Genomic DNA, 72,089 nt, shown 5'->3' on the forward strand with positions numbered 1-72,089 from the left:
AGTTTGTAATCCTTTTAAAGTAAGAGAATATAGATTCAATTTCTCTAAATCAATTTATATTTTTACAATACAACAATTGTTTATATCTCTTCCTAGATTTGCCAACATCTTCATACCACTTTTGTTCAAAATTTTCTAATGAGTTCAAGGAGGATTGTGAATCAGAGTATGGGTTTCACAAATGATTCATTATTTTCAAAACCAAATCAATTGAAATAACACCAATTTTATTTTCAAACGAAACTATCATAAAATAAAATAAAATAAAAACAAACAAAAGAATAACAAAAACATAGATCAATCAAAATTCAATCAATTTCTGAATTAAACTAGCCTAGTTCCCCAATAATGACGCCAATTTTTAGCTATAATAATGGCCAAGACCTCTGCATAGGGAACTAGTAGTTTATGATAGAAATTAGCAAGAATTCATATAGATCTAGTCAATGTTTTTATTATTAATGAATCAAATCAATTCCATAAAATGGATTGCATTGTAGAGGATAAGATGAAAGTAGAGTATAAATGGGATAACAGTGAAATTAATCAAGAAAATGGAATGAAATCATAATGAACAATCGGAAAAAGTTAGAATAAGATTTCCTATTTCTTAGCTTAGATATGAGAATATCTTTTGGATACTAAAAATCTCACATTTCTATGATCAAACTCATTCCTATTCTAATTCCTAAAACCTCTTTTAATATTTTTAACATGAAAAAAAGTTTTATAAAAATTATTATAATGATAAAAATTATTATTTTTAAGTTAGTATATAGTAAATAATTTATTTTATTTTATTTTATTAAAATATTATATCATGGTTGATGTTTGTTCATTAATCAAAACCTTTGTGTAAATATTTTTCAAAATTTTCTTGTAATTATAAAAATTATCACTTTTAGTTTTTTCTAACAATATAGATGTTTATATACTCTTTTACTATAGATGTTTATATATATTCTTTTGTTATGAAAAATTATTGGTTAATTATAATATTTTCTTTTTATAATTAAATTCTATATCCTTTTTGATAATTTATTAATATTAAAAGCGTTTTTTATGATCGTGTGACACATTATCAAAAACACCGTTAGGATCACTTTTTCTTATTCTTATAAAAGTTTTTCACAATAGTGCTACAAAAGAAAACACTTATACTAAAAACACTTTCAAAGAAGGCCTAAAAAAAAAAAAAAAAATCTCTGAAAATACTTCTATTAGAAACATTGTCAAATGGAGTCTTACTTTTAGAATATCAAATAAAACAAACTACAAGAATATTGTTAGGGAAGTTAAAAAAAAAAAAAAAAAAAAAAAACCAAGTCGATTTGGAGTTAAAAAAGAGCATTAAAAATCATATCTCATTAAATAAATATTTATAAGCACAAAACATCACACAAGCAAGCGCTTATGATGGGCTGATTGTAGCCGAAGCAGACTGTGAGGTTCTCCAACCCCAAAAACCCTCTCGGCCCAATTATGGATCTAATCTTGCATTAGAAACCCAAATGAAGCCCACTCAATGCTACTAGGAGCATACTTGCAATATATATATGGTGTTAGGCGTTGGGCTAGGCTCCTCCCCACTGGCTCTGAGTCTAGCCCATTCATTTAATTGGGCCCAACTTCAATGGGCCCATTGATAATTTTTAGTCCCATGCTCAGCCCAACAGTTTGCGGTGACTGGCGACTGGCGAGCTCCTGGTGGGTGGGAGAAAATCAGTAATCACTAATCAGTATTCACATCATCTTTTGGTCAATTTTTCCAATAATATTCAAAAATGGACCCAAAAATGACTGAGAAGTCGATGATACCCCCAGCGACCCCCAGCCAATTATAAATTTGGAACTTCCACGCGCTCATTCGCGAGTGAGCGAGGCATACCAAAGAAGAAAATAATATTGATGCTGATACGACCTCAGTCTCTTGCACTTGATAGACCACACACGTGGTAGAACCCAGTTGTCCAAATGCCTAATATAAAATTATTTTCCTAAGATTTTTTTTTTATTTTCTCTTTTCTTTTTATTTTTCTGAGAAAGAATATCATGATTTATGTTTTATTTTTATTTTTTTTTCCTCTTTTGTTTGGCCAAAGGTAATTTGCCTTCCCACGTCCCATTTATTTATTTTTCTATTTTTAAAATTTTAAATTGCATGAACATAATTATAATTTATAAATTAATAAATTTTATAACTATTTATAAATTATTTTTATGAAAAACAATATATATATATACACATATATTAAAAAAAATCATTAAAATAAGTTTTTATTTAATATCATATATAATCTTAATGCGAGGAGCGGGATAAAGTCGAACCCAACCTCATCCCAAAAGTATCTTAAATTTAAAATGTATTTATATTTATATTTATCTCAAATTTGTCATATTAAAAATGTTAGGGATGTGATAACTAAAAAAACACATCTCATTATTATTTATAGTCATTATATAAAACATATTTTCAAGTATTAAAAAATGGAATATTAAATATATGTTAACAATCAAAAATAATATTATAAACTAATGTAATGCACTAGTAATTGATGGTGAAAAAATAGGAGAGGTTATGATATATTTGGAATAATAATCTATCTTTGTGAGTTTTGTTATTATATTTAATAAAATAAAGTCAAAAGATCATTTCCAAAACTTCAAATAGTACCCTTTTTTAGATTATGATGCTATTAGTATGGTTGGGAAAAAATTATATTAAAAGAAAAAAATAATTTTAAAATAATATGATAAAATAATTTATTAATTTTAAATATATTCAATTTTTTTTTCTTGTATATTTTTTCATTACCTAGACAAAAGTCTTATAAAGTCTAGAGGCAACTTTTGTGAAATGATTTGAGAATCATAAGCAATAAAAGTAAACTCATCTTTTAAAAAATAAATTATTATTATTTAATAAATGTATTTAATATGAAAAATAAATTTTATTATTTTTTTAAAAAGAAGGCTAATATGGAAAAATAAATAAGGGTTTAAAATATCACATTTTTAGACAATCATGATTTCATGATACTTTTTTGAAAAAAAAAAAAAAATCCAGAATTTCAGGCAGCTTTCACAGTTCAAAATGGGGCCAAGGGCATGACAGTGAAGGCATTACTAGAAAGGGGCTTGGTGGAGACAAAAAATCTTGAGGGAAGGCCATGTGGCAGTGGGTGATATGGACACAGCATGTTCTATCCAATTTGACAACTGGTCATGATGAATGTCTTTGTTATTCCAAATTTAAAAATTCACAATATCCTTTCAAAAAGCCAAAAACTATGGATCAATCACACCAATCCCCAATGTTGTTGGGCCCCAAAAGGTGCCCAAACACTAATCCAAAGAGAATCCCTCCCCTGTTAGTAAGGATAAGGAATCAGGTATGAAGCTACCATTACTACCCCCATCCCCAAAATGCCCTTTTCCTTTTCTCAAATTTCACTAACAAAAAAAAACGTAAAAAAAAATTAACCATTTCATGCCCTTTTGCAGTTTCCATGAAATAATTCAATGTGGGGGTTCATTTTCCAAATTCTCCATTCAAAGTTGATTAAAATTAGATACTTTTTCTTATTTTGTATTTTGTGGGGACCATGACAAATGGGTTTGGATGAAGTTGGAAGTTTGATAATTTTGATATAGTAGGTAGATTGACTTTTGTTCTTGGCCATATAATTGTGTCTAATGTGTAGTCATTTTCAATAGAATTTTGTTTGCGGGCTTTTGATATATATATATACCAACATTTTCTTTATTCCAAGTGGATGGTGAAGTGTTCGACTAATCAAATCACCTAAGTTCATGGAAACTTCCAAGTTTAGTTGAAGATTCTTTTCCACTTGATTGTGATTATGTTTAATATAATTTACATTAAGGTCTCTAATCCCCCCAAAACTTGTGCACCATGTTGACACTATTTGCCTGTGAATCATAATCCATTAATCCATGAAACTTAACACCTTTTATGTCGTAACGAATATTCTCAATTTTTGAATTACTTGTTTGAGTTAATATGATAAATCACATTAAAATGTTTTTTACTGTATAAAAAGTTATATTACATGTCATTAAGATGATGAAACAAGTCGATAGTGAAACGCTTTTGCACTAAGGCTTAGTGCTGTGCAAAGTGCCTGACGCATTTTGTCTATCTCGTCTTCCTTCTTTTCTTCATTTGCTTATTGCATAATCATAATCATTTTTCATTTGAATTTTTTTTAACTTTTTTAAACGTGCACAACCTTTTAAAGAGTCGGTATAGAGGATTTACTGATCAACTAAGTCTTGACTTCCTACAAAATGTTGACATTTTCAACCAAGTCTTATGGTCTAATCAAATATATATTCAATTATAATAATGTGATTAACTTCAATCAAGCCTTATGGTCTAATCAAATTTTGCCAACTACATATTCAATTACAATAATGTGCTTAACTTCAATCAAGTCTTATGGTCTAATCAAATTTTGATCATATATTCAATTACAATAACGTCATTACATTGCAAACAACCATAAGTAGGTCCCATCATGATTACATTGCAAATACTGATGGATAGGAAATTACGGTGGTTCATCTTATGAATTAATTGTGAATAACTTTCTTAGATCTATGACTCATTCTTATTTTGTCACATATAAAAACCACAATCTAATTTGGCTGAAAGCCACTTAATTCAAATTTCTTGTAATTAAATGTTAGTAATCAAGACATCTTTTTTGTTATATCTTTACTTTAATCAATGAATTATTTACTAACTCAATGCATCATAGACCCAATGAATTATTACGGATCTCAAGATAGCACGCAAGAGTCCTAAACCTATAAATCCTTTCAAGATTAAGGACTACTTATTTAACAAACTAGTCATGCTTATACTTGTATGATAGTCATTGAGTGAATGCATTTAGTCAATACTTTTTATTTTATACATTCAATGTCAAATGTATAAGTTGTAAGCTCATCCCTTCCTATGATCAAGTCAGGTCATATTACTATGGTAGCAACTATGCATTGCAATAAACCAAGTGAATCTCCTATTTTCATTTGTAACTACAAACAAAATCAATTTTTAGTTAGAAAGAATCAATAATGATAAACTCCTATATGCGCCTAATAATATATATTACATTTGCGTACAATCCAAGCGAAGGACTCATGTTACACTACTTATGTACTAAGTTGATCCAACTTAAGTGAATTTTATAATGAATCATTTTATTAATAAGATAAAATGCTAATTAGTGATTTTTAGGTATACAATCTTAACAAAGATAAGATAAAATCAATACTCATGTATTAAATAGATATAACGCATTCGAGACATGTGATGAATTTCATGATATTCAAATTAGTTACATTTTGTATTGAATCTCCGTCCATCTTAACTTAAAAACAATGCAATTAAATGAACATGAGAAAGAACATGGAGTCCCCATGGAAACCCCTTTGAACAATCCAAGGGAAAATTATGAGAGTGATGTTGAAAAAATATTCGGTAGGAATAGAATTGTGGTCCAAAGTTTATCAATACACCCATTACCATCTAACACTCTTATTGCTTTTGTATGACTTTGTGAAACTTTTCACCCTTTTAGGAGAAGAAGCCTTGACTAATCGAAGCATGCATTTTTAGCCTTTTGAAGCTCTAGCAAAGGTTCACTTTCAATTTAAATATTAAATTATCACCATATAGTAAGGAAACATTTTACTTTTCCACAATTAAAGAATAATGCATGGAAGACGTGATGTTGATAATAAAACCTAGAAAAAAAATGAAAAATAAAAACAACTATCTAAACGGTGTAAATAACAATTCTTACTAAGCAAATAGAGGTAAATCATCTAAGAGAAGGGTGAATTCAACGATGATATCTTTTTTAAAATAAAATGACCAAAATTTAATACAATCAATATATGTATGCAGAAAAAAAAAAAAAAAAAAAAAAAAAACCAAGTAATGAAAAGAAAGAAAGGTTGACAATCTATCTACATCAACTTCCCTAGTTGCTCCATAAGTTTTGGAGATATTTCAATATTCCAAGGATCTTCTCTTTATACTTGGATTCTTTAGGTTCCAATGGGCATTTACAACTGTAAGGCATTATCAACACCCATTTTTTACAATCTTATCAAATTATAATTGAGAAAAATACAATGAATACTCTCACAAAGAGTAGATAGACAATTTTAATGCTCAAATATGGGAGCTTTAAATGAGACTAGCAATATTCAAAGCAATTTTGAACAACTTGAAGAAGACTTTCAATGAAATTTCAGGTCTTAGGTTTATGTTAATCATGTCTAAAGCATTATATTTATAACTTTAAAATAGATTCAAATTAACCATCAAATACAAATTCTTCATAGAGCATTGAATGTATTGCAAGTGACTATTGAAGATCAAATTATGAAGAGATTGATCACATGCACAAAATGTTAACTCACGAATCAGCCACATGGTAAGAAAAATCATTTTTGACATTTTTTTTTTCAGCATGAGAAAAGTAAAAGGTTTACCAAAAGGCTAACACGTGTTGTGACAATGCTTTTCATTAATTTTTTGCTATTTTGAGAACTTTTGATACTTTAAAATCGCTCAAACTTTGAAGCCATCTTTTAAGGACTTAAATTAACTTTTAAGTTGAAAGATCTTAATTTAATCAATATCTTTCTTAAAACCTTAAAGTTGATTTTCTATGAAAAATTAGGTTCAAGATAGTCTTCTATCACTTAGATAAGGTTTTTGTCATCCTCATTAATTGCACACTTAGCTTGCAAGCAAGAAACTAATAAATACCCTAACCAAGTTCTTTACTTCGATTTTCGAGCCTTCTTATTAAAAAATAATCTCCTTAAATTGCATTTTGTCTTGTTTCTTTTGAGATGTGAGGATCTCTTGAACTTTGACATATAGAATGATGCAATTTTTTTAAATTTATGTATTTAGACAATAATAGTGTCCTTAACCTATGTTTTGTTATCATCAAACTAAGATCATCCTATTATTGGGTTAACAATAAAAGCTATAGATATTAAAAATCTTTAAATATCCTTTCATTTATAAATATTAAGAACCAAGTAAAATATAATTGAAAATGTTTTCAAAATATCTAAATTTTTGGAATTTTGGAATGGTTTCCTAACACATTACTTGTACTTAATTAACCTATAATTCAAAGACTGATTTCTCCTTTAACGATCATTATCAAACTAAATTTAAATCAATTTCATAACCATAATAAAATGTAATAATAATGTGGAAAACCTCTTTATAAGGTCATGACTACTCAAAATAATGTTGCATTATCAAATTACAAAGTATAAACATATTAAAACTAAGTCTAAAAGATCAATTCAACCTATGTATCTCAAGCCTTCTCTTTGCAATTGATTTTCAATTACTCAAAATCACATCATCAAGTAACTTGGAGTCCTAACATTTGCAATATTACATATAATAACTTTTCAAGTCTCACTAAATCAAATCATCAACACCTATTCAAAGTCATTTCTAGCACAACTTGAAGTCACAACTAGATTGATCACAAAGTAGTTTCATGCTAATTTGTTCTCAAGAGTAGCATCAAATCACCAATCTAGTATTAAATGAATCACAAATATGGATTCAAATTAAATCCAATTCTCATATGAAATTGTCACAAAGAGATATAAAGGCATGGTTGGCTCAATCAAAATCTAAGAAGGTGTTTGTTTTTCTAACTTTTTGCTTAAAGTAATTTGCTTTCAAACTTTAGGTTTGCTTGTTTTTCTATTTTTTTTTTTACTTATTATAAACTTTTTGCTAAATAAAAAAAAATCAAAATATTTGACTTTTTTCAAATAGAAAAAATAACATGCTGATTTTTCTTTACTTTTTAATGCTTAATATAAATAAAATATTATAAAAAGAAACAGTCTAATGTTTAACATCATTAAACATTAAAGTTTTATTTAGAATTAAGTAGAAAAACAAACACCACATAAGTCTTCTCTCAAGAAACTCCCATTAATGATTTCCAAGTAAATTATGAGAATAAACTCTCAAATCTTCTTACGAAGTCATAATATCATTATTTTATTTATAGACAAAAGCCACATGCAAGATGCTATAAACATATTTGGATATGAAACAAGGATTTGTAAACTCAAACTATAAAATATGGTTCAAATTTTGTAACACATAATGAAATTCATAAAAATATGAAGTCTCAATCCATATTGTGGGTGTTACATAAGGTTTCATAACATTGAATGGTTTGGATATCATATAAAATGTAGTTTTATATAGGCAATCCATGACCTACTTGCACTTTTAAACTACTACCTCATTGAAATGAATTGAAATGCCCCTATATAGCTAGCTATTAATATGGTGAGTTTTAAATGGGCATGCCTATATAATAGACTCCTAGTCTATTTAAGATTTGCATGTTTGATTTCAAATCAAATCTTTAACCGAAATAGTGAATAAATGCAATACGAAAATTCACTAAGTTAATGAGTCATTCCTTTCCCATAATGATTGTTGCAAAGAAAATTTTGATAGACAAGTATAAAATTTTCAAACTCTTTGACTTTTTTTGACATGTTATGATTTCCTAAATCCATATATTTATTACCACAAACACAAATGATTTGTAACTAACATCAAGAAATATGAAAATCTCATTGAGATTTTCATCAAGCCTCCTATGTTATCCTTAGGTCTACATTCCAAGTAGGTCAGAGTGAGTTGATGGCTAATATCAATTTAATATAATACAACCTTTTACATGAGTTATCCAATCTGCAATCCAATCTCAGTTTTCTAAACTCAATTCTCCAATTGAGTTTGAGTTATGATCAAATCAATCAAATCAATGAAATTGTATAGTTTAAAATCAAATTAAGTAAGGATAAGATATAACAAAAAATAAAAATAAAAAATAAATTTATATATCTTTATACTAAATAGAGTAATACATGATATAATTATGATTAATATTTTTTTTAAAGACGAATAAATAATATTATAGTATAGAATATAATAAATTATAAATATTAAAAAAAAATTAAATCAGGTTTAGATTAGAAGTTGCTAGAATCTTGGTCTACTTTCAGTTCAATTCAAATATTAAAAATGATTACCCACAGATGTCAAGATAAGGTATGATGACGGGGTCAAAATTTCACCACTAATTTTTCTCCTCTCATTCTTGCCTTGCTGACACTCATCTCAGTCTTCGCAACATTAATTCTATTTGACTTTCTAGAGCACGAGGTCTGTAAGTCGTTGAGGAAAGAGATGGCTTCCAAGTTGTAACTTGTCACACCCTCTCTCTCAAAATTTCTCCATGGAAGAATTTTAAGGCTCTATTTTACATAGTTTTATTGCATGAATTAATAAAATATTGGAAAACAAATTTTTACTTAATATAAATGAATTTTAATTTCCAAAAAAGAAAAAGAAAAAAAAAAAGTTACACCAAGAAACTGAATCATAATAATTGATCGGCCATCTGCAGTCCAGAAGTCCCAGTCAAGGCTAGTGCCAATCAGGTCTGCTGGCCCCATCTCATTATTGGCTTTTTCAAACCAGTTTGATGGTTTTTGTTGGATTAGTTTTATGTTGTTTATACATGGTACAAATGATATATATTTGTACATAATTAGGGTATGTTTGGCAAACGAAAATAGGAATAAAAATAAAGATGAATCACAATACTAAATTTTTTATTCTTATGCTTGTTTTAAAGAATAATCCAAACACATTCCATATCTCTCATTGATCTATTATTATAAAGATCAAAACATATCCTTATTTTGTTCATATTCTCATTCTCATTCCCTTGCATGAAAAACTTGGAAATGTGTTGGTGGGTTGGAGGGTAGAAGGGGTGAGTCTTGCTATAAATGTTGCCTTTCACTGCTTGAATGTAAAGCTTAGATATGTATGACCCACGTATCCTTATCACTTGGGCATAAAATCAAACTCATTTCTTAAAGTAATGAGTGATTCCACAAATATACCCATATAGTATTTATGGCTTTAATGGATAATGTGTCCCAAAGGCAGCATCAAAATCTTACCATATTTCTTAACTTCACATTTATGATTTATCCTGATCATTTCCACTCCCACTACTCATTTCATATCGTGTACCAATTGAGGGTTGAAAAAGGAAAAAGAAGGTTATTTTATCGAACTTTTATATAATTTATTTGTTTTTTATTATTGAATAGTTAATTTTTAATTTAAACCTTTATAATCGAAGAATTTTTTATAACGAAGTCCTTAGAACTCTTTATGAGGACCCAAATCTCAGGGTGCTGGTCTTTATTAAAGTTGAATTAATAGAGAATGAGAAATAAATCAAAAATAAAGATTGAAATATTGTGATTTATTCAAATTTATTTTTATTCATATTCTTACTTATAAAATGCCCGCTAAATGGAAAAGAAAAGCATAGTGGAATGATAAAAGTGGTGTTGCAATTGGAAAATTAGACAAAAAAAAGGAGGTGGGAGATGAGAAAAATACATGAATAAAGTAACAAAAAGAAGAGAAGTGAGAGCATGAATCTCTGATGTGAATGAAAGGGCATTTATGGTAAGATTGATATGAGAGAAAGGGGGTGAGAAGCAATGAATTTGGGCTTAAAAGATCATAAGATGTCTTGAGTTGCTTGGTTTGATGTGGACTAAAGGTATACCATTTCTTTTTTAAGAAACTTCTGGACTTTCCCTTTTTTTTTTTCTTTTTTTTTTTGACTTTTGATACATTGTCTGGTGATCAAACCCTAAAGCCACTCATCTGGTGTAAAGGGAAATCAAAGAAAATCCAACACCAATTGTTCTGGTAGCCCATCATCTACACTAACATGCACATGCGCCGCCTCACTTGACATTTTCCGCCTACAAAGTTTTGCCTTTTAATCGATTGTATTTTTAAGATGAAAACTTAATGTATACACATCCGTTATATAATATTTCAAAAAAGTTTAATAAAAATTTTGCGGGAAATTATTGGTATCAAACAATGTTTTGATTTGAATTGTTAAAATTATATAGTGAAATTTAGATTATTAAATGATGATTAAAATATAAAACAATATGACTAAACTTGAACACAGATGATTGAAATATATATGACATAATGAGATTGATCTCGTTTTTCTATAATTATTGATCTAGGAATATGATAGGATCGGATTTTTTTTATAGAATTAATTGGATGAAAGGGATGGAATGATCCCTCAATTTGCAAATCTAACTATTCATATGTTTTGACTTGAAAAATAACTCATTTTTGACATAAATGTCTTTTACCATTTTAAATATTTACATGTGGGGTTTAAAAACGAGAGTTATTTTTACAAGAAAATAATAAAGGTATTTTTGTCCAAATAAGACCAAAATAAGATAAAAGATTAAATTTTAAATTTTGGATTTTCAATAACTTTTTTAATTAAATAATCATTTTTAATATATGGCTCATAATTTCTAAGAACGGGTCAAATTTTATTAATGAGAAGTTGAAGATGCAAAAGCATGTGCTAGCATTATTTTTGTGGCATTGATTTGGCATTTAAAGGTGGGAAAAAGCATGATTTGATATCATGATTTCTAAATAATTAGAAAATAGGAAGTCACTTATTCAAAACCAAATTATTATCTCTAAATTTGAAAGACTTTTAGAAGATTATGCACTTTCATATTATAATAAGTAGACACTCCCTCCTTTGAATTCAATGATTTTGAAATTCATCATGTTCTTTCAATGCACTATTTTGACATTCACCACCTTCAAATAGGGGCAGAATTTTAATAGAGGAAAACTAGAACCCTTGATAAAAACAATTGATCCAATTATTAGATAGAGGGCTAATGAGAGGGGCTGAGATCTTTGTTAATGATTGAAGGTCTCTTATTTTGGATTATATATGACAAAGCTCTTAAATTTATGATTTGGAAAAATACCATTTAATTTATTTAATACAATTTTGTATTATCTTTTATTATTTATAGTTCAATTAACAAAATAAAAACTTGAGTTTTTATACAATAATAAATATTAATTTATATAAATTGAATAATGTTGTAAAAATAAAATCATAAGAAGAAAAAAAAAGAGAAAATAAATAAGAATACTAAAAAAATAAAAGATTATTTCATTAGCAAGTCTCCTGCTTTTATAGAGAGTTAAGGAGACATTTACCTCAATATGGATGATCATATACAAGTTCTTATAATTTGATAAATTCTTATATTTTATAACATTATCCCTTTGATGATTATGAGAATGTCTTATTAAATCCTTCCTAAGAAAAATTTAGTGAAGGAAAAAAAAATATAATATTTTTTTGGACTATTATAACTGTCTGGTTAAAAATCTTATTGGTAAAACTTAGTAAGACAAAACTTGTACAAAGAAAAAAAAAAGTATTATATATCTATATTAGTATTCTTCTCTTCATGTAAATATAATCATGCTTTCTTCAATGTTTTAATGGATAGATCTCTCAATCTCCAAATTTTAATTTCTTCACATTGACATAAAACTTTACCTTGGAAGCAAGTTGATAAAGAACCTATATGTGGTCATTTATAATTTGCAATATATATCAATTTACTAATGACATTGAAATTAAGTTGCTTTTGGATCAGGTAGTTTTTCATTTATCTTTTGTAGAGGTTTTTTTTGTTCACTTTAAATGAATAGACTATATTAGAGAGCTTAATGGATATGATTTGTTCACATGAAACCGCTTTAGGACTTTATGTGTGTTAATTGATGGGCTAACATTCCATTTGGAAAGTACTCAATTTACAAGTTAAGGCAAAATTTTGGTTTCCATGATCTTTCATTAGATAATTAACCAATCTTATAAACTTTTTAGGAATTCTAATAAGATCGTAGCAATTATAAGCCTCCATTTTAATCCATACAAAGACATAACTTAATTAAACATATTACATGACATTATCTAGAATATATTATGAAATATTAATCCTTCGGGGAATTATTTGCTTTAATCATGTTAATCCTTCAAGGATTTGATTGTTCCATATATTCTTTGATCATTTTAAGGATTTTAACATATCTATGGATTCATATACATTATATAACACACATTAAGCCTTTAAGGAATAATAACCTTGATAGTTAGGAATATAATTGAGTCATTAAAAAAGTTGATACAAGGTTTCTGAAGGAAAACTCATGCTATAATCCTTACATTATATCAAATACAATTTGTATGATAACTTATGCTATACTCTCTCTCTCTCTCTCTCTCTCTTTTCTTCTAATTTGGTACTGAAAGTCTGCTTTTCGCTTTGAAGAGTAGTATTCTAAAAACATTTTTACAAAAAAGAAAAAAAGAAAGCAAGGCCATTTGTGATATTCTAAAAATTTTACCCAAAAATAGAAATTTGGATTACATTAGGAAAATGGTGAGGACTCTGAACCAGGGTTTGGTGAATCCTAGATTTTCTATTTTTATATAACTTAACAAACAATCCAACAAGCCCTAAAGGGTGGTGGAAAAGCCTCTGATTTCCAAAAAAAATAAGAAGGCAACAGAAATGAATCAAATAAACAAAAGAATGGAAAGTTGAAGCAAAAACCCATAAGGCTTTTATATCCATCTATCAACTTTTGGTAGTGAGTGATGCCCATCATGTAACACTTTCAAGTCTTTTCCAAACCAACACACCAATAAAAATTAAAAGGAAAGGGCTTTTACATAACATATTGCTAAATCAGTACCGAAAGGAACACACCCCCATTTCCCAGCCGCCCATCCTATAAATGGATGGATGAAACGTCCCTGTAGAGTGTAGACCGAGTGCCGACCCTCACTTTCCCATGTGAAAAATAAAATAAATCTATAAAAAGCGTGGGCTTGGGGTTGGGGAAGAGGGACCAATTTTCAAACTTCCAACTCAATCAAGAATCGTGCAGGTTCATCCCTCTCCTCATTTGCCCCTCAGCCATCAGAAATTTGTCCTTTAGGTACCCACCCGTACCACCCATCATTCATGGTGGCCGGTGGGTCAATTCATGCAAGTGATCACTGATCAGATTTTTATGTTTATTTTTTTCTATTTATTTTGTCTTTTCCTTCCTTTTTTTGATCCAATTTTAATAGGGTAGGGGGGTTTAGTCCACTTTGTGTACGAGATGCGCCATGACTAGATCGAGTACAAGACACTTGACTCATGAGAGGATGGGCTCTACTCTTATGTAGGTCTGTCAAGCTTTATTTTTGGTTTTGGTTTTTTTATGATGGGTAATGTTTGCAATTAAAAAAGACTGTAGGGGTATTTGATAAAATTTCATGTTTTATAATAATAATATGAATAATATAAGATGAACAAATACTAGGTTTGGAAACCTTCTCTTCCATCATTGTGTATGTATATAAGAGAAGAATGGAGCGGATGATGAATGTAAAGGGCAGAGGGGATGGATCATGGACCATGGATCATGGATCATGGACCATGGAGATGACTGATGAGGTGGATCCATTAATGATAAAATCACAAAAAGAGGTGTGGGGGAGAGCGTGACAAGGGAAAGGAAAGGTGGGTGGAGATTGGGGACACGCGCTCACAAGGGCGGGTTGACGGGAGCCAGTTAACCAGACACATTGTAATCACGTGGGTCTGGATATCGCCACACAACTCAACCCTCACCAGTCACCATTCTCCCTTTACTGTATCTTCTTCTCGATTTCCCCATTTCCCCCGCTTTCTACTCTATGGATCAAAACTACAACTACGACAAATTATAGAAGCAGACGCTGTGTTCAAAGCCTACCTCTATGGCCGGAGCTGCTGCCGGCGGCGCTACTACTATCCATGACCTGCCGGATGCGATTCTGTCGAGCATATTGGCGAGCGTGACCGACACCAGGGCAAGGAACGCCGCCGCGCTGGTCTGCCGAAAATGGCTGGTGTTGGAGAGGGGCACGCGGACCTCCCTCACCCTCCGTGGCAACGTCGTTCACAACAATCTGTATATGATTCCGACTTGTTTTCGGGCCGTGACTCACCTTGACCTCTCTCTGCTCTCGCCTTGGGGTCACTCTCTTATCTCTCCCTCCTCTGATCCTATGCTTCTAGCTCATCTTCTTCGCCATGCCTTTCCGATGGTGACTTCGCTCACTGTCTATGCTCGCACTCCGGCCACTCTCCAACTCCTGGCTCCCCAGTGGCCCAATCTCACGCACATCAAGCTCGTCAAGTGGCATCAGCGCTCTCCATCAGCGCTCGGATCTGATTTTGATCCGATTCTCCGTCACTGTACCTCGCTCACTTCTGTCGATCTTTCAAACTTCTATTACTGGACGGAGGACTTGCCTCCGGCACTGCAGGCGCATCCAGCGACCGCGGCGGCTCTGACTCGGTTAGATCTGATGACTCTGTCATTCGCCGAGGGCTTCAAGTCTCATGAGATTCTCGCCATTACAGCGGCTTGCCCTAATCTCCAACAACTTCTTATTGCCTGCACGTTTGATCCTAGATACATTGGTTTTGTTGGAGATGAAGCTATTGTGGCTATCGCTAGCAATTGCCCGGGATTGACAGTGCTTCATCTGGCCGATACGGCGTCGTTGTCGAACGGCAGGGGAGATCCGGAGGAGGAAGGGTTTAGTAGTGAGGATGCTGGAATCAGTACCACCGCCCTGTCGAAGCTGTTTTCAGGGCTTCCACTGCTGCAAGAGCTGGTCCTAGATGTCTGTAAAAATGTCAGAGACAGCGGGGCGACACTGGAGATGCTGAATTCCAGATGTCCCAAGTTGAGGGTGCTTAAACTCGGGCATTTTCATGGGTTGTGTTTGGCGATTGGGTCGCAGTTAGACGGTGTTGCACTATGTCAAGGGCTTGAGTCTCTGTCGATAAAGAACTCGGCCGACTTGACAGATATGGGGTTGATAGCGATTGCCAGAGGATGTTCCAAGTTGGCCAAGTTTGAGATTCATGGTTGCAAGAAGGTTACATGGAAGGGTATAAGGACAATGGCTTGTTTGCGTCGCCCGACTCTAGTTGAATTTAAGATTTCTTGTTGCAAGAACCTTGACGCGGTGTCTGCTTTGAGAAGCTTGGAGCCAATTCGAGACCGGATTCAACGACTGCACATTGACTGCATTTGGGATAGGTCCGAGCAGTTTGAGGATTCGGAGGAAGCGATATTGGCTCACAGTTTTGACCTTAACGAATTGGAGCAACCAAGTATCTCCAGCCAGGATGATGATCGATTCTGGGACCATGAGGCCTCCATCAAGAAGAAAAAGCGCAAGTACACCACTGATCTGGACGCTTCCTACGAGCAAAACAATGGCAATGGGATCTGCTCAAAAACTTGGGAACGCCTGCGATGCCTCTCTCTTTGGATTGGCGTAGGTGAGCTTCTGCCTCCATTAGCAAAGGCAGGTCTTGATGATTGCCCGTGCTTGGAGGAGATTCAGATAAAGGTTGAAGGAGACTGTAGGGAACGGTCAAAGCCATCACAGCCATTTGGGCTGAGTTCTCTCATGCGATATCCTCGGCTGTCAAAGATGAAGTTGGATTGTGGTGATACCATAGGCTACGCTCTTACTGCGCCTTCAGGGCAAACGGACTTGAGCACGTGGGAGCGGTTTTACCTGAATGGGATTAAGAATCTGACTCTCAATGAGCTGGATTATTGGCCGCCACAGGACAAGGATGTTAACCACAGGAGTCTCTCGCTCCCATCTGCTGGCTTGCTTGCTGAGTGCGTTACACTGAGGAAGCTGTTCATCCATGGAACCGCACACGAGCATTTCATGACCTTCTTACTTGCTATCCCAAATTTGAGGGATGTACAGCTAAGAGAAGATTATTACCCTGCACCTGAGAATGACATGAGCACTGAGATGAGGATCGACTCCTGCAGTCGCTTTGAAGATGCATTGAATAGGCGGAGGATACTTGATTGAACCTGGGAGAGAGGCATGTCTTGAGTTTTGAGAATTGAGATCCCATTCAAGCTCCTTATCTCCTTTTCCTTTTAGCATTTTTGCTTCCTTAGTTTGCCGTTGGCCATGCCTTGTTTATTAGTTCTTAGAAATGAATCCATTTTAAATACTTCAGACCAACTAAACATTGTTTTTGATTGCACCCAAAAAGACAGGTTTCTACAACAAGAAAGTCATAATAAAGTTTACAAAGCCGAGAGCACATTGTCACACCTCTACTATTAGGTTCTATACAATACACAGATTGATTTAGCAGAGGGTATACTCGCAGTCCTGCAAGCGGGAGAGGATATCCTCACAGCTTGGCCTTTGATGCGGTTCTGCCCAGCAATCTGCAGTCAATGCCAACAAAAAATGAGCATCTAACACCATTTGACGAAGAGGTTTAAACAGTAAAACATTTTGAGAAAGCGTACCTGCTATAAGCATGCCCAGGGGGCCTTCAGGAATATCCAGCCGTGATCCTTCATGAGCAACAGCATATACAACCTAAACAGTTGGAAGCACGAGAGTCAGCCATTTCACTCTACCCTTTCAGCAAAAATATTAGATGGCATTCAACCCAAAATTAATAAATATAAATGCAACTTCATAGCAGAATACCCGTTCTGGTGGCACGCCTTCCCATGGTCTATTAAGAGTGCAGAGCTCCCACATAATCATCCCAAAGCTGAAAATATCACATTTCTCTGTGAAGGGTTCATTGCGGATGAGTTCAGGAGCCATCCATTCTGGAGTTCCTGCAGATGAGGAATCTCTCAAGGGTGTGTCTGTCATTACTCTTGAGAGCCCGAAATCGCAAATCTTGACAGTCCAATGCTTATTGACGAGACAATTTGCACTCTTTATGTCACGATGGACAATCTTCATCCGGTGTATGCACATCAAACCCCTTGTTCACAGTGGGAAACTCTACTCAGTTTACAATAGTAATTTTACTAAGAAAACAGACAAAATTTACTAGTACGATCGACTACAATGTGTTGGCATCCCATTGAAGGCATTTCAAAATCATAAAGGGCCTAACAAAATGACAACTTTCACCAGTAAAGCTACAACTACATTCCCCATAAAATGCAATTGAAATTCACAATATATTATTTTATCATATAACATGACCGAAATCTTCGGGCAGGCGGTACATTTGCAGCCATAGCATCAATGTCTAAAAGCATTTTTTTTAATTTGCATAAGAAGAGACGTTTTAACTTTGGTTAAGTTACAGTAGAAATAAAGACACATCCCCTCTAGTTCTAAGACTTATTCCAATATCCCCTGTCTAGACCCTCAGCTAGACTGCATTAATGACTGTTGCTTTTACCCTTGTAGTTCTCTCTCATCAATTGCTACTACCAAAAGGTAAAAATGAAAAAAACATACCCAACCACCAAACTGGAAACTCCTTTTTCCATTGATATAAAGCCATGTTTGGAACGTTGAAATAGAGAATGGGATATCAATTCCATTTCCATTCATTATTTTGTTTGGTTTATTTTTTAGAATGAGAATAGGAACAAAAAATCCATTGTTATGGAAACCAAATCCCACTTTCACAAGGATATTAATTCCTCTCTTCTACATCGTATTTTGATTCACTTTCACTTCCATCCTATTTCCATTCCTATTCCTCCATACCAAACACACCCTAAGATCTTTAGATTCCAAGCACTACAGAAGTTTCTTAAGTTATAGAATGAAATGAAACATCAAAGACAAGAAAAGAGATCCTTGACAATCATACTTGGGGAGAGCAATCAGGCATTCAAATAAAGCATTATAGATGACAAACAATTCAATTATAGAGGTACATATAGACTTTTTATGACTATCTTTCCTAATATGACAGCTTTCCTAATTTCTTATCTTTCCCCACAAAAATAGAAATAGATATTGAAAATAAATATTATTTAGAAACCGTAAATAATAGAAACCTTCCTACAATAATAAGACGACTAGAAAGAAACAAAAATTTGAAAAAAAATAAACACCAATAACAGAAACTTAACAAAAGACACAACTCAATTTAAAATAACTATACTAAGTCCCAAAGGGAACTTAAATCATCATTAATATATTAATTTAAAGCTTAGGGCATTTGGACCAGCTTTTTCTACTCTTTGTAGGTAGTGTTTGTTTTTTGGTTTTTTGCTTTCAACAATTTGTTTTCAGAATTTAGATTGTTTGTTTTTGTACTTTTTTATGACTTATTATAAACTTTTTACTAAATAGAAACAATCAAAATATGTAACGTTTTCTAAATAGAAAAAATAACATATTGGTTTTTCCATACTTTTTAATACTTAATAGAAATAAAATATTACAAAAACAAACAACCTAATATTTAACACTATTAAGTATTAAGATTCTATTTAGAATTAAGTAAAAAAACAAACACCACCTAAGTCTTCAAAAGATATTTCTAGTTAATGTTCCCCATCACCCATCCAAAAAAAACCCCAACCTTTAGTTTGACAATTTTCCTTGCTTTTTTTTGGATGGAAGGCAAGAGCAACGTTTGGTATGCCAAATATTCAATCAATTATTAAAAAGATCATTAAAAGGAGTAACAACCTCAGATTTGCACACTTTGTTTCAAAATCCATTTAACCATTCAAGATGGAAACTGAAAGGCTTAACTCATTAATTCCATGGTATACAAAGGACTCATTCGACCGAGATTTAGCTTTCAGGGAAGTAGCTTTTTCAAAAAAGTCTATGTAAATAAGGATTTTTATACCATATGCAAAATAAATAAATACTGAAACCTCTTCCTGAAGATCTACTTTAAAGCATATGACCTCTACTTTGCTGAAAAGATTTTTTAAAGCTTAAATTACTCCCACTTTAAAGTCCTTAAATTGTTATCAAATATGTTCATTTAATAGTGAGAAAAAGCTTTTAGGCATCTGAAAAGCCGCACAAGTTAAGGACTTAATCAACTAGGTTAGATCACAAGTTTAATGTGTTCCAATAGTAGATCAAGTTTTAGTGGATGTCTAATTTCAACAGGCAACTTGGAGTAATATTTCATCCACCAATGCGCTAGCATTTTAAGTCAGCCTTACAAGATTTGGAGTAATTTACAACCAGCACTGCCGTGACTAGCAGTCCACCATTGTTGTCACCATGAACATCATCAAATTTGACATTTTTAAACATTAATTTACACATCTATTCAAAATTCAAAACTAAAGTAAATTAATTTACACATAGGACTAAGGTAAAATGCAGTAACTACCTTTATCAAAACTATTAAAAGGAAAGAGTCCCAAACAATTATTGAGAGGCTGAACGCACCTGCATATATCACGCAGCATTTTAATTCTCCGACGCCAGCTGAGTTTCTTCTTCTGACCACTCAAATGGATCAAGTAATACAAAGATCCTATCTCCATGTATTCAGTTATCATTGACAAGCGTGGAGGCCTTGTGCATGCACCCAAAAATAAAATAACTGCAACACATAAGATATTGATTTATTCACTCACAGTTGATAGCCAAGAACATGTACTATTGATATTGGAGATTTTTCCACCCACATGTCAAAGTTAATGAGTGGAAATAAAGTTTTTAGCAGCAACACTGAATATTACTTTTTTTATTTTTTGTAAGAGAAAACGGGTATCTTTTTGACCTTTCCATGGGGTTTGCAATTATGGCACAAGGAGGATTTTGTTATATTCAAAATTCCAGGTTATATTTAAGTTCACCATCTTGGGCAGCAACCTTTAAAACACAAATCAAATGACACCGTATAATTTCAATAATAGCAGGTAAAGAGGAGTACCATTTGGGTGTCGAAGGCGGCTAGAGGCAAATCAGAAAAAGAGGTCTGGAGTCAGTAGGGTATACAAATTAGAAAACTAACACAATCAACATATCAATAAGTAATACCTAAGGATGGATATTTCATTGCAGAAATCTTCCATGTTCTCAGCAGTAAGATCTTGCTCCAGAAAAACCTTGATGGCAACATCTGTCCCATTCCAAATGCCACGAAAAACTTCTCCAAAGAACCCTGTAAATAGAAGAAAAGCAAAGCACTCTCAACTAAACTGATCTTAGTTTCAGAGCCTTCTATTTATACTGATACTGGAAGCATCAGCAACTAAGGACCTACTTGTGAAAATTTTCAAAAACAATCCTTTAAAAATAGTTTTTAAGAACAATTTTCGAAACCAGTTCTCTAATGTTTTTTATAACAAAAGCCTGTTTGTGCAACTGGAACGCCCTCAACCTGTTTTTTTATGTTTTCAAATATTTCTTAAAATGACTTCTATCTATAGTGTTTTATTTTCAATCATTCTCCATATTTGTACAATTATTTTTAAAACCTATAGAAAATAAGGAAAAATAACTTAAAACAACTAAAATATATTCTCAAAAAACATCCTATTAGAACAAGTTCTCACTATAGAAAACAAATAAAAACAAATAAAATATATTATCAGAAAACACCCTATTAGAACAAGTTCTCAAAAAATTACCAAATTTGTTTTCAAGTCATAGAAAACAGTTCTGTTTTTAAGAGTAGGAAACTGTTATAAAAACAGTTCCCAATAGGCTCTAAAGTTTCATTCCCCAAATAATGGAAACCAGAAACAGAGCAAGATTACATAATGCTGTTTCATTTGAGGGTGAGTTTAAGCTGCCAACATTGGAAACAATACAGTTCTGGTGTGATTTTAGAACATGTGGAAACAGTTGACAACAAAGAATTATCTAATGAATATGGCATATTGGAAACCAATAGACTTACCAAAATATTGGAATAGTTTATGACAAAATAAAAACACATTCCCAACAAAAACTTGTCAAAGCATGACTGACGATTCTTTACATTTAAGGCCCCCCCGCGCCCCCCCAAAAAAAAAAAAAGTAATTAACCTGGGAAAGGTGTGGATGGAGGAGCTGGTGAAAGTGGCACCATTCCAACCTCTTCAAATGTTGTTAGGCTGCATTACAGTGCTCTGATAACTAATCTTGGCATATTAGTGTAATTATCTACACTGTCATGCCTTTTCTTGTTGATGAATAAATTATGAACAAAAAATATAGAATTTTGATAAATCAATCAACATTTTATTTTTGTTATTTATGAGTGCAGTAAAGTGTTCTAAGCATTTCCATATCTTCTATTTTTTTTAGGATCTACCATGGACTGTTTCCATATCACTTCAAACCCATGACCATGCACTGTATATATTACGGCCACAAAATACATATTAGAATGTTAGATGCACAATGCTATGTAGCAAACTATTATAGCAAAAGCATAAATTTCCATCTCTTAGTGCTTACCGATTCCAACACGAGTTCCAACAGTTAATTCCGAGAAATCAATATTCCATTCTTGGAAAGGTAATAGAGGCTTGCTATGGAACATTGGTTTTTCAAGAACCCTGTTCCAGATTGAAACCATTTCATCATTCACAATGTCTGAAGTTCCACTTCTCCCAGAAGTCTGACTCCTAAATTCATGAGGAGATGAAGGCAACGATATTGCCTTTTGGGAACTTATTTGCTCCCTAGGCAGGCTATACATAGAAGAGCTTCCATGAGATATTTCCCCATGACCATCAAGATGGAAATCAGATACCTGAAAGAGTGTACAAGGTGATTACTAATAGCAAAAGAGCAAGACAAAATATTGACAGTCCTTAGTAGCCAAATCCCTGAATGAAAAGCACTCCACTGATATTTCAAATTATATAGAAAAACCAATAAGAAAGTACATGGAATTAAGATGTTTTAAGGCATATTATATTCTTAAAACAAGAAAATAAAATGTTGAGGAAGTGACACAGAAACTTTCAATGATATGACTAGAAAACTAGAGCAACTAACATGGCCTTGTGTAATATCCACAAGCAGATTCAAAGATACTAGCAACATCAGATGGAAAATCAGCAAAACAAAACAAGCATTATTCAAGGTTGAAAATACAAGCCTTCAAATGGAGATGAATACAGGTAAAAATGATGCAACAGACTATGTTGAAGACAACCAAATGCTTCACTATCCTGTTCTTTTCCCAAAGAATTTCAGCTCCTGATCTCCAAGACTCAGCCAACACTAACATGTAGGTTTGGGCATGGCCATGCCAAGATAGAGAAATACATTGGAACATTTAATGTTTATGGTTGTCTTAGAGCCTCACAAATATTCAAAGCCTTTCTGTATGTTTGTGATCCCAACATGATCACTTTCTTGTAATTGACTATTATGCAAGGCCAGGCTAGAAAGTTGAGATATAGAGATAAGAACATAGAGAAAATGAACTTTCTCCAAAGGAGGGCTAGAGTTGATGTGTGCAAATTTAACAATAAATGGAGGAGAGGAGCAGTCTAAAAATAATGAAGAAAACAAATTGGAGAGGGACATGAGATACATTTTTTCAGTTGAGTGGATACTGGCAACATTGGGAAGATGAGTCATTGTGAAAGGGCTAAACAATGAATAGAAAGAAAGAAATGCACTTGGTTTATCTTTATGAAGCTACACAAGCCAGAATGAAAAAAAATATGCAATAGTAGTAACCATGAAAAACCAAATCAATGTCACTAGATGCAGGATCATAATGAAGTTGAAGACATCAGATAGAAGGTCATGGGCAACCTATGCCCAAACCAAGATAATTGTCCATCAACCAGACAAGGCCTTTCCTACCCTACTGGGAGCCCTGAGAAAGTAATTGCAACTTTGGAGGTGGCTTAGGTAGTGGCAATAGAAAGAATTTTGGTTAAGCATGGCAATGACCACCAGGACAAAAGCACGAGTTCTTTGTGGTGATTGTTTGACATTGATAGCAACAATGAGAAAAAAGTTGCAAAAATGGCTAGGCATGACTTTTAGGAGGTAAAGTGCTAATGAAAAAGTTTTGTGCAGCATAACATTCCTTCTGTGATCTCCCAGTCCAAAAACTGGGAGGCCATAATCTAGATGTTTTTCTTTCAGGATACGTCTCACCCGAAGGTGTTATTTATTTATTTTTTTTACCCTCTTTTGTTTAAAGTGTATAAGAAGAGAATTTTATTAAAAACGAAAAGAGGGAAATAGGTACAAGGATCCTTAAAGAAAAACCAGAAGATCCAAAGAACACCTACATAAAATACTGAAAAACAGAAGTGCAGGTGATACAATCAGGTGGGATGCAGATGCAAAAATCCTCTATGAAAAACTCCAGTGATCTATGCCTTCCCTCTAGCCAACCCATCAAAGTTCCCCAAATATTAGCCTAGAAAATAAAGAATTATAAAAATGAGGAACATGAATACATGAATTATGTATTACAGTTCAATAGGTAACAACTAAACCCTAAAGCCAACAACACTCACTTCCCAACAAAAGCCAAAACTGCAGCAGTCTAGATAATCCTGCAAGACCATTTCACACAGCCAATATTACAAAATAATGAGAAAGTATGACACATACACTAGAAGACAATCAGACATAATTTTTGTTTTTTTAATAGATTAGAAGACGATGACATAATATCAACACAAAACATGACAACCACAGAAAATATCACATTTGCCAAAGTTATGGATTCAACTGAAGAACATTATATTCACATCATAAGAATTATTTTAATATGATGAAAGACCAAGGCAAGAAAGACAAACACATCAACTCAAACACATTTACCACAAGGAAAGATCATAATTTCTACATCCTAGGTCAATAAGTTAATAATAAATTCATACCATACAGAATAGTTTCATGTGATGCTACAGAGAGGCAATTGAAGTATAAAAGCAGTCCTCAGTTACCAGAATAAGATGAATCATACATTTTTTTGAATATCTGGATTACTGGAAAATGCCCTATCATCGCCTTGGTCTCTCATAAGACGGTTTGCCTTCAGTGTTTCATTCATTGCACGTACAGCCCTTACGATATCATAGTTCATCAATCACAAAATAACACATTATTGCCTTATATAGGGACAATATAAAGTCTCTGAAAATAATCAAAACACAATAATTTAAGTATAATATTTCAAAAGCCTTATTAAAGACTAGGATTAGCGATGTTCATGGACCAGGGTAAAATACACTACTTAGTATACCAAATTTAAATCAAAACTCAACCAAGTTATTATATTGCCCTAGGCAAGACTGGTGAATGAACCATCATCTTGACACTTCATTTGCACAAGTGCTTTAAGATCAAGAAGTGTTACCATTGAGCCCTCTATTTAATGCAAAAATGCTGCCACAATCTATATGTATCACACAATCATTTATGGATCGGAAAGTACTATAGAAACCAGATATTTCTATAAACCTTTGTCTACCAACCAAGTTAGCAATGACAAGCCAATTATTTGACTTTGTGGAGGAGAAAATGGATTAATAGCTAGGTTATCCCTTTTCTTCTCCAACCCCTACCACAGGAAGACCCTTTGAATCTTCTGAAGCTCATTGGCCACTTCCACTGGAATCTTAAACAGAGAGATCAAATACCTAAGATGAGTAGTTAAGGTGGATTGGATTAATATTATGGTGACACCCAGGAAATAAATGCTCTTCAAGGAAGTTAAATAATGCAAAATGTTCCCACAGCAGGACTTCAAAAATCATAACACAGTAAACCTAACCCACCACAGATCTCAAAAATCTAAATGCAACAAACCTAAGCAACCTCTGCATATCCAGGATCTCACTAAGAGGTTATAAAGTGCCACCTTCCATAAGCTGAAGCATGAGCTAAGGATATAGATTGTATCACCAATTAACCATGGAAAAGAGAAAAGAACTATTTTTTTTGTAAGTAAATATATATCAAAAGCAACAAAAAGGGCAAACGCTAATACATGGAATATACAAGGAGTACCCAGAAAAGGATATGGAAAAAGTCTAGGGCAACAAACCACACCCACAGATCAGACATAAATCAAGGTATCAAGAAATAGAAAACCCAACAAAAGGAGAAAAAAAAAATAATCACTCCATAATGAAGCCCTACGAGAGAGAGAGCTTTCTGCCTCAACATTGATATCTCCTCCCTTCAAAGATCTTACGGTTATGCTACTTCCAAATGTGCCAAAACAGACAAAGGAAGAACTGTTTTTCAAATTTACCTGTTTCTTGCTTACAAAACTACCATGCCAAATAACATGGGAATTCTTCATTAAACAAGACAAAACCGACCATATCTTTTTATTTTTTTATTTTTCCAAAAATGGGGAAAAGATTTAAACAAGTAATGAAGGAGAATACAGCTATCTGATTCATCCTGATGGCAGAAGCAACACCAATTAACCAGGATGCACCCTCTCATCATCAGCTAATCAATGGTAAGGAATTTTCCCTATACAGCCTCCCACATGAATAAGCAAACCTTAGATTAAACAATCAGAACCCAAACCTCCAAAGCTGAGAGGAGAACCAAAGACCATGAGAAAAGCCCCAAAATAGAAAATTTGACTGAAAAAGATCCCCAGTTAGTCAACTTCCATTCCAAAGTATCCTCACTGTCCTTAATATCAAAGCTATTGATGTGCACCAAGAAAGAAACCACAGCTTCTAGCTCATGAAGCACAAATTCCAATGCCTAATCCTCAAACCCCCTGCACTACCCCGCTCCACCAAAACTCCAGTAATCAACTTCTTGAGCATTCCTATTGACTGTCTACACAAATACAAAAGGGAAAAAAATCCTTGAGAGCCAACTCCCAACAAGAAACATCACACCAAAAACGCATCTTCCTGAATTAACAAGAGTGAGGCTTCTAAAACAATCTCACCCCTTCCTTGTAATCTTTCACAACCCCCTACCTCTTCCATTCCTCCTCCAAAAGACCAAACCTAGCCTAAACACTTCCAGAATCTATTTCTTTCCTTCTCAAACCTCCCAAGCTAGTTACCCAACAGAGCTCTCCTATGATCAAGCAGATTTTGAACACCCAAGCCCCCAACCTTCTTGGAGAAGACATAAAAGACCAATTAACCAATGGAACTTTTTCCCCTTTTCCCCATCCCACCCATAGGAAATCACACCAGAGTTTTCAGGTCTGTTGCAAGGCCCAAGAACTTGTGGAAAAACCATTCACCAAAACTGAGAATCTAAGCCCCCAACACAACTCGGCAAAAAACTTATTGGTGAACTGTTCACCAAACTAGATTTTCAAGGATGGGAAAATAAAACTGAAAAAATAAAAAAATTAAAGAAAATTACCTCAAACATTTTTTTGCTCAAAGTTCACATTTTCAATAATATGAATCAAGAAACCTCACAGCTCATCTTTTCCATAACATAAATTAAGAAACCTTAATTAACACAATCATAAGCTGTCTTGATGTCTGACGTACACACCAACCCTGCAATGGAAAATTGAAGCCTAAAATAAATAGCTTCATCAGCAACAAGAATCTAATTGAGGAACTGCCTTCCTTAATAACTACTCCTTGGTTTTACTAGAACCATCCACCACGGAAACTTCTCACCGAAGCTGAATGGAAAAACTTGCAAACCTCACCACCTCATCCAAACAAGTTGAGACCTTTCTTCCATTGGATCTTACAAGAATCCCAGCCCTCTAAATATTGTGATAAAGCGCTATTTCCTTCTCCACAGCCACAAAACACAAGCATTTTAACCTTAAAAAAATCCTTTCACCAGACATTGATACCCTCTATGATACACAAATACTTCAATTTCAACCAAAGCACTCATGTTGACACAATATGACACGGATATAGGCGTGAGATTTGTGTACGACACACATCAGATATAACTTTATCTTCTTTTCTTCCTCAATTTTTTTCTTAATTTCCTTTTTAATCTATGATAGATAATAACATTGTCTATTTTTTGTTTAAAAAATATATTAAATTCAAACGATTTAAAAATATATTTATAATTAAGTTGAACTATATCAATGTTAAAATAATAACATTTCATTCATAGAAATATATTAGCTTCAATTTAAATAATTAAAAATATGAATTTTGAAAGTTTTGAACTAATAAAGGTTCCCTTAAAATCAATTTTCATATTTTTTTTTTTTGATAAGCAAGCACAATTCATTAAGAAGAGGCTAAAGAGCCCCAAAGTATACAGGGCGTATACAAGGCAGCAAAGGCCACACAAGAAAAAAGCCAAAAAAAAACAAACCACCCCTTAACTGGAGGCAAGCCACTCCAAAAAATCTAAAAGGGAATGCGGCTCCTCTTCCATATAGAATTTAGCCCAACCCCAGATATTACATACAAAAGAATATTTAAACATCTGAATTGCTAAGACCCCCCCCCCCCCCCCCTAAAGGCTAATCTATTCCTTTCCTTCCAAACCATCCAAAAAATGAATAACGGAATGGAATTCCAGAACTTTTTCCTTTTTTTCCCCACAAAAGCACCCCCCCAGCTATATAAAACCTCCTTTACAGTATTAGGGAACACCCACTTGACCCCAACTAAACCCAACACTAAGTCCCATAGCACTCTGGCCACTGTACAATGAATAAGAATGTGATCCACACTTTTCGCTTTGCAAACACACAAGAAACACCGATTAGGGAGCTGCCAACCTCTCTTTTGGAGTCTATCAAGAGTCAAAATCTTTCCCCAAGTTAACAGTAAAAAATATGAGTGAGAGAGGCCGAGAGAGCGAGAGAGGTCGAGAGAGCGAAAGAGGTCGAGAACGAGAGAGCGACTGAGGCGATCGGCGGCGAGAATGCTCGTCGCGCGGAGAATAGGAAGAAAAGGAAGACGAGGTGTTTCGGGGTGGAGTCCAAGTCCTTTGAGCTGGAAATGGTGGAGAGGGGAGGAAAAGCCCTAATCACCATCACGGAAAGCAAGAAAGGGGTGTCGTCTTGGGTACGCATGGGGGCGTATAGCGTAGGGTTTCTCATGGAAGGCCTACATCAGTGCATTGAGGATGCGAGGGAAGGAAGATGGGAAAGGAGCTGGAAGGAGAAGGGGAGAAGCTTCTCCCTGGTGCGCGTTACCAACAGGGGGGGTTGTTTTTTGCGCTTGGGGGTTGTCGATCTGGAGCTGAAAAGGTATAGCATCTGCATTCCGAAGGGCAAAGGGGACAAGGGGGGTTGGATGGCGATGTTGGAGGCTCTTCATCAGATGGATCCCAGCATAGACAAAAAAGATCAACAAGAAGAAATGAGGACAGTGGGAAGGCCACGCCAGGAGATGGTGAAGGGAAGATCATTTGCGGATACGGTGAAAGGGGGATGGAATAAGGGGTCAAAAAAAATCCGTGTGGAGGTGGGACGGGAGGAGTTAAGCAGGAACCTAAGTAGGCTGGAGCATTGCCTGATCGGAAAATGGTGCCCTAGCAATACAATAGGGGAAGATTTGGAACACTTGGGTTGGGAAATGGCAAAGACCTGGGGTTTGAAAGGCAAGATGGGGATGGCGAGTCTGGGTATAGGACGAGTTTTGCTGGAATTTGAGTTCGCGGAAGAAGCGAGATGGGTTCTCCTCTCTGGTAACAAAGTGGTGGGAGGAGCTCAAATGGTATTGGAGCGTTGGAATCCTAGTTCGGGTTGTTTGGAGGAAGGTGAGGTAAGAAAGGAAGTGTGGGTGAGAATTCTAGGGCTCCCAATCTCGTTATGGGTCCCGTCGGTGTTGAGAAGGGTGGGAGACGCGTGCGGTGGGTTTTTAGATGTCGACCCACAGACGAAGAGCATGGAGGAGTTGCAGTGGGCCAAGATCTTGGTCAGTTCGGACGGCGAGGATCTCCCTGGCACACTGGAGATAGGGGTCGATGAGATGACTTATTCTCTAACCCTATGGTGGGAGGCGATGCCGTTGCTAAGACTGGGAGAGGGGTGGAAACAGGGGCTGTGGTGCAGTCCAAGAAGGGAGGAAGGAGGTGACGACAACACACGCGTCAGTCCGCGAGTGAAGGAGACGGCGCGCGCGGGGTTCGAGGCGCTGCGTCAGTCAGAGGACGTGACGAGTCGGCTGTCGCAGGAAGTGGGCTCCGCTGTGAAGGGCTCACAGGCGCAAATGGGCTTGCTGCATGGATCCGGCTCGAAGAATGGGCCCTTAGTTCCAGGCCGAGAGCCGAATTGGGCTTATGGGCCCTTTATGTCTTCAGTTAGTGATGTATCTAAGGGAGGCCAGTTTGGGCCACGGCAATCCAGTGGTTCGGGGCGGGCTGCAGACTATGGACTGGGCCATAATCATAAAGGAAAAGCCACCGTAGCCCAGACCCCTCGTTTGGATAATGGCCTACTTTTAAAAATCCTTCCCTCTGGCTCCAACGGTCATATTAAAGATGGCAACCTGGAGAGAGATTTCGTCAGATGCAGAGAAGAAGAAATGGGCAGAAGGCAGCAACCGGACCCAAACCACCAGTGGGCAGAAAAGATGCTAGAGGAAGAAGCAGCGAGGTATGGTTTAGAGGTAAATATGGGGGGTATCAGGGCACAAGGGTCTTCATCTTCTAATCTCTTTTGTTTCGGTCGGACTCCGGAGAGGGAGTGTTACGACCATTCTGGGGTGCAAAGGGAAGGAATTCTGATTGGAAGTGGGTCACGAAGACCAAGTGCAGAAGAATATACAGGGAGAAGGGATGGCTGTTGGGATTTGATCGAGGTCAACAGTGTCGATCCTATGGGTAGAAATGCGGGGTGGACTGCAGACCAGTCGGCTCTCCAAGAAGATAGGAAGGAAGATCAGCTCAATTGGGAGGAAAGCAGCCTAGTTAAATTCAGTCATTTTCTGGGGTTCTCAACGGAAGGTCTAGAGAAGGAAATTCTGACTTTTTTGGGCAAAATCAGGAAAAGGAGGGAGAAGATAATAGACAAAGGTCTATTGGAGACATCAAGGTTCGAAAGGGAGCTTAAGAGGTTACCAAAGTAAGGCCCTCTCCAGGGCAGAGGGTACCAAAGTACAGTTGCCCAATGAATTTAAGAATTCTGAGTTGGAATGTGAGGGGTGTGAATGATAGATCCAAGAGGAAAGTAATCAAGTCAGTTATCAGAAAACAAAAAGTGGATCTGTTTTGTATTCAAGAAACAAAGATGCAAGTTATGTCTGAAGAGGTGGTGAGGAGTCTAAGACCGGGGAAATTTCTCAATTGGAAGGTATTGAATGCTATGGGGACGGCAGGGGGTGTTTTGATTTGTTGGGACAAAAGATCGTTGGAGATGTTGGGGGTGGAAGAGGGTCAATTCTCCATCTCCTGTAGGTTCAGGAACATGGGAGATGGAGCAATCTGGGTGTTCACAGGGGTCTATGGTCCTCTCTCTCGAGATGATAGGGAGTGTCTGTGGGAGGAATTCGGGGCTATCAGAGGACTGTGGGAGGAGCCATGGTGCTTAGGGGGTGATTTCAATTCAGTGTTGTACCAAGCTGAAAGAAGAAGAAATGGGAGGATTACTTCAGCTATGAGGAGGTTTGCCCATATCATAGATGATTTAGGGCTAGTTGATATTCCTCTACAAGGGGGGTCCTTTACTTGGAGTGGGGGGCTCAATAATCAATCGTGGGCCAGGCTGGATAGATTCCTTATGACCCCCAGTTGGTTAGACCGATACAGTAGGGTTATTCAAAGAAGATTGGTCCGGCCAACGTCCGATCACTTCTCGGTTCTGCTTGAGGGTGGTGGGCTAAGGAGAGGCCCTTCCCCCTTCAAATTCGAAAACATGTGGTTCAAAGCTGAGGGGTTCAAAGATCTGATAGAGGGGTGGTGGCAAGGGATAGTGGTTAGAGGCAGGCCAAGTTACAGGCTAGCGGTGAAGATGAGGGGGTTGAAACAATATTTAAAGATTTGGAACAAGGACGTTTTTGGAAGGTTGGAGAAAAACAAAGTTGAAGCTCTTCAGCAAGTGGAGCGTTGGGATTCAGTGGAAGAAGAGAGAAGTTTAACAAAGGAGGAATCAGGCCACAAAAAAACAGCTAAGGAGAATTATGCTAAGTGGGTGTCGATGGAAGAAATGCATTGGAGGCAGCTATCTAGGGAATTATGGCTTAGGGAAGGGGATAGGAATACGGGGTATTTTCACCGCATGGCCAATGCCCGTAGGAGAACCAATGCCCTGGATAAAATTAAAATAAATGGGGTGAGGCTTACTGAGGAACAAGAAGTGAGGGAAGGAATTGCAAATGCTTACCAGCAGCTTCTCTCGGAAAGCTCGGGTTGGAAGGAGGATATAGGGGGCCTTTTGCTGAAGCAGATCAGCCCTGCAGAAGCGTTAGCCCTTGAACTGCCTTTTTCTGAGGTTGAGATTTGTGCAGCATTAATGGGGATGAATGGGGACAAAGCCCCGGGTCCGGATGGTTTCACAATAGCCTTTTGGCAAAGATGTTGGGAGATCGTCAAGGAGGATGTTTTGGATATGTTCAAGGAGTTCCATGATCAGAACTCCTTCATAAAGAGCCTAAATCATACTTTTTTGGTCTTGTTGCCGAAGAAAAGGGGGGTGGAGGATTTGAGTGACTATAGGCCAATCAGTTTGCTTAGGGGTTTGTATAAATTATTGGCCAAGGTGCTGGCCAATAGGCTTAAAAAAGTCATAGGAAAGGTGATTTCTCCGGATCAAAATGCTTTCATTAAAGGGAGACAGATTCTTGATGGCTCCCTAATCGCAAATGAGGTAATAGATTCTTGGCAAAAAAGGGGAGAGAAATGCCTTATTTGTAAATTGGATATTGAGAAGGCGTATGATAGCATTAATTGGCAATTTTTGCTAAAGGTCATGCAAAAGATGGGCTTCGGGTCAAAATGGATAGAATGGATGTGGAGCTGTATCTCCACTGCCTAATTCTCGGTATTGGTGAATGGAGCTCCAGCTGGGTTTTTCTCAAGTTCAAAAGGGCTAAGGCAAGGGGACCCACTTTCCCCCTATTTATTTGTCATGGGAATGGAAGTTCTAAGTGTGCTAATCATGAGGGCGATCGAAGGGGGGTTCATCTATGGCTGTAGGATTTGGAAAGGTAGAGGGCAGGCCATCAACATCTCTCACCTTTTGTTTGCGGATGATACAATAGTATTCTGCGAGGCTAAAAAAGAGTCCTTGCAGTATTTGAGTTGGATCCTCTTTTGGTTTGAAGCTGCATCTAGCTTAAAGATTAACTTGGACAAAAGTGAGGTCATTCCGGTAGGGGAGGTGGAAGGGGTTCTTGATATGGCTGCTGAAATCGGGTGTAGGGTGGGTCAGCTGCCTACTGTTTACTTGGGGCTGCCCCTTGGGGCTGCCCCTTGGGGCGTCTAATAGGGCCTCATCCATTTGGGACGGGGTGGAGGAGAAAATGAGGTGGAGGTTGGCCCTTTGGAAACACCAATTTCTGTCCAAAAGAGGGAGACTCACGCTTATAAAGAGCACGCTGGCCAGCATTCCGTTGTATCAAATGTCATTATTCCGTATGCCTAAATCAGTGGCAAGAAGGCTAGAAATGATTCAAAGAAATTTTTTATGGGGAGGCGACAACGGGGGGAACAAGGCTCACCTAGTCAAATGGGAGGTGGTGTGCGCGGACAAAGAAAAGGGAGGGTTGGGGATAAGGAAGCTTGTTTGGTTGAACAAAGCTCTTCTAGGCAAATGGATTTGGAGATTTGCACGTGCTAAGGAGTTTTGGAAAAAAGTGCTTGAGGCTAAGTACGGGCAAGAGGAGTTTGGGTGGAGGACAAAGAAGGCAAATGGGGTGGTTGGAGTTGGGGTTTGGAAGGAAATATTGAAGGAGTCCGATTGGTGTTGGGAGAACATGGTGTTCAAGGTGGGAAAAGGCAATAAAATAAGGTTTTGGTTAGATCCTTGGTGTGGAAACAGTGTGCTGTCCCAAGGATTCCCGGACCTCTTTTCCATGGCTACCCAAAGGAACGTTACAGTGGAGGATTATTGGGACCAGAATTTGGGTCAAGGAGGGTGGAATTTAAGGCTATTAAGAGACTTCAATGACTGGGAGTTGGGGTTGGCGGGCAATCTCTTAGTTGAGTTGAGGAATCATAAAGTAACCTTGGAGGAAGACGCGGTTCTTTGGAAGGAAGGGGCAGACGGGCTGTTTAAAGTCAAGAAAGCGTATAGGGTGTTGGATAATGCTGATGGTGCGGACTTCCCCCATAGCAATGTGTGGGTGGGCAAAGTGCCAACCAAAATAGCTTTTTTTGCTTGGGAAGCTACTTGGGGAAAGGTTCTCACGTTGGATAGGTTGCAGAGAAGAGGGTGGCAATTCCCTAACCGGTGTTTCTTGTGTGGATGTGAAGAGGAAACAATCAATCATATCCTAATTCATTGTACAGTGATAAAAGGATTGTGGGATATCATTCTTGCGTTGTGTGGTGTACAGTGGGTCTCTCCATATTCTGTAAAGGAGGTTCTTAGTAGTTGGAAAGGCTCTTTTGTGGGGAGAAAAAGGAAAAAAGTGTGGAAATCCATCCCGCTTTTTATTTTTTGGACAGTTTGGAAGGAGAGGAATAGGCTAGCTTTTAAGGGGGGAGTGTTAGCTTTTCAGAAGTTAAAAACTTCGTTTGTGTATAACTTTTGGGGTTGGGCTAAAGTGTATATTGATATGGAGTCGAATTCCCTAATAGGCTTCTTGGAGTGGTTAGCCTCCAAGTAGGGGTCGAGTTGCTTTGTTTTTTGTTTGAGGGGTTTGTAGCCTCGTATACTACCTGTATGCTTTGCGGCTTCTCGCCTTCTTTAATACAATTGCTTACTTATCAAAAAAAAAAATCTTTCCCCAAGTCGCTTCCCACGCAAAAAACATGATTTTAGTTGGGACTCTTTCCACCCAAATTTTGTTTTTCGGAAAGTTGACATTTATTAAAATCAATTTTCATATTATTCTAAAAGTTCTCAACATTTATTTTTTTTTATAGATAGATAAATTTTCCGATTTGAATAAAGAGTCAACATTTATAATAAATAATAAATATGTTTCATTTAATTTCCTAAAACTCCTCTCTACATCTTAAAAGATTTATCATAAATATTTTCATAGTTTTAAATTTCACATTTATAATTAAAGAAAATTTTCAAAAAATGTTAGCATTCAATTCAAATGAAAAATATGATAATTAATAACATATAAAATTTAAAAATAAATATAATAATTAATATAATAAAAAAATAAAAAATAAATATCAAACTTGATATATTAAAAATCTATAAATAAATAGAAAGTCTTCAATAATGTTCAAACATTCCATTAAAATAAAAACATATGATAATTAATGTTGTATCCAAGTACACACACTAATAAACGGAAATCTTCTTTAGTCGAATCTTAATGTCCTATGATTTTGGGATGCAAAGGATATGTCACCTAGGCACATATCCACACTTGACACCTATACCCAAACCCTCATGCCATAGAGGCAAGTTGAAAACTCTTGCAACCCAATCTTTTAAGGTGCCATTAGAATGCCCACCACCGATGTTGGAGGCAAAAAATTGGAGACCTATTTCATTCTTTCACAAAATGGCCAACACATGGAGAAGAAGAAACTTCTTATCCAAAATTAAAGTGAACGAGGACCAGCTACTAGAGAAAGTAGATATAAAGGAAGGGGTATCCATTGCCTTCCAAGATCTCCCATCTAAAGCAAGGAATTAGAGACCTAGCATTAGTGGGATGACTTTTGAAGCTTTGCAAAGTGACCATGCTAGGAAATTGAAGTAACCTTTCTTCGAGGAGGAAATTCTAGTTGCCTTGTCCAGCTCATGTGGAGATGATGCTCTAGGGCCAGATGGTTTCATTGTGGCGTTTAGGCAAATGAGTTTAGACTTTGTAAAACTTGAGGTGATGGGCTTCTTCAAGGAGTTTTTTGATAAAAGATCCTTCAAGAGAAGTTTAAATGCCACTTTCTTGGTCTTGATCCCAAAGCAAGGTAGAGATAAGGACCTAAAATATTGCAAACCTTCTACAACTTAGTTGAAGGGTTGTATAAGCTCCTAGCAAAAGTCCTTACCCATAGGCTCAAAAATGCAATGGGTAAAATGGTTTTAGTTTACCAAGATGCTTTCATGAAGGGTAGATAAATTTTTTATGCAACTCTCATGACTAAGAAGGCCTCAAATTCAAGGCTAAAGAGTACCAATAGTGGGGTTATTGGTAAGCTTGACATTAAAAGGGTATATGACTATGTAAACTATGACCTTTTGTTAGCGTATTGGATAAAATGTGCAAATGGTGCATTTCTACAACACAATTCTTTGTTCAAGTCAACAAGGTATCATCTAATTTTTTTCAAAACTCAAGGGTTTCAAGGCAAGGAGAAGAAAATTTGAAAATCAAGGAAAATGCCTTTATTTTTTATTCTTCAAGCCTAGGATTTCATCCTGAATCATGAGATAGGAATCTAAAGATGAAGAGAGGCAATGGAGGATCTCAATCATATTCTGGGGAGAGCTAGAGAAGGTGACTTCATCTCTAACTTCAAAGCAAGAGAAAGAGGTGAGGAGGGGATGGAAGTATCTCATTTGTTATTTGTCGATGATAGCTCAATTTTCTACAATGCTAATCAAGAGCATTTGAAGCATTTAAATTAGGCCTTCATGTTTGATCAAAAAAAAAAAATTGGGCTTTCATGTGATTCAAGGCAATATTTGACTTAAAAATAAGCATGGAGAAAGCGAACTTATTCTGGTACAAGAAGTTGCAAATGTGAAGGGTCTAGCTTCTCATACTAGGTTGTAGGGTAGGGAATCTACCCACCACATACTAGGGCCTTTCTTTAGGAGCTCCTCATAAATCAATGAGAGTGAGTGAATCAATGGAGGGAAAATTTCGAAGAAAGTTTACATTGTGGAAGAGATAATACCTTTCAAAAGGAAAGAGACTCACCTAATCAAGATTGACGAGCTACTTATTTTGTCTCTTTCATCATTCTTAAAGGGGTGAGCTTCAAACTAGAGTACATGCAAAGAGATTTCCTTTGGGGCAAAGGGACACTTGAGCAAAATTCTCATCTCGTGGACTGGTCTACTATCCGATTGGACCAGAATAATGGAGGTCTTAGCATTAGAAATATTTACACTCTTAACAAGGCTCTCCTTGGAAAATGGAGTTAGAGATCCGCTACTAAGAAAGAGACCCTTTGGAAATAGGTCATAACTGGAAAGTTTAAAGCAGATAAAAGGGGGTTGGTGTACGAGGGTGGTGACGGATAGCTATGAGGTGGGTTTGTAAAAGTCTATTAGATTCAAGTGGGAGGTTTTTAGATGCGAATATTGTTTGATTTTCAATAACGGCAAAAGGGTAAAATTTTAGAAAGATAAATGGTGCAGTGAGAGTTCTTTGAAAGAATATTTCCTAAAATTGTTTCCAATAGCTATTGCTAAAGACTCTTCAATAACTGACATATGAGCAGGTTGAGGAATGTGGCCGATGGAGCACCTGCTTTTATATAGAGTTCCATGATCGAGAATTTGAAGGTGTGAAGACCTTTTTTTGGAGACTGCAATCAAGCTTATTTAGAAAGAATGAGGCGGACCAATGGGTTAGAAGAAATTCAAGAGAGACAGGTTTACTGTCAAATTCTACTATGCTTCCTTAACCAAGGGAAGAAATGAGTCTTTCCCTGCAAGCATAGTTTGGAAGCCATAGGTGCTAATGAAGGTGGATTTTTTTATTTGGAAAGTTGTCTAGGGAAGGATTTTATCGCTTGATCAACTTAAAGGAGAGGATGGAGTATACCGAATAGATGTTACATGTGTAAAGGGAAAAAAGAGTTGGTTGATCATACACTCCACTGTTCCAAAGCAAGAATCCTATGGCGGCTAGTTTTTTCTTTGTTTATTGTGGTCTAGGTGATGCACTCCTCTGTGAGAAGCACTCTCCTAAGTTGGCATGGCTCTTTTATGGGGAAGAAGCAGAAGAAAACTTTGTTGACCACTCCTTTGTGCCTGTTTTTAATGCCCCAGAAGGAAAGGAAGAGGATGGCTTTTGAAGATGTAGATCAACCATATTAAATAATCAAATCTTCCTTTAGGTGTATCTTTTTCGATTGGACTAGAGTGTACATAGATGATCCTTCTATGACTATGATAGACTTGATAGATTGGTTGAGTTCCAAGTAAGGACAGGAAGATTGTTTTTGATTTGTTCTCTTCCTTTTCTCTCACCTATTGATACTATTTGTATACATCATATGTACTTTGGTGTTTCCCTTTTCAAGCACTTTTAATATATTGTCACGTTTTGTCTATCAAAAAAGAAAAAAATGAGTCCATAATTGTTAATAAGATGTTGATACTTGTAATATTTTCATATCTCACAGAAACTTGTTATACCTTTTTGCCTAGTGATGGCAATTTTTCTAGATCTCGTACATCAAAAAATTAAGGGGATTAAGCACCATGGGATAGCATAATGGAAAAGTGTCCATCATTCATAGTCCTATCATGGTTGTAATGTGAGATGATGTTTTTATTTGTACATAGATTTTATTGTGTCTTTCTTTCTTTTCTCAAATTTTCTGTTCATGTGATCCCTCTTTCCACCAGAAGAATTCTTTTTTTAGTGTGTATTCGCTTTACTTGAATACGTTTTTATTTCTTATTAAAAACAGGGACAGAACTTGATGAATAAGATGCTTAACATTTCAAATATACAAAAAACATAAGCATTCAGATAAAGGATGCTAAATCCTGCCCAATAAAATGTCACAGAAAGAAAATCTGATATGAAGATTACCATTTTGGTTAAACAAGTTAGTGCTAACAGGATATGTAAATACAACAAACACCCATTTCATGCTGATGTAAACAGATCTTAGAATAATAAAATGAATAAGAAGGAAAAGAGGTAAACCAATGTTATGGTGTAGTAAAATATAAAACAAATATCAGGACATTATAAGAAAACTTATATGGATAGAAAATCATGAAGTAAAGACCAACCTTACGATATCATCGCCAATCTCTGGAGTAATACTAATGCTTCTTCTTCTTATTCTTCGAGTTTCTGACGTTGACGTTGATGCACCATCTGACCTATAGCTGCATTAGAAATTTGGGGGGAAGATCAGCTTCAAACGCAAAATAGTACAGCTGCCAGGAAATAGTAGGTTCAAAGAGCAAAAAAAAACGTACATAAAACCTAAGCTGAACAATAATTAACAAACATGAAATATTTATTCATTTTATACACAATGAAGTTGGCTAGCACAACTTCCTACCATTGCTTTATTGGTTTTGTTCCTTCTAGCAAGATTCTGTCTTGCAGGGAAAATCCTCCCAATTGGTGTGCATTTCTATAAAAAAGAAGCAGCTGTCAAGTTTGCTTTGTTGATTGTGAGGTCACTTTGAATATTTGGTCCTAAGTACATGCTATGTCTGGGGTCAGTGGGTCATTCTAGTGACAGAGCTACCACACAGATGAAATAGGCACTATGTGAACAAGAGGAAAATGCCTGTTTAGAGTGCAGCCATTTGGTGCTTTTAAGACACCAAGCATAATTGGAGAACCTTTAAGGGCAGAATAGCTTTTGATGACGAAGCATAAATAATTTGTTTTCCTTCAGGGATTTGTCAATTGTAAATACAAAGGATATGTTAATAACAAAGTTTAAATATGGATTTTCACATATAAGCAAACAGAAATTGCATTAAAGAAATCACAAAAGCGAGGCTCCACCATGGTATACAACATGCGTATAATGGAAACCCCAACAAATAAACGATAGAAGCTTATAGGAAGGCCAAAGCGAGAAGCGAGGCCATCCCCAATCTAAGAAAGCCATGAAAAGCAAGATCTCAGTCTCCAACAAGTTCAGTAACAAACTGAGAGCCCCCATATGTAAAGTGGGCACTTGGGTTTTTACCCCTTTTTTGCACTTTTTATTGAGTTTATTTGATCTGAATTTTCTTCATGACTTGACTGATCAAGAAATTGATAATGTATCTTCCTTTCTGGTTTTCCCCATTCCAGGTTTATCTCTGCAGTCTTTCCGGATAAAGGGGTCTAGAATTTGGACCTTCAGGTCTGTTCCACTCTAAATCTTTCTTTTATGCACTTTCCAGAAGTGGCAATCCAACATCCTTGCCTCAAACAGCTTTATTCAAAAGTTTAATGCTCCACCAAAAATCAGAACCATCAAATGGTTAGTAATTGAGAAAAGATTAGTACTAACTACTTGCTACAGGTTAGATATAGAAGACCGTATAAAGCCGTCAATCCTTTTTTTTTTTTTTTTTGATAGATAAAGAAAAAGGTATATTAGAAGAAAGAAGCACCAAAAAAGCACCCCAAAGTACACAGGGAGCATACAATGGGTGCTTAAATGTGCCACCACAAAACAAAAAGAGGGACAACAAAAAATGGCAACCCTCAACAAGATCCCATCCAATCCACAAAATCTACAGTAGAAGAAGGCCCAAGAGCTATAAAGCCATCAATCCTGAGCATTTTATCTTTTATCTCAAAAGCCGGTAGATCCCTAACTGTCATTCCCTTCAATGTTTTATTATGATGGGGCCATGCCAGAGTTATTCTCTTTAACAGGTCTGCCTTAGCTTCTCCCTAAAGAGATTGCAGAGTTTTTTCCCTTTTTTTTTTCCATTTTTTTTATCAGACAAGATCATAGCCATCATTGTCATCCAATTTCAGGGTTTTAGGAGAAATCCTAGGAGGAAAGTATTATTACAACAACCCATATTTTCCATTTTATAGGTTACCTGGCTGGTATAGGTTACCTGGCTGGAAATGAACATTGGGATCTTTGAGGAGAGGAATCATCAATTGGTTTTTATGGTATGTTGTAAGCATCTCACATCATTGCACCTTAGGCCTAGGCCTAGGTGTGCTCAAAGCACCCCTTTAAAAACTATGCGAAAAACAATGCAAACTAAGTTTGATAGAAAAGCATATTCACCCAGTTTCATTAAGTAAACAAAAACTTTTCCATACACCTCTAGACTAGATTTCAAGCAACTGATAATAAATGAGCTTCCATGCGATGTCGAAGGAAAAACATTAACCATCATGCATTTCCTTATTATCATTAAATATACTTATAAGACTCATAAATAAGAAATTAAGGGTCAACAGAGGTAAGCACCTTGAGGCAGCTATGTCATCAGCATAATCTCTAAATGATTTCCTATCACCGCTAAGCATTGACCGCCCACGTGCTCGAAATGAAGGGTGCTCTGGACTGAGAAAACTAAAAAAAATAACTAAGATAGCAGATAAAACATAAACGCTTATTAATGTTTTATAAAAGCTGAGTCTCCCGACAAATTGGAGATATCCTTGAAACTAACATGAAGATACTGTTTACACTGAAAACATGTGGGCCCAAAGAAAAGGCAAATAGCAAATCAGTGATCGGAGACAAACACACACCCATGAAGATACCTTTGTTAGAAATGCGTGGGCCAACAGAAAAATGTAAATAGAGAATCAATGATCTGAGACGCACACAATTCTCTTCCTGAGCTTCACAAAATCAAGGGACTGCCACTAGACTAGGAGCTAGCATAGGAGAATCATTTGTGAAATTTCAGCACCAAGAATAGCTCAATATGGCTGGAGGAGCACATTGAAGCGCTTCTAAAAAAAACAATGCACACTATTGAGTTTGAGCTCTCTATGAGCCTCTAATTCAGGTACTGACTTGTGTATTGGTGTTTGTGACTCCATCAAGCATGCCTAACTGCCAATTACACTAGCAAAAAGCCTACAGTGCTGATTCCCAAATGTTTTTCTTCTCTTTATTTTCTCTTCACCTTTTTCCTGGAATAATTTTCTGTAATGCAACTCCACAAAACCAGTTCAGACTTTTAGTTATTAAAAGTTAAAACTGCAGAGCATTACTTCTTCTCAACCCCTTGCTCCAGCCCAGGATCTTGATCAACCCAACCATCTATTTTGAGTCCTAAAAATCTTACCATCACTCTAACAAGAAAATGTAACACCTTGCCCATTAACACTTGATGTTTAACACCGTGTTTTGATGTCACCACACTGTTGCAACCTCACACTTTCACTTCACACCAACTCCATTCCAATAAATGAAAAAATTTGTCCACTTGTTTTCATCTAACCTACTATATTCTAAATTTTGAACTTAAGATCACTCAACCTAATATACCTCCAAAACATGGGAATCATTGTTGTGAAATATAGCAAATTCTAAACCTCGATGACAAGGCATAGAATTTTAAATAATGATGTCAAACATAACTTATTCAATCTTCATTTGCATATCAATCCAAATCAAATAGGGATCAAAAGAACCTTGAACTGGCAGTTCGTTGTTCAGCAATGACCTTTCTCCGGCTCCGTCGCCAAAAAGTAGTAGCAATATTGGGTTCACTATGCGATAAACTGACATAGAGAGAAAGGTAAGAATCCCCCAATATCTTTTAGTGGTTTTGAATCATATAGATGTAGGGATTTTCAATCACAAAGATACTAACCAAATAGGAAGTGAATTTCTTTGTAAAGATAATTCCAATGGACTGAAACAGAATATTTCAAGACAAACGGTTAATATTACCTCAATTTTCTATCAATAGAGGGGGTAGATCGCAGCATTACATTCCGTAAAGAAGGGCCTGATACATTTGATGATGCTTCTAATCTCCGTTGGAACTGAAGGCCCTCATCTTTCTCAGTACTGCAGCACATGGAACAAGAATAGTCACTGCCCACCAACTTTACATAAGCATTGACAATATCAGGCAAACTCTGAAAATCTCAATGCTATTTTAAACAGATATGCCCCAATGAAAGGAAGACAATTACAAATAAGGGAGTTAAAGACCATTCAATCTGCTAACCTGTCAGGGTCAACTCTATCTGAAAAACCATACAAAGGACTGTTTGGTTCTAGGGGAGAATCACAAGAATCATTCTCTGCAGAGTCACTTTCCCCTGCTGCAGAAATATGGGTCATAAAAATTGCCCTGGTTGATCTAGGTATCAGCTGGCCAGGAAATCGCATCAGATCGACCAGTAGTTCCCCAGAATTCAACATGACTATCACAGACATATGTTTATATGAGTCTACACACTCATTAGCCCCATCATTAGGTAAACCCTGAGATAAATGAAAGGAGGAAGAGACAGCCTTTCAAAAGTTAGATATGTTGATTAGCAATGAACCGCATTTCAAACAAATTTCAATTCATGGAAATGAAACTCAAATGGGAAGAAGTTCTAAGAGACAAACGTGAGTGAATAATTTAAAACAACAAACAACTGCAACAACCCCATTCCCCCCCCCTAAAACAACAAACAATGACCTCAAAAAGAAAGTGAAGGTGAATCTTACCACCATGAGCCTGCTTTCAAGACCGACAGTATCTGCAAGAACTTTGAATAGAATTGCCCGAGGACGGCAAGAACCATGTTTTATTTGGCCCAGTAACTGGGCTACTCGATTCTCAGACACATGAGAGGTTTCCTCTAGTGCAGCTTTTGCTGGACTTAGTTCCAAATTTGGCCGCTTATAGAAATCTGAAACCTGTTAAGATACTAGCATGAGTCAAACATAAAAAGGTCATGCTTATAAAAACGTTGACCCTGTAATGGCTGGACAACAAGCAATTATTAACTTTGGTTATAATAATGTAACTATAGGACTCTATGGATGGTGAAACTTATATGTAATATTAGTATTTAAATAGTGTTTAAAGCATGATTTCAGAACTGCATAACTTTTTTTTTCTGAAAGTAAAGAAGAGTATTTATATTACGAAGAGGCACTAAAATAGCAGCCCATAATATACAAGAAAGATACACTCACCCCCTTACAGCTGAAACAAAAAACTGTCCCAAAGGATGTACAAAAGACAACCCCTCCCTCAATGAGAAACTACCTAATCATTGAAATCAATTAACGTCAAAGGATCATCTTTCATAAGCACCTTAATCTCCGACCATAGTAAGTAAACAAAAGAAGCTTCCAGCATTTGGATGAATAGCACATCGTCTTCAAAGGCAATTCTATTCCTTGCTTTCCAAACTGTCTAGAAAATGCATAAAGGACTCGCTCTCTAAACTGTCTTACACTTTTTACACACAAAAGACTCATTCCATCCCAAGAGGGTTTCCCTAACTGAGGAAGGAAACACCCACAACACTCCAAAAAGAGTAAAGAACATCTCCCACAAAGCCCTTGTCTTTTCACAATGGAGAAGTAAGTGATCTATGGATTCCTCATTCGTTTGACAAAGATAACATCTATTTGCTAGAGTCCATCCCCTCTTCTAAATTTGATCCTAAGTTAACGTTTTTCCCCACAAGGCCTCCCAAGCAAAGAAGATTACTTTTGGCTGCACACACGAATTCCAAATGATCTTCATTGGGAAATAAACCGAAGAGTCCAACTTTAAGGCTTTGCAAAGAGACTTTACAAAGAATTTGTCATTTTTCACTTTTGTCCACCATACCTTATCCTCCTCATCCATATTCACTCTCTTCTCACACAAGCATATCAAAAGGCTCTCAAACTCATCCACCTCCCAATAATTGAAAGGCCTAGAGAAGCGAGGACTCTAACTGCCCTCACCTTCTAAAAAAGTGCAAACATCCTTCACCCAAGCCTATTTGGAAGCAACCAAGGCAAATAAAGAGGGGAAAGAATCACACAAATGCATAATCCCACACCACTTATCCCTCCAAAAACTCACCCTCTGCCCATTACCCACCACAAAGGAAAGTCTACTGCTAAAGAGATGCCAAAACTTCATAATTGCTTTCCACAACCCTACACCATACCCCTCCCTTACTTCGCAAGAACGCCATCCACCTCATCCCTCCCCATACTTACCCTTTATTACTTGATTCCAAAAAGTCTCTCTCTCATTCGCAAAGCACCAGCTCCATTTGCAAAGGAAAGCCTTGTTCCCCAAACCCCCTTTTCTTTTATCTAAACAAACCGTTGTCCACCTTACTAAATGAGGTCTTTGCTCTAGAGCCCCATCTCCTCATAGAAAAGCCCTCTGAATCTGCTCCAACCTCAATCTGACCAACCTTGGCAAGTGGAGAATAGACATAATGTAAATAGGCAAGTTGAACAAAGTGTTTCGTATCAAGGTGATTCTCCCACCCTTAGAGATGTATTGTCACTTCCATATAGCCAATCTCTTGCAGAACCTCTCCTCAACTCCATCCTAAACTGCCACAGACTTGAATGGAGCACCCAACGGCATCCCCAAGTACATAGAAGGCAAGCTCCCCACCTTACAACCAAGCTCTGAAGCCAAATCCTCCACATTCTCCACACTTCCCACTGGGATCAACTCACTTTCATCTAGGTTAACTCTCAACCCTGAAATAGCCTCAAACCACATAAGTAGCCAGCATAAAAAAGTCATCTAGTCCTACGAAGCCTCACAAAAGACCAGTGTATCATCTGCGAACAGCAAATAAAAAATCTTAACCCCTTCACCCCCTCTACCTCACACTTGGAAAGCTGACAAATAACCTCCACTAAAAACTCTCTTTAAGAGGCAGCTAAGAGCTTCCATTGCTATCGCAAACAAATAAGGTGAAAGGGGGTCTCCCTACCTTAAACCCCTAGAGTTTTGAAAAAAGCCTAGGGTTCCATTAACAAAGACTGAAAAACTGGCAGTGGATATATACCACTTGATCCACCTTATCCACTTCTCCCCAAAACCCATCTTCTCCAATACCAAAAACAAGAAGGGCCATTCCTTAAAACTTGTCGATTGTGCACAAGTACAGTAGATCTGAGAAATCAAACACTCTTTTTCAACCCCACTGCTTCAGTACAGGCAGGAGTATTATTATTTACAATGCCCAACTTTAATTGGATCAGCAACAAAAATCGTAATATAAGACAAAAACAATGTTAGCTGAATCTTTTATATACATTAAATTACACACACATGTAGAAAAAGGGAGAGATACTCAAATTAACAAACCATATTCTACTTCTCCATTCAACTCCATATGAGACTTTAAATTCTTGGCAACCATGTATTTCCTCATAACCACAACCTTATGATCTTTTGGCCTTTTTTTTTTTGGATAAGTAACCTTTTTGGCCTTTTGTCCTTTTATTTTTCCACCTTCAACTTGAATAGTGCCATTCCTCCGTCTGAATTGGTGCTTTTTTTTCTTTTTGTCTTGCTGGCAGAAGAATGAAGCCGAACCACTGAACCACCTGATGTGACCTTCCCAGATCTTGAATCGATGTGATCACCAACATCTCAGCAATCATTCATTTCTTATTCTTTCTTCTATTACCACTCATTAATCCTAATGCCAGTATTCATTTCTGCCTTGCTTGTATAAGGAACACATCCCAATATGTTGTACCATAAGGCATGTAACTAGCCTCATTCCACCACCTTGTGATAGAGTCATAGTTGGACCTTAAATCTGACCTCTCTCAAAGCAGAATAGACCAGGAGCCCACCTAACTGGATTTGAATCCACTGTGATAGGACAATAATGAGAAATGGGTTAGAAAGCACTTCCTAAACGATACTGGTGAATCTAAAGCCTCATTCATTAGAAAGAACGAACCTATCTAGCTCCTTATGATTATGATTTTCTTGCAACTTAAACCAAATAAAAGATACTTCTGAAAGGAGGGATGGAACAAAATTGTACTCCCTAATGAACACATCAAAACTCTCATATTCATCACAAGATCAGAGCCCCCAAGTTCTTCGTAGAGAATCTGGTGACATTAAAATCAGCCCCTCCCCCCTACAAAACAAGCAGGGGACGCCAAGGATTGCCACCACCCATATATACAAGGCTCAAAAGGCGCCACTTTATCCAGGGTTTCCAGCTTCCTATGTGGCAATACCTTGCTATACCCTCTCTCCTCTTTCAAGTTGTTCAGTGAATCCTCATTCTTGGTAACTTTGGAATCTCATCAGATTTATGAGGTATCATAGCCTATCTTCCACACCTACCTACTTGAAAATGGCATGAGCACACACACAACCATACACAGAGATTGCACATAAAAAATAGTCATGTGAAGCCCACAGAACCTTTGATATGATTAACTCTAGGAAACCGTATTTGGACATTAAAAGGAAATGGATTATTTCTTTGACCAGAAACAAGTAGTACAAGTATAGAGATATCTAGCATGTAAATAATTGGTAATACATCAGTTTCCATTCACTGGATAGTATATCTAGGTTTGCACCATCAAACAATATCAATTGGATAACTTCACAATATAAGTGTGAACAATTGAAAACACAATAAGCCTATAAGTAAAGAAATATAAGAGCCAATGATACAGAGGAATAAAATAAATGTAAGCAGAAGAAATGATGAAACACTACAAACTAAAACAAGGGTTAATTAAAACCTCTTACCAATCCAGCAATCTTTTTAATCACTGCAGCTGGATTTGAGTTTAGTCCCTTCACCAATGCCACAATTAGTTGCTTCAGCATAGATAGTTTTTTATCTCTCACAGCATCTACAAGAATGATATCAGCTCTGACACCTTCGCTTCCCAAAGCATAAAGCTCATCCAGAGTAGGAATATCATCAAAAATCTCCTTAAGCTTTTTGTCCTGTATATAATTACATGTTAAAGATTTCAAACCAAATTTGGAAACAGCGCCTTTAATGGAAAACATATAATGGGTGCTTGTAACAAAAAAAAAAAACATTGGTAAATTTTTTTCTCCATTGGGACTTGAACCTAGAACCTCCCACAAACCCTCCCTAACCCTTTACCACTTGAGCCAAGCCTCAAGGGATAATAAAAATTAAAATGGAAAAACGAAAAGATATGCATCAAGTGAAGATTTCAAAGGCTTTTTTCTTCAGCAATGGATGAAAAGGTATTTCTGGGAGAAATTGAACTGAGGAGAAGATGCAATCTTTCAGAAGGCTTCTGGCCTTCCTTAGGAAGAAATCATGCACCAATAATTTTTTTTTTTTATAGGTAAATTTATTAATCATGCACCAATAATTTAAGAATAAGAGGAGGGAGGTACATGGTAAAATCTTTATTCCCAGCAGGGATCTTGGTACCCAGCAGCCACTCAAAAAATATATGTAAATAGAAAATAGCAGAACAAAACAAAGAGTCAACTCATAAATAAATCTATGAGTGTGTATAATGCTGTGTTATTAAATCCTGAGAAAACTTCTACTCTTGTTTCGCCACAAAATGTTTATAATTGTTTATGGTAACTCTTATGACTCTCCTCTGACTGGTTTTTACATACTTAATTGTCTCAAGGTTTCATCAAAATGACAAAAGAATTTTTCCCAAACATAAAAAAAAGGGGGGGGGGGTGCACATGGGTGGTGTTGGTGAAGAGCCCACCTTTGATGGGGCATAGGAGAAACATATTATCAAAAAATGGGAAAGAAAAAGAGGGCACCTGACTGAAAGATTCGACTCAAAACCAGTCCCTAGAAGAAATTTTCTAGATCAAGACTCCTCCCCACCTTGTATGTGTTCTTTTATGATGCGTTAATTTATATGACTTAATTTATGATGTTACCAATTATTAGATTACTATTCCTTTCAGGGAAAATAAATTACAAATTACACCTAAGCACCAAGTACTACTAGTTAGCATAATAGACATTTAAATAAATTACACTAAATGTATGTGCCTCTATTTACTTAGAATTTCCTATCACAATACAACTATATGTCACATCAAATCCATGTCAAATATCCTTGGCCGTAATACATAGGCATCAATGGTTCTTTTTTTATTTCATACTTTTTATTTTGTTCTCTCTCAATAGATGCAGATAAAATAAGATTAGTAAAAACCTTCACAGGAGGTAAAACCCAAGTACACATTGAGTTTACAAAATAACCACCATGATAGCAAAATGAATGTCACCAACAGCTCAAACCACCTAAGGAATCAAGGTAAGATCCCAAACAAGAAGTACTCAGGCCAGATAACCAACTATACAAAGATCTTAGGAGACTTTCTTCAGATACCATGCAGACCCTCCACGACAAAAGGAAACAGGTACTCCTTTCTTCTCGCACATGCCAAATTAGACACGGAGAAGTTGTAGAAAACAGCATTGCTGTATCAACCTTTAGAAACCTCCAGTACAAACCAAAGGCATTATCCAAGTAAAGCCAACAAGCAAACAACAATTACCACATTACTCTCTTACCACGAGAGTTTATATTTCATCCTTCAATACATTTAATTTAGAATTTTATTATGTTTCCATATAATTATGTTTTAGTATTGTCCTCCCAAATATCAGTATGTGTTTTCAAACTTCTGTGCAGTATCTATATTTATCAATTTTAAGCACTATGTGTCTGTCTTAGTAAGTCCTATCTTTTTTTTTTTTTTTTTATCAGAAACGAAGAAAAATATATTAAAAGAAGAAAAGATACAAGAGAAAGAAGAGATACAAGAGAAAGAGAAGGAACAAGAGAAGGATGAGAGGTCCTTCCCACAAAAACAAAAACTGAACAAAAGAGAAAACACTCAACTTTAGAAAACTAAATACAAAGAAAAACCCCAACACTCTCAAACTTTTGAAACGCAAACCGCAGTCCAATTGAGTTGTAAAACACTAAAAGGAACTCCGTTAAAAGTTGCAGTACAAGAGGCCCAAAGAGAGGAATAGAAAAGAAGAAAGTCCCATAACATCTCTTCCATTCTCCCCTTATCCTCAAAAATCCTATTGTTTCTCTCTTGACACACCATCCCATAAGTCCTATCTTATCTTTCAAGCATTTCTCCACATTTCCAAACTTCTTCATAACTTTGCCCATTTCATATGTTTTCTATTGATTGCAAGAATCCAATTATCGAGTTAATGGGATCAGAAATCTAATTTGAAACTTAAGAGGAACCAAATTTTAGAATGTGTCAATAAACTTCTCTTTTTAAGGCAAACAAGTGAGAGATATGCCAACACCAATAGAAGCCAATCACTGAAGTTGGCTTCTATATTTATTCATGCTAGTAGGCTTCGAAAAGAAAACCAATGATTAAAAACATTCATTCAGATTTTGTTCTTTTTATTTATTATTGTTGTATGGGGTTGGTAGGTACACACAAGACTTTTTGAATTGTTTTCAGTTTGTTTCACTTTTTGAATATAGAAAACCAAAAACCAAAAAAAAAAAAAAGCAGAAACCTGATGCAAGTACGAGTTTAACTATCATAAAAGTCATCAACCCACACAGAATATGCTCAAAACAAAAGTCACTGATTTAAAAAAAAAAATAGTGTCAGAGCAGTTAACCAGAAATGTAGTACATGAATCCAAAGAATCCAGGAATTAATTTTCTTTATGTCTACATTGATAATAGATCTCTCAGACATCTGATTCTGTCAAAGATGATACTGGAGAAAGAATCAACAGAAAGTACAATTACAACAATTGGTTATCTAAATGAACAAAATAATGTCTAGTTCTCACCGGAATGACACTGTAGAAACCATTAGGAATCGGTTCAGAAAGCATTCCAGTGCTCCAGAGAATTTGTGAGGCTGTCTGAGATGACAGCTCATCTTGTTCAGTAATGCTATTAGAATTTTTATTACTCAAAATTTCTTCTTGAGAAACCAGAGAAACAGATCCAAATCTTTCAATGAAATCTGATGGCCACCATGTTGTAACAGGAGACCCTTGCTCTGCTGGCCCTGCATCATCTCGTGTCTCCTCCATGTCCTTAAATATTTGGAATCTAAAACCATTTCGCCCCACTTCTTACCCCATAAAAGACCTTTTCAATCTTGAAATAGTTCTTAGACAACACCTCATTGGTTCACAAGCTTCCTTTGTTCTAAATTCCTTAAGCTGGAGGCCATATGACCTGCACAATGAAAGACTCTATCGATATGCATTTAATTGTCTTCAAATATAACTGAAAATTCAAATGGAGCATTACCCAAGGAAATGAACTGAAATGTATATACAACAAGCCAATAAGTTAATTAAAAATGAAATCATAAATATTATATGCGGAGAGAAAAAAAAAAACAAAACAAAACAAAAGATTGTTTTGCAAGTTATATCATCCATCAGAAAACACAAAAACAGTAAATCACATCAGAAACACACAAGATTTACCCAGCAGGTGCTCCAAGAATAGATAGTTTCAAAAATAAGAACTTCTGCTGAAAAAGGACTTTCCAAAACTCCAAATATAAATGGAACTTGGAAAGACGTGACTACGTAAGGAACTCCTGTGGACCTTGTACAGAACTAAGACTTTGAATAAGGCCTAATCAAAAAGCACCACTTCTGCTTAAGTTTATCTTCGGTTTTTTTTTTTTGGATAGGCACTTCTCATTAAGTTTATCAACATTGGAAACACAAAGTAGAATAAACTGATAAAACCAGAAAACCAAATGCATACTTAATTTGACACCAAATAGGCTGGCACTGGGACCACTAAAATACCCTAAACATGGAAATTTTATATTTCTCCAAGTCCAATGGGGCTGCAAGAATATCTGATCAGTAATACTCCTCTATCATGCAGAACCAATGGTGGGACCATTAGTCAAGCAATAGGGTTCAGCATGGATTTCCTCCTTTTCTGCTTGCTAAACGTTTACTTTAAGGAAATGATCCTTGTTGCCTAGCCATCAGATGCACCAGGTAAACTAAGGCAACTGCTCATAAAGATACCATGCCAGCCAATTGAGAGAATAGTAATGAAACTGCCATTTAAAAAAAAGAAAGAAAGAAAGAAAGAAAATAAGAACAACCCACCACATAAGGTTCCACATATAAATGCATACACATAAGCCATCAACTTACAATAACATGCGGAAAATGGTCTAATGAACTAATATAGCAGTTTCATGAAAAGCTAAATAAGCTCTTGACTTCCAATCAATTCTAGAGGTCAAAAAATTAATTAGGTTCCAGTGATTTCTGAGAACAAGGACCATTCCTGAAGATGTGACTTCGCAGGCTATTAAGCACATGTGAGCTGTATTGCACATGGGCAGGATTCCGATTCAGCAAATGAAACAACTCACACTTCACTAAAAAGTTGTTTCTCACTAAGAAAACCCCTTTGTCTCCCAATATTAAATACAGTATGAAGTTTTTTTTTTTTTTCATGGGCAAAGAAGAATTAATATTAAAAGCATCTAAGAGGAGATGCACCAAAGTATACACAATGTATACTGTAGTTGGCCAGTATGAGTTCCAGTTACCATATTAACTTCTGCACTTATCTCTGGTAACCTCAACTTATTTCTGGTGAGTGGGTCCCCTTTCATGTTTTGTTACCATGCCAATGCCACTACCCCAAGCATAGGGATGTTACTATATTTAAAATTTTACACATCCTCAGTTTGTCGTGTAATTTCAGCATTGGATGCGCCTATAGAATTCTGAAACATATAACTCCCCTCCTTACTTAATAAAGTAGATGACAAGGATCTTTCCAGCTCCTTCATAGAAAGCTAGGCCCTTGAGTGCATCCACATCTACAGTTATAATACATGCCCTTTATAAGATTGAACCTGTGGAGGACCCTTCCAACTAAATTAATCTGGACCCCCAAATTTTTCCCTAATTCAAGGCCTTCGCCTAGAAGTAGTACTCAAGAAAGTAAAACCGTGGCATAATTTAGAAAGGAAGAAAATCAATATACCTGCAAGTTGATTCATGTGTAAAGCCAAACAACTCATATGTCATTTGTTTTAGATTTTCAGCTTGCTCTTCTCTCTTTCAATTGAAAGGGATGCATTGGGTTGCCTCTCCCAATATTGACACCTTCTGCATTTCGGGTCCTATGGTTTGGAGGTTACAAAGAGAGGCTTGACTAATCTAGGATGAGAAGAATACGAAGATGTTTTAATAAGTTTCAGCTATCAACTCTCATGCACAATATTAAACTGGCTCCTTCTCCTAGTTTTTAGTCAATATGGAATTTGGAGGAATTCAACTAGAAAATTTAATTAGAGAATAACAGCAATTATTATCTCTCATTGTCCTACCCAGAAAGAATACATCTATACGATGTTTGGAGTTTTCCATGCTCAATTTGATTGGGGTTCCTTAGAAAACTGGATATGGTTTAATGCTTAGAAGCGTAAAGCAGGACCCCAAGCAGAGCAAGTTCTGATGTAATTTGAAAGAAGATTTCCTAGAAGAAAAAAATTTCCAACATTTAATAAGAATGTTTTTTGGTTGGTTATGATTTTATTGATTGGTTGGGTTCTCACTAAGGGAGAGAGTAGTTTTTTGTTATCCCTTTTCCTTTTTTAGGCCATCTCTAGGCAGCCGTTGTATAGTCCCATGTACTTTGGTGCATTCTTTTTTGCGCTTTTAATGCATCTTTTGTTTACCTATCAAAAAAAAACTATATGAATGAGTACTTAAAATTTACCTAGAGTCTTTTGTCAATTTGTTGCCACCCTTAATAAAACAACCAAAGACCATTCATTAATGCCAACCCCTAATAAAAAAACATATTTTTGGCACAAATCTACTGACCAGAAACCTAGTTGGATCAACAAGACAGCTAGATCACTATTGCAAACTGAATCTTGATTAACTACCTCATAACAGGGGTCTTTGCTAAGAACATGAGGGCTCATCATGCCATCCTCTCAATGTCATAAATCCACTTAAATCAATAATTCTAACAATAATGGATTTATATTATTAACTAAGCAATTTCTAATCTCCACTTAATAGATTTTCCAAACTTAAACTCCCATTACGGAAACATGTTTGCAATCTATGTCCATCTTAATGCACCCGAAATCACACCCACGCACATAGGAGGTCCACCTTCTACTAACATAGTATCCACAATACATCTACCAACTCCACCTCTAAAAGCATTGCCAATAAAAGGAAGAAATCCATTCTCCACAATGCCACGAATCAGTGCAATCAATGTGCCTACAAAATTTCATCATTTCTTTTTATTCCGGGTTGTAAACCTAATCTCCAAGAGCTAATCACCGATTCAATTCAGAGACTGAGAAGCCCTTAGAAACTTCAATCAGTAACCAATAAACAATTGCAAATTCAGATCAAAATCCAAAACCTTCATATAGAGCCTACAGCGATAACGACCTAAATCAGTTCAAATCAGTTATAAATACCCCGCCATTATAAAAAAATTCCGAACATTTCAAAAACACACTCCAACTCCACCTCCCAAAGAACAACCAAACCTCCAAGAATCCAACAACTCCCTATCAAAACAAATCCACCCTCCCTTACAAAAACCGCACCAAAAGCCAAAGAAAAAAAAAAAAAGCGCACACACACATACACACAAGAATCAAAATCCTAACGCTACATCCCAAACTGCACCAAACACAATCTCTCCGCAACGAAAAAGTAAAACAATGAAAACTGTCCATCTCCACTCATCTTCCTCGTTTTTCTCGAGAGCCAAACGCGGATCAACACAAAAGGAAAACAACAACAAGGCTTACCACCAGCAGATCCGAACACCTGAATCGCCCACCAGTCCTCCTCCGCTACCGAGCAATAACATTTGAATCTCAACTCTCCTCCAACATCTCCAGAGAACAGTTTCTACATAGAGAAGTGGTATTTGATTTTAGAGAGAGAAAGATTGGGGGGATTTATTTTTTTCTTGTTTTCTTTTTTTCTTTTTTTCCTTTTTTTTTTTTTTTTTGGTGGGGGTTCTGAGGGTGAAATGTTTTTGAAGGGAGAAAGCGATGGGCTTTTAGAGGTAGAGAAAGGGAGAAGTGAGAGGTGAGGTGTGAGTCACGTGCTTTGCGCGAAGAGAAGAGGAGGGGGAGCTCCGACAGGCCAGCTGGCGACGGGGTGGCTCACCAACATCCACACACCTTCGTCCGCGTGAACCCTTTCCTTTGCCTTCCCCTTTGCCCCCCCTTTTTTTTTATTGTAAATAAAAATAAAATCATTTGTTTTCTTCTCTTCAGGCAAAGATGTAAATGACAAAACAACAACCCACAACCAATCACTCTCGTTCTCAGGACGGGTGGACCGAAGTTTTGTTCTTTTTATAAAAAAATCTTAAATTATTGAATTTCGTTACGTAGAAATAGTTTCATTCTTTGAAATAAATGGGTTGATTTTTCTCCACGTTACACATGTGCAATATTTAAACTTTGATATAAAATTATATAATATGGTTGAAAATCAAAATTTACCATTACCAAATTACCGTACTGGTAAGGGTAATTTATTATTTTGTCTGGCTATTCTTTAGAGCGAGAAGTGAGAAGCATGCAAAGCAGAGGAAAGGAACATTAATTTTTTCTACTTGGGAATCAGATTAAAATAGAGTTTGATTTCACAATGCCAGTAGAAGCGACAAATTTGGTCCTCTCTGGTGAAAAGACATGTTCCACAGTTACATTGCTCAACCCCACCTTTCCTTTGAGGCGCCAAAAAACAAAGCAAGCGATGAGGCAGGTGTCCCACTCAAATCTTTACCACATGAACTTTGAGAAATAAAAAGTGAGGGGGATTTTTCTTTTTTGCTTTTTTTAATTTAGAAATATTTCAAAAAACAAAAAAAATATTTTTTGAAAATAGCTATTGTTACCACAAATGTGACTCTTTCTACCGGTAAGTCCCTTGTTTTTCTTTTTTTTTTTCTTTTTTTTTTAATTATTCTTTTTCAAACCCAAATGTGGCTCAGAACATTTTGGGCCAGAGAGTAAGAGGAGGGTAGACAAGAAAAGAAAAGCAGTGGGATTAGTGTTGGGACTTGCATGCCTTAAATGATTGAAGTTGCAAGACATGGAGGGGGTGAAGCAAGTGATGTGTTTGAGAGGGTGAAAGTGAAACCCACCATGAATTGTGTTTGTTTGTATAAGCAACATCATTATTAGAGAGTGACGATTGGAAATTGGGCTAACCTCATCATCTAATCTTACCCTATCTTATCACCACTAAGTTTAAGCAGGCTAAAGCAATTTCATGTTGGGTTACTTAACCCTGACCCCCACCCACCCCTCACCAAACCTTAGCCCAGTGGTTGTTGTACACATCTAGAAGGTCAGCCTATCCCAATTCTTCTCTATCTAATCTTTAGTATATATTTTTTTTCTAGCACTCAGCCCATTTTTTTATCATCCATGCCTAAAGCCCTTCTTCTCTCCCATTAGATTATTTTAGAGGGTGATGCTCAATGCCCAAAGCATGAGGTTATGTCACATTCTAAGAAGTAAGAAAAGAAATGTTCAAATTTTATTTTTTTATATTTGATTTTATTTTATAAAATACAATAGACAATAAAGTATAATTAATATTATTAAAAATTTATATATTTTTAAATTATTTAAGCTTAATATAAAAAAATAACTAAAATGAGTTAAAAGGTAATCTAAATCTATATTATATATAAAAGAGTGAAGTGTTTGTTGACTTTTTTTTTCCCTAAAATGACCATATCAACTCACTTATATGCGAGCTTGTATCCTATCATTATTTTATTTAATTAAATTTATTTCTCTTTTTTAAAGACAACTTAAAAATTGGTTTAGTTAATGTTTATCTTTAAAAATTCTCATAATTTAATTAAAATAATTTTAACATGAAAAATTATATATTATTATCAATATAAAAGAGATTTATCAACTCACTTATATGCGTTTGCATTCTATCATATTTTATTTAACTAATTCATTTATCTTTTTTCAAGACAACCTAAAAATTGGTTTAGATGATGTTTGTTTTTAAAAATGATCATAATTTAATTAAAAAAACTTTAACATGAAAATTTATATATTATTTTCAAAATTTTTGTATGAAAAAAATAGATAATTTTATTTTACATGTAAACATATAAAACAAACTAAGACTAATTTAGATAATATTTCTCTTTTAAAAAATTATCATAATTTAGTTTTTAAAAAATAATGTTTCTGGATAATAATATTTCTCTTCTCTAAAAAAATGATAATAGTTTTTGTTTCATTTTAATTAATTAATTAATTTACTCTGTAAAAAATTATTTTCTTTTACTTCTTAAGAGCAAAACAAGATACAAATATCCATTGTTTAATTTGATTTTTTTAATGTAAATTTAAAACACAATTTATGTTTTAGAATCCAAATTTTAAGCAAAAAAACCTCTTTAATGTTTATTCTATTCTATAATAATAATACTTTTCATTTATTCAATAAAGATTTGTATAATTTTTCTCCTTTTATTTAGTTTTTCTCTAAAAAATTTTGATAATAATTTATGTTCTCATTAATTTAGTCAATAAAAAGCTTCTTAAAAATAAATCATATCAATAAAAATTGCTTTTAAATTGGTGTTGGATTCTAATGTTATTATTTCCGTAATTATTTTACGTTAAAATTATACTCGAGTATCGTCAACATTTTATAAGTATAGAAACTTTACATTTTATTTTATCATTGCACAGATTCTTTGTTTTGAGAGAATTAATTTTTAATGTTGATTCTTCATGTTTGACGTCGATTCTTCATGATTATTCTAGATCTGATATTTTTTAGGTTCATTCATTTGGATCTTTTTTTATTATGGGGAAATTGTAATTAAAAAAATGGAAAAATTATAATCTTTATTGATTCAATTAAACTTGACCTAAGATTCAAAGTTTTTCCTTCTTTCCTATACTTTTTTTCTCAAGAATAAGAGGTAGCATTGGATTAGAGCTATTAGTTTTCTTATTAAATTATTATTTATTTTTATTTTTATTTTTGCAAAAATATATACTTTGCTTGTATTTAAATTTAATTTTTTTGTGATTTATTTTTGTTGTATGGTAAGCAAGAAGGTTAACACATCTTTCCTCAAAAAAAAAAAAAAAAGAAGTGAAAAATGGAAGTACACGAGAGTAATTATATTTATTAATCTAATAATTTAAAATCATTTAGAACTTTAATTTATATAGGATTTATAGAAGAAGAAAAAAGTGTGTTATTTAGATATTTGTAAACACCTATAATTATGAGCTATAATAAACATTCCCTTTTTAAATTAATCATGTGTGGAGATGTGTGGATGTCTCGAAACTTCTGTAAAATCTTTTACAGTCCAGAATGTTTCATACTTCTCCACCATCTTTCATTTGCGGATGTCTCCAAGTTTTTCTTGAATCTTCTACACTTCTCCACTAATAGAGATGTGTAGATGTGTAGATGTGTTCAAGCATTCTATAACCTTTTGCTCCTTATAAAAGCTTATTTCCAATGATTTAAAAACTAGACTAGACTAGCCGATTCAACCGATTAAACCATCAACTGGACCCTGATCTGATCCGGTTCAGCTTTTAAGCTGAAAGGGGCTTTGGACCGACATTGAACCGGATGGACCAACGATTGAATCATTCTCGCATTGGGCCTACAATCTTCCCACCCACTAACAACCCATTGAGCAGCTTACCCCATTCCTTTAGGTGCAGGTTATTTATAGAACTCATTAAATTTGTGAGTTTTTGATGTGGGATGTGGGATTTGAATCTCTGATCTAAAGTTTAGAAAAGAAAGAGACAACCATTATATTGCATAATTCCTTTGATAGATATATGTAACAATATTTTATATTAATGCTCTTTGCAAATTTTATAATATAAAACATTTAAACAAATATAAATATTTATATTCATGTTTATTTTTATAATAATTATTAACAATAAATATCAAAATAATATAATTTAATTAATATAATATTTTTAAAATTTTAAAATAATAAAATGCATAGATATGTAGATAAAATTAAATGTTATAATTTTCTTCTCACATGTAAATATTATACATATTTTATTTAATAAAATTTGATATATTAATACATTTATATTTATATTTATCATTTAATAGACATATCAAATACAAAAAAATGAAATGCTATAATTTTAATATTATATTAATTTCTTAAAATTATTTTTTAATTTTAATAAAATATAAATTATATATTTATGATATCACCGATTCGACCACTAGTCCGACCAGTGAACCATAAATCGACAATTTTTCCGATTTAATGACCGGTCTAGTTCTGAAAACATTGTTTATTTCCTCTAATAGAGATGTCTCTAGGGGTTCCAAAAGGTTCTTGCTTCCTATAAAAGCTCAATTGTAACACCTAAAATTAATTTTGTGGGGTAAAATAGTAAATTAAAAAAATTGAATAAATTTATTAAGGGTACAAAGGTCTTTTTGCTTTTAAAAGCCCTAGATTTTTTTTTGTCTTTCTCTATATTAAAGAGATTAGAGAACTTAGGGCAATGTATGAATGAAGATTTTAGGATTAAAGATCATATTTCTAAGTAAGATTCTAACCCTTAGATTAGTATTTTAGATTCATTAATTAGTTTTGAACACTTTAAAAATTCTTTAGAAGATTTCAATCTAGATTAAGGTTATTTATTTATTTATTTTAGATTAAAAAGATTGGAAATTTATTATCATAAATTGATTTATTGATGGATAGGGAAATTCTGAATATTCAAATTAAAAATAAATAGAAGAAAAATAAATCTTAGATCTTAGATGTGAAAAAAAAAAATGGTTTTGTGGTTGTGCATGCCTATAATTGAAGAGAGAGAGAGAAGAAAGAGAAATTGTAGGCTTGCAGGGAAAAAAAAAAAAACCCTATGGTATAACATGCATTGGGAAAGGAAAAAAAACAGAAAGAAAGAATAAGATAACATGGGTGTTGTGTAGGGAAAGAAGAAAAGAAGGGATGAAGTAATAGTGTTTCGGGATATTAAAAGTAAAATAATAATAATAACAAATGGAGTTGGTAGAGATGTTAAAAGTGCATGGAGTATTTTTGTTAAGTAATAATAATAATAATAATAATAATAATAATTGTTTTTATTAAAAGTTTTAATTTAATTTAAGTATATAAAAGAAATAAATTGTTAGAATAAGATTTGGAAAGAATATGAATTTATAAAAATTTGGAAATTTAATATTTTAGATTATTAATGTTTAGGAAATTGAATATAATATAGGTGATAATAATATTAATATAGGAAATTATTAGAATTGCTTAGTTTATAATTTTAGATAAATAGTTAATGATAATAGTTTTTTTTTTTTTTGTTATATTAAGTGGGAAATAGATTCTTCAAGATTAATTCTCCAAGGTTTTTGAATGTTTTTTTGAGGTAAGAGAGATTTTATAGAAAAAAATATTTATTTTTATATGTTATTTTGAATTATGAAAATTTTTATTTTCATTTTTATGCATGGATCAAATATAAATTTTACATGAAAAATATGTTTGAATATTTTATTTGTTTATAAAAAAAATTATGAAAATATGATGCTTTGTTTTATAAGTTTAAATTAATAAAATAAAGTGTTACGGTCTTGGTCGTTATTTGAATTGGGTAGAAGTCTCGGTCGTTATTTGAATTGGATGTGCTACCAAACCATTTAATGGTTGACCGAAGCCTAATTCGGTCTTGGTCGATATTTGAATTGGATATGCAACCAAACCACCATTGAACCAATAGACCAATGGTCAAACCTCTAACCTAGTTTGCCAATTCGAGATTAGAGCCCAGCCAATGTGGGCCTAATGGAGAGCGACTTAAAAATTCCAAAAATATGATGAGCATGGAGAACTGATCCAACGACCAAAAGGTTATAGTACAAGGGTAATACCACTACACCCCATTTGGACTTCATGTTTTACATACAAACCATTAAATGAAATAACAAGATTCCTTTCAAAAATTTTATAATAATAAAATGTAATTAGTATAAGTAAAATAATATAATATTTTTTAAAACTATAAAATAATAAGATATAATGATATATAACTTTTAATATATATATATATATATATATATAGGTAAAATTAAATAACTTTCAATAAAAATCTTCACATTTAAATATTATATATGTTAAATTTAATAAAATTAATGATGAAAAAATAAATATTAGTGATTTTTTATTCATTTATATATATATTTATATTTTTCTATAAATATTTTTAATTTTAATAATATATAAATTATATATTTATGACATTACTGGTTCAACTATGGTTTGACTACTAGTATGACCCGTGAACCGTGAACTAGTAACTTTTTTTGTTCCATGATTGGTCCAATTATAAAAACATTGGTCTTATCTAATTGGATACCATTTGTTATTCAATAACCAGAGTAAAAATATTTTGAAGGTATTTGATATGAATTTAATATAAAATTATTTTGACACAAATAGGAAAATGTTTGGTTGAAAAGTTTTAAGTGTATTAGCATGTTTGAACTTAAAAGTTTTTACAAAAAAAAAATTTACTTTATATATCCTATTTGCAATCAGAATTGAAAATGTTGATCCATGAAACTACATTAATATTCCTTATTGGACTTTGAGTTCATTCCCTTTCGTTGACAAGTTTTCAATTACTCTCAGTTTAGACAAAAAGTGATGGCTAGACTGGGAAATTGTCTTTATTAGGATTTTAGTTCAAACTTTATTTTGGACATTGTTTAGATGTTAAAATTTAATTCTCATTTAAATTATTTGAGTTTGGGGTTATTTGGATAATAATGTTTTGGTTGATGTGCTAGTTTTAAAGTTGAGAATTGAGGATTATAAAATTAATTTATTTTTCTACTCTAAATATGAATTTAGTAATTGGAAATTATCTAATTACAAAATGAATGTTTATGTCAATTTACACTTTAAGCCTTCAGGGTTGAGGTGTGAAATGACCATCATACCCTTAAAATGAGTTTTGGGGTGTGATAGAGTGGTATCAGAGTACTAGGTTATGATCTTGTTGGGAATTTGTTTTAGTTTACTTTGGGGATAGATGAGTAACACATTAATTTAAGTTTCAACTTCATTTTGTATAAATTCATATTCTTCCTTATAAATCTAAATTGTCTAATTAGTTTCTTAGTGACTAATTTAGCCATACCTAATGCATTATACGACAACATGCCACCAAGAAAACCAACATCTTCCCAAAACAGTCAAACTATTAAAAATACTAACCTAATCCATAAGGAATATATGATCAGCTTACGCTATCACTTATAGGTCAAAGCCACTACTAACTTTAACATAAACTCAATATTTTCTCAAGGTTAAGAAATAACAAGATAAAACAACTTGGTAAGGTCATGACTACTTGATAGTCTTAAGTCATGATTCAGTGTAAATCATGTCTAATGTGTAACCATACACATTAGTTCACTCACCATGAGAAACTTATCCCAATGGCCAAGACAAGTCATCGCTCTAATTAGGAGGTTGTGCACTGATTACTACTCAAAAAAGCATATTTTATATAATAATTCTTATGAGTTTCACATCTTTTGAGTAGTAATTATGCCTAAAACACTCAATTAACATGTTTTTCCCCTTGCAAGAGTTACTAACATGTTTTATGAAGTTTTGGAGTCATTTCAAGGTATGATTTTGATAAATTAGTGATAAAAGAGATGAATCAAATTGAAGAGAACAAATAAAATTGATGATTATCCAAATGCACAATGAAAAAAGTAATGCAATTGGTTTGGATCGGGATTTGGAGTTGATTTGGAGGTAGTTGAAGTGGAATCAAGAGAAAGAAATGGGAGAAATGGCAAAAAGAAGTTGAAAAACCATGTTTTTCAATTTCGCATGAACATGTGAAAAATTCGCACAGACATGCGAAAATAGACCAGAGGGGATTTTGGCTGCAACTCAAAAGGGAGAAGTGAAAACTGATTTCGCATGACCACGCGAAAATTTCGCACAATCATATGAAATGCTCCAGGAAGATGAAAATGGTGCTAATGAACTTTCCACTTCGCACAATCATGCGAAATTGTTAAAGCTCGTGTGAAATTGTATTTTTTCCAGATTTCTTGATGAAGAAACCTCCGGAAGACCTCTTAGATGATGCCAAGTGTCCACTTGACCTTGGCCTATAAATAGAAACTTGATTTACTCATTTAAGGACTTTTGAGACATTTTCTATTGTGTGAATTTTCCAAATTTCCTCTTTCTATAGAATATTCTACTTTCCTTCATTTTCTCTCATTTCTCACTAGCCAAACATGCCTTGTGAGATCAAATCTCCAAGCATGTGTGGCTAAATCTCGTTTTTCTCGGAGGAAGGAGGATTTAAAGGCAAGATCTATGGTGAATTAGAGAAATGAGCTTGAATTGCAAAGGTAAATTGATCCAATTGATTGATTAATTGAAATTTTGGGATTTTTCTCTTCAACTTGTCTTGGATGATCACTACAATGCAAGCTAGGTAGATTCATCAAATTCTTAATGTTAGATTTGATGAGACTGAATAGTTGCATTGTGTGAATCATTGGAAGATAATTTAAAATGAATTGAATATATGATTTGAATTGATCTCTTGGATTAGATGATCTAATTTGAAGAGAAATTAGATCTAGACCTAAAGCTAAATAAAAAATTGGTTTAGATGAAAATTTAGGTTTTCAATCTAACTTGATGAAAATTATATCTTAACATCTATTCATCATGGAAATTGTTTTCTAGAAAATCCTAACTTTGAGAATTTCATTTTCTATTAATTTTCTTCTATTTTACATTTCATTTTTCTCTCAATTTGGAATCATTATCATTTCGAATTTTTATCATGAATTGTCAAATCATTTTCACTTGATCTCAATCATTTCTTTTCCTCTAATTCAAGCCTTGATTACCAAGAATAATCCATCCTTGTGAACGATACCTAAAAATCACTATACTACAGTAGTTTGTACTAAAACCACTTTTTTATTGGGTACAAATTGTTATAGAATAGGGAATTAGGTTATAAATTTTGTTTTGATCCAATAAACGACAAAAATCCGAGCGATCATGCACTATAGCCTTTAATAGGTTACTTATACCCGTTAACTGGTTATCAACAAGTCATCTATTTGCAAGGAACTCATGACTTAGATCTTTCATGCAACTTCTAATGTACCTAAATCACATACAATTGAAAAAATGCAAACAAGAATGCTCATAAAGTGTAATGCATGAAATAAAGATAGGCAAAAATAAAATTGGAATATCATTAAATAAATAATGAATTTTAAATTTGTTACATCATGTCATGTTTTTAAGGGTTCTATCATAATTTAAATATCATTAAAAAATAAAAAGAAATAAAAAACTTTTAATTTCACTAAAGAATGTAGAACAGATCCACCTTTTGGTCTCAAGATAGACTAGACCAACATAATTAAATCAACGTAAAAGAATGAACAAAAGTAGAAATAAAGCTTTTTGAAGAGAACATTACATGTTTGTGTTGGGAACTCTAGATTACTCTGTTTCCTGGTCTTAGATCATATAGGATGGATGTTATTATCTCAAGGATTCTTTAGATCTAGCATAACGGAATATATGGCATGAAAAACCATATAATAACCTAAGTCTAGATATATAAAGAACATAATATTAGTTTATATGTTCCCATATTGATTATGGGCAAATGAAGTCGTTGAGGAAGATTCTGAAACAATAGAAAACACAGTGGAGATTGTCTACTCGATGTTCTCTCACTTAGTCATCCCTCACACAAATCTAATAGGAGAAAAGTATGGGTTTTTCTTTCTAAAGGGTGGCTAGGGTTTTTTTTTTTTTTTTTGGAGGCTCTCTTGAAGAAGGTAGATAAAAGTTTGAAACCTTAACCCTTAAGGTGATATTTATAGGGTTCTTTATAAGCTTAAGTGACTTAATCCTAAATTGGGCTTAGGTAACCTAATCTAACCTACCTAGGTACCAAATAACTAATTAACCTTAGTAGGCTCCAATTAATTAATTAATTTGATCCATAAATACAATTCATAATATCTAGTGCAACCTTACACTTTTACCAAAATGACCTTATGCACACTTATGCACCTTCCTTAAAACAAACGTACCACCATAAACTAGGAGTTCGAGTGGGGACTATTAGGACCAATTGAAAAATATTGGCTCCCTTAAAATTCAATTCTAAAGTTGATTCACCATTCTACTAAAGGTAATAAACTAAAATCTAGTATCCTATGAAATTATAACTAGGTGAAGCTTGAGTTTGTGTCCTACTATCTATTGCATGCAAACTCCCTAAGAACTATAGTCCGTAATCTAATAAGGTAGTGCTATCAACTTATCAATGTTATATCTCCAATCCTTGAGTTATACATCCACTTATTATGTGATCAATTAACATACTCTAACCCTAAGGAGCATATGTTAAAATCCCACTAAAGGAATTGCTATGGTCATAGTCTTCCTGATCATATGTCATTTAAATCACCTAAGAGAACACATTATCTTAATCCCGTGAGATATGATGATGCTTGCATTAAGAATATTTGTTGTCACTAGCCTTCATTAATACTAACCAAATTTGTAAGGATATATGACCATATTAAAGTCCCACTCACAAGCCAAAACCTCATGTTGATTTTGGCACAGACTCGATATTCTTTTAAGGTTGAGAATCCATGCAGTAAAGTAGCTTAGTGAATCATGACAATCGATCGTCTTATGTCATGATTCACTATATGTCTTATCCAATGTGTAATTATACACATTAATGCACTCATGATGAGAAACCCATCTCGAAGGAAAAAATAAGTTGTTCCTCAAATTAAAAGGTGGTGCACTATAATCTCTACTAGATTACCCAAATTCATGAATCGATTATGAACTACTAATCATCTTGCAAGGAACCCATGACTTGTATCATTTATGCAAGTCCTAATGCACCTAAGTCATATACAATGTAATTGATATGAGCATGTATGCTCAAATAACTAACTGATGCATATGAGATAATAAAAGGAACTAAAAACATAAATAAAAAGTTTTATTAATGAATCAACCATTTGTTACAACATGTCATACTTTCTCAAGTTTTATCTCATCAGTGTTTATGTTAAATAGAGACATCATCCTTATTGTTCCTTTACATCTTGTTGGAACTGCTCAACATCCTAAAAGAGAAGGAAAGTTGACCCCTTGAACCATAAAAAACAATATGCCACTTTTCTATTAAGGATACAAACCTTCACACAATGACAAAAGTAATGTTACTTGTGGTGTTAAGCTTAGTTCATTAAGAAATGCTATTTCTTTTGTTGATTTTAAAGGGAGATCACACTCCTTGTAGTCTTTTTCATTCTTCTTTACTTTTATTTTTAAGAGGATAACAATGTTTCAAGATGAGACTATTTTAACTTCGAAGACAATTTCATTATACAAAGTTGCCTTAGACATTTGTTGGATTATCTCAACTTAAAAAATGATTGCATTATATAATGTTGCCTTAGACATCCATAAGCTTTATGTTGCTTAAAAAAAATATGTAAAGGCTAATATGGTAAGAAGTCCACCTTTATAGGATATGGTGGATGATATTTAATGTGAACAAGAATCTACTTCTAGTTTGTGTTAGAGAAGTGAAAATTTAAACCAAAGTTATAAGAATCTCATATTGATTAAATGCTCAAAGTAGGTTCTTATTTTCTCAGTTTGGTAAAGTGGAGTGGTGCATGAGATTCAAAAAAAGCCTTGTCATCAACCTTAACACTACCTTCTTTGCATCACCATCACAATGTCCTACTTCCATAGTGAAGTTTCCAAAATGTTTTATAAGGTTCTTATTTGTAGTAGGCCAGCCGCATGGGACGATGTGTTAATAGTGTGAAGGGATAATGGAGCATAGTGAAAGGTGAACATGGTTAAAGAAAATACTAGAAGTGAAATCAATGAAAGAACCTAAGAGAACATGAAAAATCTTTCTTATTTTGTCTGATAGGAAATGAAGGCTTTACTAGTACTCTAAATTAGTAACTCATGTTAATCGATAAGTGATTATGTAGAAGTTTTTAGAAATGACATGTCTTATAAACAAATAAAGATCTATTTCCTTCTCATTCTGGCTAAGACAAGTTTGATGTATGTTAATTTTGTAGAAAAATCCTGGATTACTCCATTCTTTAGCCCTGGATTGTTAAGGTACGGTGCATGAAATCATGATCTAGGCTTCTTTAGAACCATCGCAAAAAAAAAAAAAAAAAAACTTTCAAAACCAAACTCATATCATAGAATTAGAGATTAGTATCATATATTTGATCTGAATATTCTCGAATCACATCCTGAACCAAAATCATATCATAGAATTAAATATTAGTATCATATATTCGATTTGGGTATTCTTGAATCGCATCTTGTCGGTGTAGAATACTCCAAAGCTGTGACAGATCTCATAAACACAAGGATCTTCCACTTGATGTCTCCTTCTTGAGTATAAGCACTAAGATAATACAAATCTCAGGGTTTGAGACTAGAGTTCTCTTTATAGACTGTAGGGAGAGAATGACAAGACTTAGAAACCATAACTAAAGGGGTATTTATAGGCTTCTTATTGGCTTAAGTGAGTTGAGTCTACCATTAGTTTAGGTCACTCAATCTAGCCTAAAAAGGTTGCTAATTTATTAATTAATATAATAGGGTTCTAATTAATCAATTAGCTCTGTCTAGAGATACTGTTCACTTACCTTGTGTAATCTTATGTAATTACCAAAACACCTTTATGCGCATAAGTGAACTAAAGACCTATCCAACCTTCATAAACCATATCATCAAATAATATGAATTTGAGTGGGGATCACTAGGATCCATAAGACAGTACTAGCTCCTTTGAAATCTAATTCTGAAGTTGACTCAACATCCCACTACAGAGAATTAACTACACTCCAATACTCTATGTATATTACAATGAGACACCGTATGCTCATGTTTGTGACCTACTATTCATTGTATACAATTTTCCCACAAATTTGTCATCCATAGGCTAACAAGGTAAAAACTATTAGTCTTTCAAGACTATCTTTACTATCCTTAAGTTACAAATTCTCCTATTATGTGATCAAATGACATACTCTAACTCACTAAGAGTATAAGTCAAATTCCACTAAAGGAATTACTACGAGTCCACAAATTTCATGATCACATGTCATTAGGGTCACTTGAAGGGACACATTGTCTCAAAGTCTATAAGATATCATGGTACATCTATTGAGAATATCTATTATTATCGGTTTCCATCAATAATGACCCAATCTATAAAGAATATCTATTCATCTTATGATCTCATCTGTAGGTCAAAGCCACTACTAAGTTCTTCACAAGCTTAATTTTCTTTCAAAGACAAAAGACAATATAGTATCTCAACTTGGTGAAGTTATGACTACCTAATAACTTTATGTCATGACTCATCATATTATCAAATATGTAACCATACACACTAATGTACTCACCATAGGAACTCTATCCTGATAGTTAAGACCAATTATCCTTCCAATTAAGAGGTAGTGCGCTACAATCTCAAATGGATTGCCTAAGTTTATGAACCAGTTATGACCATATCATTACTTGCAAGAAACCTATAACTTAGATCTTTTATACAACTCCTAATGCACCCAAGTCATGTATTATACAATAAATGTTAAGCCAGAATGTTCATAGAGTATAATACATGGAATAAGGATAGATAAGAGTGAACCTTGAATATCATTAAATGAATAATGAATTTCAAAATTGCTACATCATGTCATCCTTTTAGGAACTCTATTCTAACAAATCTTACCTTATAGATTCTTTAACTCTAGCGACCAAACCAAGACCTTTAAACCAATCCTAGAGCACTTGATGGTGGGAAGGTAAATTCCATCATCGAGATACGCTAAGTCCATTTTGGACCCCCTTTAAACCTTGTTCCTAACTCCAGCAGGCATATTAGCATCAAGGTGTTATGTCAAATGGAACATCTTTGAGGTGATTGTAGGAGATCATATGGCCATAAGGATTCTAAATGATGCATTTTCTTATAATAAAAAATGAAACAATCGATTCTCTTAGGTGCATATAGTAGCACCTTTACCACTAGGTATGGTAAGAGACACCCTGACGACATCCATCATAGGCAAGCATAAATGTGCTATGAGTATCTAGGTAACCCAAGAATATGTTTGGAGTTAGGCATCATGTTTATATGATGCAACACTATGACATAGCAGTTATATAGGAAGAAAACATTAATCTATCCATGTATTGGAGGTCAATGGTGAGATGCGTTATATATAGTGTTAGTGAAGAGTGATCTTGAGCATGTACCATGTACTATGTATTAGGAATGTGGGATTTTATGATTGACATGTCCTAATGGAGCTCACTTAACGTATATTAGACACATGACACATCATGATTAGTCTTTGTGAATTTTACAAAATAATTGAAACACAATCTACTAATTAATCTATTTCATTCACTTTTTTTCTAGTAGGGTTTTAAAATATTGCATGTTTACATGGTGCAACACTATGATATAGGAGTCATATAAGAAGAAACATTAGTCCATCCACGTATTAGAGGTCAATGGTGAGATGCATTACATATAATGTTAGTGAAGAGTGATCTTGAGCATGTACCACTATGTATCAAGACATGTGGCATTTTATGATTGAGCATGTCCTAATGGAGTTCTCTTAACATATACGAAACATATGAAACATCATGATTAGTCGATATGAATTTTACAAAGTTAAAATATCAACATGGTTAAACTAAACCATCAAAATACAGTGCAAAACTCAACCTAGCCCTTTTTGATAGAAGAAAACAAAATTTTGAATAAAATTAGATGCATGCGACTTACTACCAACTAGAGATATGTTAATTAGTCTAAGCACTTGACAATACCTTACTTTATTGAGTAGTGACATACCACATGAAGATTGGGGTATCTTTCTCAATAAATAAAAAATTAAAGTACACATTTCTAAAATTAATCCAAAAGCCATGAATCAAGAAATAATTCATAAAGTTATGGACCCAGCTACCCCACAATTTTTGAGCTTTGCCTTCTCTTTTTGTAAAGTTTATCATGCAAGTGACCTATGTAATAATAATAATATGGAGAATCATATTTTTAGATTCTAAACACAATCATAGACCTCCATTATTAAGTTGAACAGTGGATTATTTTCATATTTTAGTGAAAAATTATAACTATCTCTTTCAAACATAAAATTTTTCTTAATGGTACAAGTAAAAAAAAAAAAAATTACACTTGAAAGTTTAAAAGTTAAGCTCACAAAATAAGAAAATAATAATTATCCTAAAATCTCTATAAATTAATTTGTCGCCTTCTATCAATTTTCCTCTATGTCATACTAGTAAAATTTTCAACTATGTTGCATATTTTTACCTTTATTTATAAAAAAATAAAAAATAAAAGAAAAGAAAATGTTGAACAGTAAGTATTACTATTCTAAAATTTACCAAAATCTATTTCAACCTATCAAATACCAATTTTATTAATTATAATTCAATTACTTATAGATAATAATAATAATAATAATAATAATAATGATAATAATTTAGGCTTCAAATTTTGTTACAATTAATTCAATGATATATATATATAGTAGGAACACTCTTGAAATTTAATATTGAATACAAATAATTGAAATTTTAAAAATGACCTAAGACGCTCATCTCTTTTATTACACTTCTTTTTATTATTTAGGTTGACAGTTGAGATTAATAATATAAAAAGAGAAGGACTTGTATGGAATTCTTTTCTAAGTTACTTATCTTCAGTCCATAATTAATTTCCTATTTACTTTAAATTTTTTCTTGATTTAATTATTTGGGATGTGACTTCTTGTGGAGTTGATTTCAATAATTAATTTAAATAAGTTTAATTTAATAATCATTCTTGAAAGACTAACTCATGTAATGCAATTAAATAAGTTCAATATAATAATCACACTTAGATGATTGATTAATTTAGCATATTTTGGTTAGTAACCATATCCTAGGTTATTATGCAAAGAGAAAGAGTTCTCCATTTCTTTATTTAGAAATTTCCCAGGGAAAATGATGATAGTTTAGAGAATGTTTTCTCAAAAGGAGCTTATAATTATCCGTGGGAAAAAAATACTTGTATGTCTATCCATCAAAAAAAAAAAAAAAAAAAAAAAATCAAATGGAACCAAACTGAGTAAAGTTGGTCCATCAAAATTTTAAATTTTCTTGGGTCGTTTTAAGAAAAAACTAAATTCAATTTCGTTTATGGGTTATAAATATTTTAAATAAAAAAATTGATTTATTTTTTATTTTTTATTTTTAAGTTAATCCATAAGTTTTGTCTTACTTTGGGCAAATTGAACTAGGCTTTACTTTCCTTCTACGAATCAAAGAGGTTGAAAAGTCAAAAAAGAATAAGTCGATATATGCAGACTCTTTTCTCACAAAGTCACAATTAAATTAGTTGTAAAGTAAAATAAAGGACAACACATATAAGACAAAATTGTTTGTGTATATCTTGTTTTGAAACTTAGACTTATTTTTAAAATTGGTTTTTTATATATATATCAATTATGAGAAGACAAATAAGGAAAACATCAAGTATGCATTGCCTTGAATGATTTATGTTATATCCATTTTTTAGGCACTGATTGTTATGCAATGATTATGAAATGATTTTTAAGATTTTGATTGTTATGTGATTAATATGAGGGTTGTCCTCTATGTTGGGTTGCATATTGCCAAAGTGGTTGTATTTTTTGAGCAGGAATTGTCCCTTAGGTAGGAATAATTCTTGTTGTGATCTAATGATGACAATAGTTTAATCACATGTATTATGTTTCAATGTGGTGGTTCCATAGCACTGTCATCATAGGTGGTGTGTGGAAGTAGTGTGTCGCTCTTTTGTACTCTCATCCCATGATCATTTGATCTAAAGATGAACCCTTCAAGCCCAAAATCTACAACTATTCTTAGTCTTAAAAAACCAACTACAAGGAGTGAAGCATTACATAATACAAATTGGAAAGTTGCTATAAAGAATTTGATGCTTTATAGAAGAAGAAAACCTAAAATTTGGTTATAAAGCCAGATTAGTAGCAAAAAGCTACTATGAGGCATTTGAGTTTGATTTTTCTAACACATTTATCCAATAGTCAAACTAGTGCCATAAGAGTGGTTTAACAATTTCATTTTCTCAAATTTGGGGAATAAGACAACTTGATGTAAATAATTCCATAATAGCATTTTATATGAAAATGATCAAATGAAATTGTTGGGATAAAACCCTTAAAAGCAAGGTGAACTACTTATGATCTTACAAAGAACATACAACTTAGATCTTCTGTACAATTCTTAATGCACCCAAATCATGCACAATGCAAGTGATATGAATATAAATGTTTGGTTAATAATTAGTGCAAATAAGGATAGAAAAAAGGAACCAAAATCATAATAAATAAATTT

General features: G+C 34.2%; 2 protein-coding genes across 5 annotated transcripts; one reads left to right on the forward strand and one right to left on the reverse strand.

The window, feature by feature from the left end:
• The first annotated feature begins 14,528 nt into the window (after positions 1-14,528).
• On the forward strand, positions 14,529-17,120 carry LOC117926556 (F-box/LRR-repeat MAX2 homolog A). The gene has a single exon (XM_034845685.1). The coding sequence runs from the start codon at positions 14,823-14,825 to the stop codon at positions 16,959-16,961; it is 2,139 nt and encodes a 712-aa protein (XP_034701576.1). The 5' UTR covers positions 14,529-14,822; the 3' UTR covers positions 16,962-17,120.
• LOC117926555 (serine/threonine-protein kinase EDR1) lies at positions 17,111-54,475 on the reverse strand. Of its 4 annotated transcripts, none has more exons than XM_034845681.1 (17): positions 54,292-54,475; positions 50,291-50,687; positions 47,230-47,433; positions 43,191-43,382; positions 42,697-42,956; positions 42,414-42,533; positions 42,152-42,241; positions 40,971-41,075; positions 38,812-38,910; positions 24,793-24,892; positions 22,302-22,599; positions 20,895-21,018; positions 20,788-20,807; positions 20,298-20,454; positions 17,604-17,892; positions 17,417-17,489; positions 17,111-17,332 (listed from the first exon to the last, which is right to left on the reverse strand). In XM_034845681.1, exons 2-17 carry the CDS (start codon positions 50,537-50,539, stop codon positions 17,250-17,252), a joined length of 2,463 nt encoding a protein of 820 aa, XP_034701572.1. In that variant the 5' UTR covers positions 50,540-50,687; positions 54,292-54,475; the 3' UTR covers positions 17,111-17,249. The 4 variants fall into 4 exon arrangements, with proteins under 4 accessions (XP_034701572.1, XP_034701573.1, XP_034701575.1 ...); XM_034845682.1 differs by having other exon boundaries at positions 40,971-41,066; positions 54,292-54,474; XM_034845684.1 differs by lacking the exon at positions 42,152-42,241 and having other exon boundaries at positions 40,971-41,066.
• Positions 54,476-72,089: the final 17,614 nt, after the last annotated feature.

This window comes from Vitis riparia, chromosome 12 (assembly GCF_004353265.1).
Source record: "Vitis riparia cultivar Riparia Gloire de Montpellier isolate 1030 chromosome 12, EGFV_Vit.rip_1.0, whole genome shotgun sequence".
In the NCBI taxonomy this organism is placed as follows: Eukaryota; Viridiplantae; Streptophyta; class Magnoliopsida; order Vitales; family Vitaceae; genus Vitis; species Vitis riparia.

What these genes read in the sequence shown, in the direction of transcription:
- LOC117926556 (XM_034845685.1), top strand. Translation starts at nt 14,823, where the DNA reads ATGGCCGGAGCTGCTGCCGGCGGCGCTACTACTATCCATGACCTGCCG.
- LOC117926555 (XM_034845681.1), bottom strand. Translation starts at nt 50,539, where the DNA reads ATGGAGGAGACACGAGATGATGCAGGGCCAGCAGAGCAAGGGTCTCCT. An exon ending in AAGGCGTGCCACCAGAACGG is followed by an intron (nt 17,490 to 17,603) that starts GTATTCTGCTAT and finishes CCAACTGTTTAG; the next exon opens with GTTGTATATGCTGTTGCTCA. An exon ending in CCTGGGCATGCTTATAGCAG is followed by an intron (nt 17,333 to 17,416) that starts GTACGCTTTCTC and finishes CATTGACTGCAG; the next exon opens with ATTGCTGGGCAGAACCGCAT.